Source organism: Trachemys scripta, chromosome 5 (genome assembly GCF_013100865.1).
Source record: "Trachemys scripta elegans isolate TJP31775 chromosome 5, CAS_Tse_1.0, whole genome shotgun sequence".
NCBI lineage: Eukaryota > Metazoa > Chordata > Testudines > Emydidae > Trachemys > Trachemys scripta.
The window spans coordinates 102,358,622-102,430,710 of NC_048302.1; positions in this window are offsets into that span (position 1 = coordinate 102,358,622).

Consider the following 72,089-nt stretch of genomic DNA (forward strand, 5'->3'; position numbering starts at 1 on the left):
TATTAACCTCTTTCCATGCTCAAAGTTGATTGTGTATACCTACTCTTTGTTTTACATCTCATAATGAGTTTCTCATCAATAAGGGAACTACACCTCTTCCCCCCACCCCCAAACATTATCTGGTGAGGTCCACTTTACTAGGTTTTCTCAAATGAATTATAACTACCAATTTTCTTTATTTACTATTTTATTGTCTCTCACAGAATCCCAATAGAATGGAGAAAGCATCAGCTTCCTTGACCCAAGCTGTTTGTGGGTTTCCGCCCCATCATATCATGCTCAACTAGTTGTTTTATAACTCTTATACAATTTAAAAACTCTGTCACAGAGCCATGGGCCATGCACCTGCCATGTTCCCATAACCATCAACACCCCCCCACACACACAGCCTCTGTATATTGACTCCTCCTTCCTTCTGTGGAGGAAGGATTGTCTTGTGGTTAAAACACTAGTTTAGGGCTTGTGAGATTCGTATTCAAGTCCCTGCTCTAATATAGTCTTAGTATGTGAACTTGGCCTGACTCCTGAATGGTATTAAGGTCCTTAATTCCTATTGAAAACAATGGGGTTAGGTGCCTAAATATCTTTGAGGAAAAGATCTGGGCGTTAGCCTTTTGTCCCTCAGTTCCCCATGTGCAAAATGGAGAAAATAGTATTTCTACCTCACAAAGATGTTGTGAGGATAAGTACAATAGTATGTGAGGTACTCAGATACTAGGGTAATGGGGGGCCATGAAGTATGTAAAATAGATAGAAACTGCACTGATCATGGTTATTTGAAACTTCCACATCCCCGGGGATTTGCCATGTATTGAATGTGACTACATTCTCATATTAGTCTTGGGTCCTGGGGCTCAGGAGAATCATTTTAAGGGAAACATAGATTTGCCCATGATGCCTGATCTCTTGGTTGCTAAATTGGGGAAATTAAATCAATATACATTCTGAAGTGTGGTAGGTTTTTATCCCAAGATCAGGCCCAGTATTATCAGAATTACTGTTCAGTTTGGAGCCCCAGTGAGCACGGTTGCAACACTGACACTTAGTCCTGGTCTACACTAGGAGGTTATGTCAAATTTAGGCCTGGTCTACACTACGAGTTTAGGTCGACTTTAGCAGCGTTAAATTGAATTAAGCCTGGACACGTTCACACGACGAAGCCCTTTCTTTTGACTTAAGGGGGCCCTTTAAACCGGTTTCTTTACTCCACCTCCAACGAGGGGATTAGCGATAAAATCGGCCTTAGTGGGTCGGAATTGGGGTAGCGTGGACGGAATTCGACATTATTGGCCTCTGGGAGCTATCCCACAGTGCTTCATTGTGACCGCTCTGGACAGCACTCTCAACTCAGATGCACTGACCAGGTAGACAGGAAAAGCCCCGTGAACATTTGAATTTCATTTCCTGTTTGCCCAGCATGGAGAGCACAGGTGACCACGCAGAGCTCATCAGCACAGGTAACCGTGATGGAGTCCCAGGATCGCAAAAGAGCTCCAGCATGGACCGAACTGGAGATACCGGATCTGCTCGCCATATGGGGAGACGAATCAGTGCTAGCTGAACTCCGTAGTGGTAAATGAAATGGCAAAATATTAGAAAGGTCTCAAAGGCCATGAAGGACAGAGGCCATAACAGGGATGCACAGCAGTGCTGCGTGAAAATTAAGGAGCTAAGGCAAGCCTACCACAAAGCCAGAGAGGCAAACGGAAGGTCTGGGGCAGAGCCGCAAACATGCCGCTTCTATGCGGAGCTGCATGCCATTCTAGGGGGTGCAGCCACCACTACACCAACCGTGTAGTTGTTAATAAAAAATATGTTTCTGTTAATTACTGTTTCCGTCATGTTCTTTTAGAGGACAGTGTGTTGGAAGAGGGGGAAAGGGGTTGGTAATTGGAGAGAACAGTCACCTTTACCAGGGTACAGACACGGGGGCAGGTTCAGCAGAAGGTCACACACACATTGCAGTCACTAGGCACACTGGTCAGTCTGGGAGGTGGTTTTCATGTTCTGTGTGTGGGGGGCTATGTGAGTTTGTGGCGGGGGAGGGCAGTTACAGATCTTATGCAGCAGTCCTTAGCCTGGATGACAGAGCCATGCAGCAGGGGATCTGTAACCGCCCTTCTCCGCCACAAACTCACATAGCCCCCACACACAGAGTCCCGAAAAGGAGGGGTGGCAGGCTCCGTTGAAACAACCAGTCCACCACTGCGGGCCACTCTAGGAGCAGGAGCCTGTCATTCCTCGAGTTTAGAAGTGTCCTTTCCATCACTACACCCGCTCCCCACCACAGTCTGCGTCCCCGTTTCAACCCTTTACCATGAAATCCTTAATAAAGAAAACGGTGTTAATGAACAAAGTTTCATTTATTTTATTTTTAAAGGTGTGTTGGAAGGGGGGAAAGGGGGTTGGTAACTGGAGAGGATAGTCAACATTAACTGGATAAAGAAACGGGGGTAGGTTCAGCTTCTGTTTAAACAAACTTAATAGTCACAGGTTACCCTGCTCACTCTGGAACCTAGCTTTCAAAGCTTCCCAGATGCACAGCGCGTCCCGCTGGGCTCTTCTAATTGCCCGGCTGTCTGGCTGGGCGTAATCAGCAGCCAGGTGATTTGCCTCAACCTCCCACCCCGCCATAAACGTCTCCCCCTTGCTCTCACAGAGATTGTGGAGCACACAGCAAGCTGCAATAACAATAGGGATATTGGTTTTGCTGAGATCAGAGCGAGTCAGTAAGCTTCTCCATCTCCCCTTGAGACGTCCAAAAGCACACTCCACCACCATTCTGCACTTGCTCAGCCAGTAGTTGAAGAGTTCTTTTTCACTGTCCAGAGCGCCTGTATAGGGCTTCATGAGCCAGGGCATTAGTGGGTAGGCTGGGTCCCCGAGGATCCCTATAGGCATCTCCACATCCCCAACAGTTATTTTGTGGTCCGGGAAGGAAATACCTTCCTGCAGCTGTCTAAACAGACCAGAGTTCCTGAAAACGCGGGCATCATGAATCTTGCCTGGCCATCCGACGTTGATGTTGGTAAAACGTCCCCTATGGTCCACCAGTGCTTGCAGGCACCATTGAAAAGTAGCCCTTTCGGTTAATGTATTGGCTGGCCTGGTGCTCCGGTCCCAGGATAAGGATGTGAATTCCATCTATAGCCCCACTGCAGTTTGGGAATCCCATCTCAGCGAAGCCATCTATGATCACCTGCACGTTTCCCAGGGTCACTACCTTTGAGAGCAGTAACTCAACAATTGCGTTGGCTACTTGCATCACAGCAACCCCCACGGTAGATTTGCCCACTCCAAATTGGTTCGCGACTGACCGGTAGCTGTCTAGCGTTGCAAGCTTCCAGAGGGCTATGGCCACTCGCTTCTGGACAGTCAGGGCTGATCGCATCTGGGTGTCCTTGCGCTTCAGGGAAGAGGACAGCAACGCACAAAGTTCCAGAAAAGTTCCCTTACGCATCCGAAAGTTTCGCAGCCACTGTGATTCATCCCAGACCTGCAGCACTATGCGGTCCCACCAGTCTGTGCTTGTTTCCCGGGCCCAGAATCGCCATTCCACAGCATCAACATGACACATTGCCACCATGATGTCCACGGCGCGGGGTCCCGTGCTTTGTGAGAGGTCTGTGCCCCTCTCAGACTTAATGTCCTCACTACGCTGCTGTAGCTTCCTCGCCTGATTTCTCAGCATCTCCCTCTGAAAAAGATGGATGATAAGGTGCAAGGTGGTGACAATGGCCATAACTACAGCGATGATCACAGCGTCCGCGCTGTCAATCACCAGAAAAGTGCGTGAACTAATTTCCCGCCGGCGTTTTCACGGAGGGAGGGCAGGAGTGAGGGTTGAATGATGACAGTTACCCAAAACCACCCTCAACACATTTTTTGCCCCAGCAGGCATTGGGGGCTTGACCCAGAACTCCAGTGGGCAGCGGGGACTGCGGGAACTGTGGGATAGCTGTCCACAGTGCACCGCTTCCAGTGTCGACGCTTGCCCTGTTAGTGTGGACTCATAAAGTCCAATTACTGTCCTTAGTGTGGATACACACGTTCGACTTTGTAATATCGGTTCCACAAATTCGCTTTAAGTAAAATTGAACTACTCTCGTAGTGTAGACATACCCTTAGGAAATCTATTTATAATTATTTCATTAATACAGTTAGCAAATTCTTAAACACTCCAACTCAGCAAGACAGGCAAGGATAATACAGAATGAGCAGAACATCCATATACTTACCCCATCCCTTGCAAAACAACCTGAAGTTTTAGTTATCTTACTCATCATTCCCATCACCACTGGTCATCATCCTGGCCTTTCCCAAGAGTTATATCTCTCCCTCTCAAAACACACAGGCAGGGTACAACTTTTATAATGTGTTATGCTGATGTCACTATGCTAATGCATATTCAGTAGAGGTTTCAGCCCCTCTTCCTTATTTTTAGTTCCTCGCCCCTGGGGTGCCTCTCTCCCATAGGTAGTTAATTGTTTTACCTCAAGTTTATTAGCATATACATCAATTAGTTACTATGGCATCCTTGTGGTCAGACATCTGCTGATGTCTCTAACTATACCAAGCTTCTATAAACTAGCATCTTATGGTTACTTGTTCACAGTTGCTTTATTACAGCTTTATTGTGATAGCTTATGACTTAGGGTTACACTAGGTTAGCTACTTATGCTTAAGGCTTTTTCGGCCTTATGCCTTAATTAGTTTGGCTAAGCTATTCTCTTTCAGGCCTTGAGGTTTGTAGAATCATTGCATTATTGACTTATACCTATATTTCACCTAGCCAAATATAGGCTATACCCACCTCCTGCCTGATCCCACCCTGTCCAAATTTCAGTGAGTGGCATGGTCAACGCAAACCTGAATTGTGATGCACCCCATGCATTTGGTTGCAATGTCACCCTCGTAGCCACCTCTCCATCATGGCTGCAGGGCATCCGGGTCAAACATGGTGTGCAGGGTCACAGCACCACTCAGGTTTGGCCTGGCCAAAACGTGGTTGGGCCATGGCTCAGGTGATCCCATCCCTCATTGGCTATGCTTGGGTCTTTCCGATACCCAGGGCACCTTTCCAGTTTTCAATGTGATATGGTAGCAAAAAAAGCTATGCAAAGAGCATCGCAGGACAAGGAGGTTAGAGGTTATAGTCCAATATATAGAGATCTGCTGCAACTGCACTTGGGAATATTGTTTCATTCTGGGCCCCTCTTTTCTATAAAGAGAGCAACAATTTGAAAGAAATTCAGAGAAGAGCAGCAGAAATGGTTAGGTAGCTGGAGGGGTTGACTTGTATGTAAAGATTAAATGAGTTACATATGTATAGCTTAGCTAAACAACAGCGAAGGGGCTATATATGATAACAGTCTACAGATATTTTAAGACAAACACCAAGGAGGGAGAGAATTATTTAGCATAATAAAATGAGTTATAATTAGAATTAAGGATATTAAAAAGGGGAAACTGGCTGAATGGTAAGTCAAATATCCTGGGAATATTCCCAATTCAATATATTCCCCAACTGGATTAGATAAAATGCTATCAATTGTACAAATGGGGACAATTCTGCTTTGTAGAAAATGTGCAGCTATTCTGCCTGAGACTATTTTCTGTGAATGCTGCAAGACTTTTGCAAAAGACATTGGAATAGCTGATGAGAGGGAATTACAATAGCAACATAGACACAGGTTTCAATTTTGCAACCATTATTCACACTGTGGGACTACTTACATAATTGGGTACTGCTCCTTGTGCCCAGGGGTTGGGTGGCAGAATTAGGCCCACAGTAAGCAAAAACTGATTAACGTTGGTGTCATGAAATCCACCACAGAGTCCATTACAGGCACTATGTAAATCTTAATTACTACACATACCACTCCCATGCAATGGGAAGGGGTGTCCTAGAAATATCTAGAATAGATGTAAAAAACCCAAACACATGTGGGTCAGATCCTCAGCAAATCAGCATAGCTCCAGTGTAAGAGTGGGATTTATGCCAGTTTACACCAGCTGAGGATTTGCCCGTGAAGCCTATGATTCCATGAGTTGTTGACTCACCTATTTCAGAATACAAGACTTACTCAAGGTCTACTCAATATTCTTTCAGCCATATTTCCATACAAGTTTTCTTTAATGTGCAGGGTAAATAGTAGATCATGACGACTTGTCTTTTTAGAGTTTCATTACAATTTTTGCCAGCAACTGCAGTCTTTCTGTCTTCAGCCACATAGTGCATGGCCCCACCATAGTGTAAGGCCAACAGTGATAAGATGCCCACAGCCAGTACATAATCGGACAGTGATAAGTCATTCATTAATCACCAGCCAACTATGCAATGCCTGTTGGGCACTAGGTGAAAGTACAATGGCCACTTCTTGCTGGAGCAACCCTCTGGGGTGGCCTGAGAATAAAAATATATGATCCCCAACTATTTCACCATTTCTTGGCTAGCACACTTCAAATAAAGCACAGAAATCAATGTTCAGTCTTTTCAACTGCCTAATGAAGAGGATGGCTTTAGCTTTTGCGGACACTATTTAAATGTTCCAGAATATTACATTTGCCACCAGGATAGTGGAATGACCCTGTTATAAGGTTTTATCAGTTGGTTTCACCTTAGTGGCTGCAAAACTCATGGCTGTTTCAGCTACAAGGACAATTGTAGTGGTCAGCTTCAGTAAAATCACCATCATGATGCAAACATACCGAACCTGGAGGTGAGTTTAATGTCCACTTAGAAAAGGATAATGACAACTGGGCACAAATGCTTAACATTTAGTATTGGGCAGAAGAACAGGAACAGGCTGGAATTTGCAGCTGTCAATGACATCATGATAGCTGACTTGTTCTAAGGTAGCTAATGGTGCATTCCCAGAATACAGGACATGTCTGCCCTGCTCCACTCCACACATAAGCATCATCCAAACTTCCACCTCCACTGGCTTCTACTACATCCACAGTCTCCTCCTCTTATTTTCACCAGACAAACCCATGTCCAGCCTTAAGTCCCTACTGGACAGGGACAGTGCTCCACAAAACTAGGACTGTCTGGCTTTCAGCTGGACAAATGTCCTCCCTATGCTCTTCTGTCACATAAACATTCACCAACAGATCTGGTACAGCCCAAATGGCTTCACTAGAACAGTTATTAATTATGTCCTCATTAACAATCATTTGTAGCCAACAGTCATAGAAGTTCAAGTTCATAGAGGTGCTGAACTTGACACTGATCATCAGCTTTTGCTGATTCAATCACATCTCTAGCTTCAACCATAGAGCCAAATGAGTCAAAATTAGACCAATGCAACCAAAAGCTCTAAAAATTTTATTAAGATGATGAAAAAAAAAGTGAACAGAGTTTGAGCATAGAAGTTTCTGGTTATCAGGGAATAACAAACAGATTATCAAGGGTGCAAAGTTTGGTTTAGGATCAAGTGGCATAAAGAATACATAATCTGCAATATCCCCGATTGGGGGTGAAAGGTTGATGGGTCAAAGTACAGGCATTGAGATATGAGGGTATGAAGTTCATAGAGTGGCTATGTTCGGGTGTGGGGTATAATGAGTGGATATGATGATGAGGATGGATTGACCCTCAAGGAAGCTATGGGGCAGCTTTCTCTTCTGAACTGCTTAAGCCCATTGATGCATTATAAACTGATGTTTCATTTCCCCCCTCATCTGATGAGGAATTGAATTGTTTCAAGTCATCAGTGTCGACTACTGCAAGTTTAGTGCTAGGGCACCAAACTCTCAAATGTCATCTGTGGATCAGTGAGAAGATGGTCACTGCAGTTGGAGCTAAAAGGAAAAAAAAAAACAGATGATGATCTGAGTCTTCAAGGGCACCTTTGTCAAGAGCAAAAGCAAAGACTGAAGGGGGTTGACTTTAGACCATCATCCAGTCATTATGTAAGAAAGATAACGAATCCTGGAGGTAGACTCAAGCGGCCAGTTTAGAATAGGCTACCACCTGGCACAAGCACCTTATCCTCTTTTTAGGTTTTGCAGTGTTTGTGGTGGAAGGAGGCACCAGCTTATCCAGTAAAGAGTAGGGATGACAGCATCAGCCACAATCTTCAAGATCAGTTGCATCAATAGGAAAACTATTTCAAGACACTTCTCAATTGTCCTCCATCTGCATTCCCTCTACAAATGGAGGAGGGGAAGGAAATTCCAATAGAGTCACCTTCCTTCAACCAGAGAGAGATATGGCCCACAGTCCATATCCTGGGAAGCCTGGGAAGGCACTAGAGGTTTGTAACATCATCCCTGAGCTGCTGAAGACAGGTGAGATTATTGTTGTACTCTCTGCACTGCAGTGATTCAGCCAAACACCTGAACTCTGCCTGTAAATTATTGGGTACCTTCATAGGCTTTTCCAGACCATCTGGCACACTAATATCGTGTGTGATGACTGAAGGAAGGACCTCTGCCCAAAAAGGGTGATAAGGCTGAATGTCACAACTATAGAGATTATGCTGTTGTCTTTGCCTCCATGTTAATATCTCAATTCAACAATACACTTCATGGGAAAGGCCAGAATACTCAGTGCAGCTTTAGACTTGGACATCCCACTGTTGGCCAGATCTTTATCTTGAGACGTCTTTTTGTGTGCAGCCTTCTTATAAACTTCCATCATGATTTGATTCAGTCCATCACACATTTTTAGGATCTGATGAGATGATTCATTGATAGAAGAGCTCTATACTGCAATAGAAAACCAAGTTGAAGTCAATGGCAGATGCAGAGCCTGGTTTCCTATCTCCATGGGAGTTTGGCACAGCTCTGTTCTGTCACTATCATTGTTCAATATCAGCACTGATAGAAAAGTTTGAGGAGACAGTTGGTTGTGGTGTTGAATTGAATACCATTCTGCTTTGAGATCTCTAATGTGTCGATGACATTGTCTTGTTGGCTCAGTTGGTGAATTTCTGCAGCCGGTCGGGAAAGAAACTAGGGGTTATAGTGGATCACAAGCTAAATATGAGTCAACAGTGTGATGCTGTTGCAAAAAAAGCAAACATGATTCTGGGATGTATTAGCAGGTGTGTTGTGAGCAAGACACGAGAAGTCATTCTTCCGCTCTACTCTGCTCTGGTTAGGCCTCAGCTGGAGTATTGTGTCCAGTTCTGGGCACCGCATTTCAAGAAAGATGTGGCGAAATTGGAAAGGGTCCAGAGAAGAGCAACAAGAATGATTAAAGGTCTTCAGAACATGACCTATGAAGGTAGGCTGAAAGAATTGGGTTTCTTTAGTTTGGAAAAGAGAAACTGAGAGGGGACATGATAGCAGTTTTCAGGTATCTAAAAGGGTGTCATAGGGAGGAGGGAGAAAACTTGTTCACCTTAGCCTCTAAGGATAGAACAAGAAGCAATGCGCTTAAACTGCAACAAGGGAGGTCTAGGTTGGACATTAGGAAAAAGTTCCTAACTGTCAGGGTGGTTAAACACTGGAATAAATTGCCTAGGGAGGTTGTGGAATCTCCATCTCTGGAGATATTTAAGAGTAGTTTAGATAAATGTCTATCAGGGATGGTCTAGACAGTATTTGGTCCTGCCATGCGAGCAGGGGACTGGACTCGATGACCTCTCGAGGTCCCTTCCAGTCCTAGAATCTATGAATCTATGAATCAGCATGCATTGGTCAGGTTATTAGGCCAGTGCAAACTAAATCCATCAAGCAGCCACCAGCTCCAGATTAGAAACCGTTTAGTGCTAATCTGTCCAGATGGGGGCACTGAGCTTATGATAACTCTCAAATACTTGGGCAGCATCATAGTCAGTGCTGAACGATGCCTAAAAGATGTGGACACTCATATAGCAGAAGTTGCTGCCATGCTTCAGGCCTTTCAGAGGCTCTGCAGAGACATTGTGACATCTAGCTTGCTCCAAGGCTGTGGATGTATAAAATCTCTGTGATACAGAAGTGAAATGTGGGTGCCGAGGAAGGCTGAAGAACACCGGATTGTAACTTTCAGTTCTAATTTTTTGGGGCATTTTTGTGTTCCATATTCAGTGGCAGGACACAATCAGAAAAAAAGGATATTCAAAGGTGAACCAAGCAACCAGCTCAATCAGAACTATTTCAGTTTTGTTAGCTTTCTTGGTAGAGAGGTATTAGTAAGATGGAAAAACCAACAAATTACAAAGTGTGGTTACCAAGGAATGTCACTACATGGCCAGCGATCACATGGACACCTAAAGCTTCAGTGGTGCAGTAAGATTGCTAGTGATGACTTTCCAGGCAAACAACCTTGAGGTTGTTTGCCTGGAATTGATCAGAGATCAATTTTGGTGGTGGTCGTTCTGAAAGGAGACCACATCCCTTTTGGATTTGCCTGGATGATGATTTTGATGACACTTTTCCCTGATTGGGCCTATTTCATGGAGGTAATTGGTTCTGGAGATGATAAAAAAAATGTTTCTTTCAAAGATGAAGGGAGCAGAATGAAGTAATGGGGTTGTAGGATGGTTACATATTGTTAGGGAAAAGGCACTAATGCATTATTGCTATAAATACATGATATTAAACATTCCATAGAAAGGGTTAAGCATGGAAGGACAACAATCAGAACAATCCCATCCAAATAGTTACAACAACCACATCTGCAAACAGAGTTAAGTCCAAACCAGTAATAAATATACTTGGTGCTTTAGAAGGGCCAGTTTAACAAAGCTGAAAACACTTGAGCCAAATCAGCTGCAAAGAAGAATTTAATCAGAAAAATGTGAAATTGTTTAAAAACACTTTGCAAGATGCCACAATCCCACAACCGAGTAAGAAATCTGTACTGACCAAAAAAAAAAAAAAAAAAAAAAATCCAAACCCTGGGATAGAGGGCCAATGAAAGCAGTTATAAAAACAGTATATAACGAATGAAAGAAAGGAAAAGTTGATAGTTATGAAGATAGGTTGTAAAACAGAAATTGATAAGGGAAGCAAAGGAACACAGAAGGAAAAATCTATGGCCAGCAGAATTAATGAAAATAAGAAGGCATTTAAGTATATTATGAACAAAAGGAATCCTAACAATGGTATTGGTCCATTACTAGATAGAAATGTTAGCATTATCAATTATAAGCATTATCGCTGTTAAGCCAAGCAGGTGACCAGTGACAGTGAAATCCTTGCTTACAAAAAAGAAGCTTACAAGAAGTGGAAGATTGGACAAATGACCAGGGAGGAGTATAAAAATATAGCGCAGGCATACAGGAGAGAAATCAGGAAGGCCAAATCACACTTGGAGTTGCAGGTAGCAAGAGTTGTTAAGAGTAAGAGCATTTCTTCAGGTATGTCATCAACAAGAAGAAAGTCAAGGAAAGTGTGGGCCCCTTACTGAATCAGGGAGTAAACCTAGTGTCAGAGGTTGTGGAAAAAGCGAATGTACTCAATGCTTTTTTTGCCTCTGTCTTCACGAACAAGGTCAGCTCCCAGACTGCTGCACTGGGCAGCACATCATGAGGAGGAGGTCACCAGCCCTCTGTGGAGAAAGAAATGGTTCAGAACTATTTAGAAAAGCTGGATGAGCACAAGTCCATGGGGATGGATAAGCTGCATCCGAGGGTGCTAAAGGAATTGGTTTTCAAAGATAACGGCCAATGCCTCTGCAATCACAATGTGATTGCAGAGGCATTGGCCATTATCTTTGAAAACTCATGGAGATCGAGAGAGGTCCTGGATGACTGGAAAAAGGCTAATGTAGTGCCCATCTTTTAAAAAAGGGAAGAAGGAGGATCCAGGGAACTACAGGCCAGTCAGTCTCCCCTCAGTCACTAGAAAAATCATGGAGCAGGTCCTCAAGGAATCAATTTTGGAGCACTTAGAGGAGAGGAAAGTGATCAGGAACAGTCAGCATGGATTCAACAAGGGCAAGTCATGCCTGACTAACCTAATTGCCTTCTATGATGATATAACTTGCTCTGTGGATGAGGGGAAAGCAGTGGAGGTGTTATTCCTTGACTTTAGCAAAGCTTTTGATACAGTCTCCAACAGTATTCTTGCTGGCAAGTTAAAGAAATATGGGCTGGATGAATGGACTATAAGGTGGACAGAAAGCTGGCTAGATCATTGGGCTCAACGGGTAGTGATCAATGGCTCCATGTCTAGTTGGCAGCCGGTATCAAGCAGAGTGCCCCAAGGGTCGGTCCTGGGGACGGTTTTATTTAATATCTTCATTAATGATCTGGAGGATGGTGTGGACTACACCCTCAGCAAGTTTGCAGATGACACCAAACTGGGAGGAGTGGTAGGGATAGGATACAGAGGGACCTAGACAAGTTAGAGGATTGAGCCAAAAAAATCTGATGAGGTTCAACAAGGACAAGTGCAGAGTCCTGCATTTAGGATGGAAGAATCCCATGCACTGCTACAGACTAAGGACCGAATGGCTAGGAAGCAGTTCTGCAGAAAAGGACCTAGGGGTTACAGTGGACGAGAAGCTGAATATGAGTCAATAGTGTGCCCTTTTTGACAAGAAGGTTAATGGCATTTTGGGCTGTATAAGTAGGGGAATTGCCAGCAGATCGAGGGACGTGATCATTCCCCTCTATTCGACATTGGAGTACTGTGTCCAGTTTTGGGCCCCACACTACAAGACGGATGTGGAAAAATTGGAAAGAGTCCAGCGGAGGGCAACAAAAATTATTATGGGGCTCGAGCACATGACTTATGAGGAGAGGCTGAGGGAACTGGGATTGTTTAGTCTGCAGAAGAGAAGAATGAGAGGGGATTTGATAGCTGCTTTCAACTACCTGAAAGCGGGTTCCAAAGAGGATGGATCTAGACTGTTCTCAGTGGTAGCAGATGACAGAACAAGGAGTAATGGTGTCAAGTTGCAGTGGGGGAGGTTTAGATTGGATATTAAGAAAAACTTTTTCACTAGGAGGGTGGTGAAGCACTGGAATGGGTGGCCTAGGGAGGTGGTGGAATCTCTTTCCTAAGAGGTTTTTAAGGTCAGGCTTGACAAAGCCCTGGCTGGGATGATTTAGTGGGGGATTGGTCCTGCTTTGAGCAGGGGGTTGGACTAGATGACCTCCTGAGGTCGCTTCCAACCCTGATATTCTATGATTCTATGCTTCTATGAAAAGGCAAAAGTGTTCAATAAATATTTCAGTTCTGTATTTTTTTTGGGGGGGGGGAATCACATGACTACAACATACTTTCCATTCCACTAGTATTTTGGGAGGATGTTTTATAGTAGCTACAAACGTTAGACATTTTAAATTGTCAGGTCTTCATAACTCTCATCCAAAAGTTTTAAAAGAGCTGGTTGACGAGCTTGCTGGACCATTAAGGTTGATTTTTCAATAAATACCCAAACACTGGGGAAGTTCCAGAAGACTGGAAGACTGCTAACATTGTGCCAATATTTAAAAAGGGAAAATGGGATGACACAAGTAATTATAGGTCTGTCAGTGTGACTTTGACCTGGGCAAGGTAATGGAGTGGTTGATTAATAAAGAATTTAAAGGAAAGTATTATAATTAGAGCCAATCAACATGTTTTGTTTTGTTTTTTTTAATGAGATAAGTGTAATGGAAGCAGCACTTCCTCATGTTTCATCTGGGGAATTAGCTTGGAGAATTAGTCCACAGCCTTGCCACAGTCACTCGTTCTGCGGCTCCCCTCTTGCTGGTCACAAACTGCAGCACCTCTCCTTCACGGTTCAGCCCTCTAGTCAATTGCTAATCATCCTTCCCTTCCCGGGTCTTACATGAGTCTCTCCACACACAGTTTCAGGCAGTCTCCATATTCACTGCACTGACCATGCCATTCCCACAGTGACTTGTAGGGGAACCCAGGCCTGTCCTCCCCACTGGGTTCCAATTCAAGGGCCATCGAACCAGCTGTTCATATGTGTTCTCTCAGCCCTTTCTGCTCCTTCCCTGGACTGCTTTCTACTCTTCTGTTACAGGCTCCTACTCCCCACACACCCAGCTTGTATCAGGGAGCGAGACTACAGCTTCCTCACTGCAGCTGTCTCTCCATTGCCAACTCCCTGGCTTTATAGAAGCTCTGGTTGTTTCTGCCCAGGTGAGCTTGATGTTCAGTTAAAGCTCATTCTATACTAGCTCCCCTCCAGGTGCAGCTTATGGCTAACTGGCCTCCCTTGCTTCTATTCACCCTTCCATGGTTAGCATGAGGTGAGTGCCTGTCACAGGGTAGATGCATCTCAGTTGGGGTGTTGTGTTACATGTGACAAATAAGGGGGTACAGTTTAAGTAGCTAGAGTAGATGTGGCTTTCCTAGCTTATAAAGCAAGGCAGCCTGGCCTAGCAGCCAGAGTTCTTGGAACTGTCCTTCTTCTCAAGACAGTTTGGCTTAGCTGCCAGAGTCCCTGGGGTTGCCCTGGCTCTCAGGGCAGCATGGCTTAATGGCCAGAGTCCTTGAGCAGTGTCCACACCCTGCAGTGGGTGTGGAGCAGGGTAGGGGGACCCAGACCCACACCCTTTTCTGCCGGGTCCCGATCCAGGGCCTATGAAACTGATAGTCTGTGGTTTGGCTTGGTTTCCTATTTTAACAGTCATGTTCCCTGGGTCGCTTTGTACCCTTGGTTCCTGTTCTGTCAGTTCTCCTGGTGTTTCAGCCTTCCGGCTCACTCTCATCCTCCAGGGTCAGTGGGGGTTCCATTGTTGATCCCACTGGCTTGTCCTCTATGGTCTGTGACACCAGCAACTCCCTGACTGGAGCCTGTAAGTTGCGTCTGCTCTCCTCCACCAGCCCAATATGAGTTGGGCCACTCCCTTTTATATCCTGTCTCGAGGTTGAGCATGCCCAACAGGGCTGAGAGGGCGTGGCCTCTTGCACAATGTACAGTTAACCCCCGCTGGGTCAGTGTGGGGTAGATACACCCAGTCACAGTGCTCCATTACAAGAAGTTTCATAAAGGTAATAATATTGATATAAAATACTTAGACATCTGTAATGTATTTGACTTGGTATTGCCTGACATTTTGATTAAAAAAGAAAACTAGAACAGTACAAAGTGAATATAGCACATTATTAAATGGATTAAAAACTATCTAACTGACACATCTCAAAATATAACTGTAAATGGGGAATCATCGAGCACGTGTATTTGGTCCTGCAGGGATTGGCACTATGCTATATAACTTTTTTTTAATCAGTGACTTGGAAGAAAACATAAAATCGTCACTGACAAAGTTTGCAGATTACAGAAAAATTGGGGGGAGTAAATAATGAAAAGGACAGGTAATTGATTCAGAGCAATCTGGATCATTTGGTAAATTGGGCACAAGCAAACAATATGCATTTTAATACAGCTAAATGTAAATGTTCGCATTTAGGAACAAAGAATGTAGGCATGATACGATGGGGACCTCTATCTGGGAAACAGTGATGCTGAAAAATGTTTGGTGGAGATGGTGGATAATAAGCTGAACATGAGCACCCAATGTAATGCTGTAGCCAAAAGGGCTAATGAGATCCTTGGATGCATAAATAGGGGATTCTTGAGTAGCAGTAGAAAGATTATTTTACCTCTATGGCACTGGCATAACAGGTGCTGGTGTCCACAATTCAAGAAGAATGTTATTAAATTAGAGAGGATTTTGAGAAGAGCCACAAGAATGATCAAATGATTAGTAAACCTGCCTTATAATGTTTGAGATCCTTTAAGTTTATCTATTTAGTTTAACAAAGAGCAGGTTAAGGGGTACATGGGCAACAAATATTTAAGAATGGGTTTTCAATCTAGAAGAGAAAGGTATAACATAATCTAGTGGCAGGAAGCTGAAACTACATAAATTCCGACTGCAAATAAATTGTAAATATATGACAGTGAGGGTAATTAACCACTTGGACATTTTACCAGCAGTCACGGTGTATTCTCCATCACTGACAAGTTTTTTAAATCAAGATTGGATGTTTTTTTCTAAAAATATGCTCTAGCAATTATTTTTGGGAAATTCTATAGCCTGTGTTTATCCAAGACATCAGACTAGATTATCGAAATGGTCCCTTCTGGTCTTGGATTCTATTAATCCAGATAGTTATTAAGGAAATTCTGGGGAGGTGGGGTGTGTGTCTCATTTGTCTGGATGGGGATTTAAAGAAGAATTAACTGTAGTAGACGCTGAGTGCAGTCTAACCTGTCTGAGAATCTTTTGCATTGCACAGCACTTGCAGAAAAGGAGACTTAATGCTCAGGCCTGCCTGAATTAGTTCATGCTTAATTTATGGAACACATGCTCTATGTGGTCAAAGTGAGAAGCACCAGGCAAAAATAGGAAAAAGAAATAGGCAGTGTGCTAAAAGTAAAGAGATTAAAAGCAAGGGAAATGGAAAAAGACATTTTTTCTATATAATAGGACTTGACCCCAAGTGGTATTTTAGATGGTGTTTCTAGAAGTGGAATTGTCTGTATGCACTTTTGAACACTTACTGAAGATAAACAGTACTTCTGTACAATTTGTAAGTGAATAAATTACACTAGGAATAACCTTGAGCTTTGTCACAATTCACCATTTGTCTTCCACCCAAAAATCAACCCACTTGCAAAGCCCACAAATCTGCTCCCACTTGGCATAGGGGCTATCATTTCATGAGATCTCAGTGATTTCATTCATTCTTTATATATCTGTGAGACAGCATTTGATTGCCAAACACATATTCAATCTAATTCTCCTTTGCTTTGCTTGCAATTTAATTGACAGAAGGCTGTGAGGAAGAAAAGTTTTTTATGAAGGTTGTTATATCCTAATGAAGCTTGTGAGTTTGGCGCAGTGAAGCTGAAAAAGGGTGCATTCAGATATGAAGAGATGAAAATAAAGTATTAGGATTTGAAGTTTTCAAGCTGCCTCAGAAAAAGATAATGTTCTGTCATCAAACACCATACTGCAAATGGCCATGGTTATTTCCAAGTCTCAGTGGAGAAATGATTGACCACAGGAACTCTGCAGTCTTTTCACTATGTGGACTAGTTCATAAGAGAAAGGTCTTCTTGTGATCCCCCTTCCCTTCTCAATACCCAGCCTTCACCATTGCATGGGTATAAAAATATTTCATACTATGGACCACAAAGAGGGGTCCAGACCCAGGCTTGAGAATCTCAGATCTAGTGAAATATAATGAAGTTGGCCTGTTCAATATCTGGTAGTTTTCTCTTTGGAAAGTATAATGTATGTACACATCAAAGCATGTATTGGCCTACAATCACAAGGGTTGTATATCCCACTACTTATACCTGATGGTACATGTGCCAGAGAGGAGATTCACCTCAGAGAAGGAAGATAGGGGAACCATAGCCTCCTTCCTTCCTTCCAACTTCTGTCAGGGGGAGCAGCTTTAAACTTCTACTAGGTCTATATAGTTGTAATGCCAGAAAAGGCTGTCCAGGAGATCAGTGATGGATTAAGATTAATCCAGGCTCCTAGGCCCAAACCTTGGTCATCCCTGTACAAGATTCCTGTGCACCTGTCTCTCATTGGCTCTTGCGACATCTAATTTTTGGACAGGAGCCCTAGTTTAGTCAGTTGGGTGTGGAATGGCAGTCAAACAGTCTTCTCTTCAACTCTCCTACTCCTATTCAAATTCCATGCTTAAATAATAAGAGTATAGCAGTAGGAATATACTATTGACCACCTGACCAGGATGGTGACGGTGACTGTGAAATGTTCAGGGAGATTAGAGAGACTACAAAAACAGAAAACCCAATAATAATGGGGAATTTCAACTCTTCCCATATTTACTGGGTACATGTCACCTGAGAATGGTATGAAGAGAGAAAATTTCTAGGCACTATTAATGATTGCTTCTTGGAGCAGCTATTCCTGGAATCCAAATGGGAGGAGGCAATTCTTGATTAAGTCCTAAATGAAGCACTGGATGTGGTCTACGAGGTGAATGTAGTTGAACCACTCAGTAACAGTGACCATAATGTAATAAAATTTATGCCACAATAGCTAACCAAAAGAATAAAAGAGATACTTAGGGGCAAAAGGATGTCCTTTAAAATTGGAAGTCAAATCCTAGTGAGGAAAATAGGAGCATAATCTCTGGAAAGTTGAGTGTAAAATTATAATTAGGCAAGCCAAAAAAGAATTAAAAGAGCAACTAGCAAAAGACACAAAAACTAAGAGCATTTTTAAAAGTACATCAGAAACAGGAAGTCTTCCAAACAATCAGTGGGGGTACGGGATGATTGAGACACTCAAGGAGCACTCAAAGAAGACAAGGTTATTGCGGAGAAACTAAATTACTTAGTTGCATTGGTCTTCATCGCAGAGGATGTGAGGAAGATCCCCACATCTGAGCCTATCTTTTTAGGTGACAAATCTGAAGAACTGTCCCATATTGAGGTGTCAATAGAAGAGGTTTTGGAACAAACTGATAAATTAAAGACTAGTAGGTCACCAGGACTAGATGGTATTCACCCAAGAGTTCTGACAGAAATAAAATATGAAATTGCAGAACTACTAACTGTGGTATGTAACCTATTGCTTAAATCAGCTTCCATACCAGATGGCTGGAGGGTAGCTAAAGTAATGCCAATTTAAAAAAAAAAAAAAAAACTCCAGAAGCAATTCTGGCAGTTACGGGTCAGTAAGCTTAACTTCAGTACGAGGCCCATTGGTTGAAACTATAGTAAAGAACAGAACTATCAGATACAGAGATGAATACTATATTTTGGGAAAGAGTCAACACAAAATTTGTAAAAGGAAATCATGTCTCAGCAACCTATTTGAATTCTCTGAGGGAATCAACTAGCATGTGGACAAGATGATCCAGTCAATATAGTGTACCTGGATTTTCAGAGAGCCCTTGACAAGATCCCACCAAAGGCTCTTCAGCAAACTAAGCAAACATGGGATAAGAGGGAAGGTCCTCTCACGGATCAGTAACTGGTTAACAGGTAGGAAACAAAGATTAGGAATAAACAGTCAGTTTTCACAGTGCAAATAGGTGAGTAACTAGGTCCCTCAAGGATCAATACTGGGACCAGTGTTATTCAACATATTCATAAATGACCTGGATAATGGCAAAACTGTAAGGTGGCAACATTTTCAGATGATACAAAATTACACAAAATAGTTAGTCCAAAGCTGACTGTGAAGAGTTCCCAAAGGTATTTCACAAAACTGGGTGACTGGCAACATAATAGCAGATGGAATTCAGTGTTGATAAAAGCGAAGTAATGCACATTGGAAAACTTAATCCCAACCATACATATGAAATGATGAATCTAAAATGGTGGTTGCCACTGAAGATAGAGATCTTGGAATCATCGTGGAGAAGTTCTCTGAAAACATCCACTCAATGTGCAGAAGCAGTGAAAAAAGCTAACAGAATGCTAGGGATCGTTAAGAAAGGGATAGATAATAAGACAGAAAATATCATAATGCCACTATATAAATCCACAGTATGCCCACACCTTGAATACTGCATGCAGTTCCGGTCACTTCATCTCAAAAGAGATATACTAGAATTGGGAAAAGTACAGGGAAGGGCACCAAAGTGATTAGGGCTATAGTACAAAATTCATAGGAGGCGATATTAAAAACACTGTTCACCTTAGAAAAGAGACAAATAAGGGAGGGATGCATCTGAAGAAGTGGGTTTTTTAACCCACGAAAGCTTATACCCAAATAAACCTCGTTGTTTTTTGAAGGGTATAATAGACATCTATAAAATCATGCACTGTGTTGAGAAAGTGAATAAGGAAGTGTTATTTACCCCTCACATAACACGAGAACCAGGGGTCACCTGATGCTATTAATGGACAGCAAATTTAAAACAAACATAAGGAACTACTTCTTCACACTGTACACAATCAGCCTGTGGTAGTCATTGGTGGGAGTTGTTGTAAAGGCCAAAAACATAACTGGTTTCAAAAAAGAATTAGATAAGTTCATAGAGGATAGGTCCATCAATGGCTATTAGCTTAGATGGTCAGACATGCAACCCTATGCTCTGGGTGTCCCTAAACCTCTAACTGGCCAAAGCTGGGACTGGACAACAGAGGATGAATCACTCCATAATTGCCCTGTTTTGTTTATTCCCTATGAAGCATCTGACACCTGTCACTGCTGGAAGACAGGATATTGGGCAAGATGGACCATTGATCTGACAAAGTATGCCATTCTTATATCCCTCCTAAGCTTTTGTGTCTGGGAAGAGTAGCAGCCTTGTAACTCGTGCTTCTTCTAAAGATCATTCTAATTAATGGGAGTTGAGAGCACTCAGCAGTTTGCAGGATCAGGCTAGTTGAACTTTTCATTCCAGTTGATTGCAGGAAGGCCTGCCTGGGAAGAATGAGAAACTGAAAATAGAGACACTGGGGATAGCTAAATTATAGGATAGCTCAGCTATAGAGATTAAGAACCAACCTCAACTCTGAAATAAACATAGTTATGGTTCTTAAGCAGCAGGAACGAAATGAGTAATAACTCTTTATCAACAACTTGTATGTTCAAAGTACAGAGCAAACATTAATTTTCACAACACTACTACATGCTACGTAACTTATCAGCCCCATTTTATAGATGGAAATGATGAGGAAGAGTAGCTTTCTGACCTTTGCACACTCGATCAGTGATAGGCTGAAACTAATGATACAAAGGTTTGCATTTATTATCATTATGAGTGTCAATAGTTAAGGTTGCAGTTAAAGCATATTTGAATTTAGTCTCCAAATTATGCAAAACTCTTCAGAGGACAAATGAACTTTTATGGAAAAATTACTTACTAACATCTGCAGGGAAAATATGTAATGAATATCTTATTTAAATAAGGCTTATATAGTTGAAGTGAGATCCTGGTTTCGCTGAAATCAGACCTTTGCCATTAACTTCAGTGGGGCCAGATTTCATCTTTACAGTTTGGGATATACAGTCTAGCAACCTTAACAAAGTCATTTTGTGGGAGATTTGCATAGGATTCCTGAAAATGTGATTGCTGCTTTACAGACATAGGTCCTTGACTGAAAACCTTACAAAACAATTAGACAATTTACATCAGGAAAGAGAGGGAAGGAGAAAAAGATGCCACACCATTTTCTTTTCCCGTTTTCCAATTTTTGTAGCACTTTAACCTTTACCTGTTTGCTTCCATTTAAGTATCTTAAAGTGAAACTGTAGAACCAGCTTTCTCTCCAAATGACTTTTTAAAAAGGCAATATATTCTGACTGCATCCCCTTGCTTCATAGTTGCAGGAGTCTTAATGCAGTGCTTTCCATTTAAGCTACTTTATCTTCAGCTGATTATCATGCTCCCTGCACTATTATTTCAACAGCCTATGCTCCATACCCTTGCCTGCTTCAATGTAATGTTGCTTTCATTATACCTATCAGTATGTATGCCTTGGCAGGAGTTGTTCTTTTAGACCACCTGAGTAGGATTACTTCTAGATTAGGACAAAAAGAAGCTCAATTTTTAACCCCTTTGATACCAGTATTGAGATTTTTCTCATATGTACACATTGAGAGAATGCAAGTGGAATTATTAAGCAAAAAAAGAGTGGGGGAACAGTGTGGAAAATTAGCATGTACTCTTCAGGTGCTCACAACACACACATTATCAGGGCATCTGAGTGCCACCCTTGTGCCATCTCAAGAGTCTGGAACACTCAAGAAACTGCTTGTAGCACGTCCAAGTCCTTTTAGCATCAGCTGCATATGGTATATTTCCGGAAGAGAAAATGCAAAGCCCATGGTTAATTTGTAGAGCTTTTTGCTGGTGTAGGCAAACCACCTTTGCTGAGGTTATCAATTTTATTTCCACACAATTAAAAGGGTGAAGAGGAGAAAGGTACTTGTAATGCCTCAGAAGTCTGGGGTTTGGCAGAAAAGAAAAATCAGCATGAGAACATCGCTCAGTCTATGTCTGGTCAGTGTCTGAAAATATCTAGTTCACAATGAGTATGCTCAGAGACTTAACACAAGCAGTCATACTAATATGCTAGTTACACCCCGTAATAACATTATATAATCAAATTTGCATAGTCTCTCCTATTCAAGTAACCTTATTCAGACAAGTTAGCAAGGCCCTTCTCTATTACCACCTTCTCTATTATTACTGGAAATCATCTCCTATCTCTAGAGTCTCTTCTCTCCTCCTCCCTGTTAAACCTGTACACTTGTGCTACTGTGTTCTGTGAATCAAATTAAGTTATTTGTGGTCAGTGATTCCAAGATTCATGAATATTGTCAAAGAGTTCTTCCTTAGATCAAGGATGGCTTCTATTCTGGCTTAAGAATCTTTTGTCTAAATCATAAAGCAAAAGCAAAATGTTGACTTTCATGTAGCATGCAAAAATCCTATTTTATCAGATTTGTCTGTAGATGTTAACCAGTAATTATCTTCCTAATTAAAATCCCACATAGGTATATGGTTTGTAAAGCTGATCCAGGTATGTTTTCATTCTTGCTGTCCTGCAGCCCTATTGGTCTGTAGCTAATGTTCTCTGCTATTTCTCTTTGTTACATATTCCTTGCAATGGCAAACAGGTTTTTTTAGTACATTGGTGCTTCTGTTTTAGTACAAAAGGATACTGTGACAGTTTCCTGCTATCCTATTATTGCAGTAGAACCTCAGACTTATGAATACCAGAGTTACGAACAGACTGGTTAATTACACACCTCATTTGGAACAGGAAATATGTAATCAGGCAGCAGGAGAGACAAAAACAAACAAACAAACAGTATACAACTGTGTTAAGTGTAAACTACTTAAACATAAAGGGAAAGTTTAAAAAAAAAGATTTGACCAGGTAAGGAAATTGTTTCTGTACTTGTTTCATTTAAATTAAGATGGTTAAAAGCAGCATTTTTCTTCTGAATAGTAAAGTGTGAAAGCTGTACTAAGTCAATATTAAGTTGTAAACTTTTGAAAGAACAACCATAACATTTTTTTCAGAGTTATGAACATTTCAGAATTACGAACAACCTCCATTCCCAAGACGTTCATAACTCTGGGTTTCTACTGTACTTAAGTTTTGTTGGAAACAAATGTATCTGAGAGCAAGGACAAATTTAAATTCGTAGTGTTTGTTTAGCCCAAGAGGAATACCTCTTTGTCGTTGTATTTGATGTATATGCACATACTGCAGCTGATTCCAGGTGGGAAATAAAGAAAAACGGGGCTTTAGTAAAGTAGTAGCAAAGAAGTAATACAAGCTAAGGGTATGGCATTTCCGCTGAGTCCACAGCAAATTATTTTCTGTCATACTATCATTAAACACACACAAATCCAAATTGGAAGCAGACTAAGTACAGAGAGAGAAGGAAGTGGCTCTATTTTTAATGTGTTTATTTTCCTCAACAGAATGTAATGTGAAATAACGTAGTAGTGATGTATATTTAAAGCATATATCCCATTGTTCCAAAGCTTATCTATTTTTGTAACCTATTTCTAGTTGCAGGAGATACATTACAGCAAAGTCAGCAACTATTAAAAAGCAACAACAATAAATGCAACAGTCATCTCTCTGAAATAGACACAAATGTAGTTCATCTCCAAACGTCCATCTATGTTTACTGTAAATTCATAATTGAGATTAAACTCCACAGATCCCCATATCCAGACTAGGAATGGCATATACATCCAACAAATAATTCAGAATATGGGGTTGCTGTTTATCTTGACACACTGACACAGAAATTTCAACCTCCTACCTCATGGGGTGGATCCAGACTGCACGGACATAGAAATGTCTAGGAAGCAGCAAGTTTTGAACACAGTCTAGATATGTAGGACAAAGGAAAGAAAGCAGTGAAAGATAGTCACCAGGTAACAAAGAATATGGGGATGGTTCAAAGGTGGCAGCATGAGAAATGTGGAGAAGGGATAGGAGGAAAAACTATGATTTTGATTTTTGGTCATTTCAAGTTTAAGTGGGAAACAAGGCATCCAGGAGAGGACATTAGAGAGACAGGCTGAGATGTGCTAGAGCTAGTCAAAAAATGTTCATGGAACATTTTCAAACTTTTTCATGAAAAATTTTTGGGCATATTTTTAAATTTCAAAGTATCTTAACCACTTTATCAGCTAGTAAAAAAACAGCATTTTAATTAAGCATTTTTCAAAAGAAAAAATTAAATAGTTCTGACCAGCTGTATGTGGGTGCTCCTCTATTGGGGCGCCAACTGAGTTCCACAAACCCCTAGTGGCCCTGGGCTGTCCAGGTGTATCTGGCATCTCCACGCACATGGATGTTTGATAGACAATTCAGAGAGAGAGATTTTCTCTTTACATCAGTCTCAGAGATGTAGAAATACAGGCAGGGGAATTGCTACCTCCATCACACTCCCTATCCTGATTGGGGGCTGAGGCAGAGTGCCTACCCCACCTAGGCAGAAAGCATGAGTCTGCAGAATATTCTAAGTCTACTTAGCAGACAAATAAGAGTTAATTTCCTAGTGTCCTTGGGCAGCTCACGCAACAGGAGGAGCCTTTACCATGATTAATACTTTGTATTACTGCTAAAAGTGATAACATAGGTTAACTTTTGAATTACCTTGTTAATATCACTGAATAAATCAGTGCTTCCCAGCACTTACTCAATTGCATCAAGGTTTTCTTTCTGTTTTACAACAGGTGGTGAATTAGTGTCAGAAAATAAAAGCACGTTATTTATGTATTTATCGTAATTCAATTTTTATTGAATTTTTTTACATAATAAATCAGAGAGAGATGTGCTTCGGAAGTCTACATGCAGAACATGGAGCCAGGAACTCTGGAGTGTCAATCCAGACTCTTCTACTGACTTCCTTTGTGGCATTTGTCCTCTCTGCCTCAGTTTGTCTGTTACATGGAGATAATTTGCTTATCACACAGGAATGTCGTTAAGACGAATTAGTGTTTATAAAGTGCTTTGAGGAGAAAGTATTTGCAGTGTGAAAGAGCTGCAAAAAGCCAATGGAATATTGGGCTGTATGTGCAAAGGCATCATGGTCCTGATTCATCCTTGCTCTGGAGCTGAGATTGACAAAGGGTCTGAGAGGGCAGACAATGAGCTGTGGTGGTGTTGCTATCTGTTTCATTCTCTGGTGCAGATGAAAATAGTTCTGAGGTCTCCCCTAACGTGTACTCCTGTCAAGGCTGGATCCCCACTTTGAACTTTAGAGTACAAATGTAGGGGCCTGCATGAAAACTTCTAAGCTTAACTACCAGTTTAGCTCTGGTTCTGCTGCCACCATTTCAATGGATTCCATTCCTGGGAAACCTTGAAAAACCTTCACCAATTCCCTGGTGAATACAGATCCAAACCCCTTGGATTTTAAAACAAGGAGAAATTAACCATTCCCCCTCCTTCCTCCCACCAACTCCTGGTGAATACAGTTCCAACCCCCCTGGGATCTACAACAGGGAGAAATTAACCATCCCCCCTCCTTCCTCCCACCAACTCCTGGTGAATCAAGATCCAAACCCCTTGGATCTTAAAACAAGGAAAAATCAATCAGGTTCTAAAAAGAAAGCTTTTAATTAAAGAAAAAAAGGTAAAAATCATCTCTGTAAAGTCAGTATGGAAATTAACCTTACAGGGTAATCAAACTTAAAGAGCTCAGAGGACTCCCCTCTAGTCTCAGGTTCAAAGTACAGCAAACAAAGATAAACACTCAAGTAAAAGGTACATTTACAAGTTGAGAAAAACAAAGGAAAACTAACACGCCTTGCCTGGCTATTTACTTATAAGTTTGAAATAGGAGAGACTTGTTTAGAAAAATGTGGAGAACCTGGATTGATGTCTGGTCCCTCTCAGTCCCGAGAACGAACACACTCCCAAACAAAGAACACAAACAAAAGCCTTCCCCCCCCCCCAAGATTTGAAAGTATCTTGTCCCCTTATTGGTCCTTTAGGTCAGATGCCAGCCAGGTTACCTGAGCTTCTTAACTCTTTACAGGGAAAAGGATTTTGGAGTCTCTGGCCAGGAGAGATTTTATAGTACTGTACACAGGACACCTGTTACCCTTCCCTTTATAGTTATGACAACTCCATGTACGGGGACCTGTATAGACTCCTACTAGGGTGGGGTGGCCTGTAGCCAACTATACACTTGTCTGGAGAGCGCCCTACAATGAGAGGAATTCCCCTGGAGGGTCCTTATAGCCTGTGCAAAGGGGCAGGAAGACACCAAAGAATTTGTTCTCATGTTAATAATCAGGGAGGTAAGTGTCCTTTTTTGTTATGCCCTGGTATGACTGTACCTGATATATTGCATTCAGTGTTGGACACCACACAACAAGAAATATATTAACAAACTGGAAAGAGTTCAAATGATCAAGGAGTTGAACGGATTGATTTACAAAGAAAGATTAAAAGAACTAAATATATATAGCTTGGCTCAGATCGATTCAGGGCAGGATAAGGTAACACGCTACAAATATTTGAAAGATGTAAATATCAAGGAAAGGAATAATTTACTGTAGTACACTGAGGTAGAAGAAAGAGTAATGGAATGGAATAAAGAAAAAGAAAATATAAGCTGAATATCAGTAAATCCTTCTTGGCAGTGAAATATCTTGTGTTTAAGGCACTGGAGTAAGACTTAGGGTATGTCTACACAGGAGCTGGACATTGTAATTACCTGTTTGAGGAAACATACCTGTGCTAGCGCTGATCAAGCTAATGTTCTAAACATTGACGTGTAGCTGTGGGAGCACAAGTGGCAGGTGGGCTGGCTGACCCTGAGTATGATAATAGCAGCTCTCTAACACAGAGAGGTGTTTTGAGGATACGTTCATTAATAAATGGTGAAGCTATCAGATGCAGTGGTGATGAGAATGGTGTAAGTACCTTGATAGAGAATAGAATAGATAGGTCAGTCTAATTTGTCTATCTTTTTAGGGATTCCGCACCCTTTAAATACAGTTTAAGAATACAAGGAACAATTCTTCATGGGCAGAGGATGGGTTTGATGATCTAACTGATCCTTTCCACCACTGACTTCAAAGATTGTATGAAAGGTTCTATATATGAAACTTCTTAGTATTATAATAGCCTCATGACGGGGGGGAGGGGAGGGGTTGTTTGTGAATTATTTTATCATTATAGGAATGTCTAGTTCTCTGCAGTTGCAAAGACCCCAAATTTTCCAGCATTTTTAATTTAATGCCCACCCCATCCTAGACTCAGAGTAGAGAGGCTTTTTCTGGGCCAGCAGGAGAAAGAAAATCCTCAGGTCCCTGTAATGATTGCCTCTCCATTTCCCCTCCTCTTCCTATAGGCATGTGGAGGGGAGAAGGTGGGACTCCTTGGATCAGTGGTTTAATCTAAAAGACGTGCATTATATTCGAATACACTCTGCTGTTTTGTTACACTTTCTCAATGTGCATTTTCCATACCATGAAGTTCTGAGTGGTAACACTATTTCCATCTAAATCCTTATGTCTGAGATTAGAATATACATGTATCCCCAAATACTGAATAACTCTTCCCCAGTTCTTTTCATCAGATGTTAATCTTTCATGCATTTTCATTTGAAAATACAGAAAAAGGAAAGATTAGAAAGTGTCTGCATATCTTTTCAATATTGACTACAGAAGGCTAAAATGCAAGAGCAAATAGTCATGGATGATGGTGAACATCAGATCTATCCCTAAAGAAATCCTAATACATCAGTAAAAATAAACCAATATTAAGTGAAAACACTTTGGAATAGCCACGAGGTTAGAAACAATATAAATATTAGATATTGAATGGGCCAGGTCCCCAGCTAGCATAAATTAGTATAACTGCAATGAAATCTATTGTACTACAAATATTTAGACCAGCTAAGGATCTTGCCATCTGTATCTATGACAAACTGAGTGTTATTTATAACTCAGTTATATAGGTTTATATATTCACTATACACTCGATAAAGTTAAAATCACTACAGGGTTTTGTGGATTCAAACATTTGTACATTTTAGTAAATGTAGAAAAGAAAACAATCATTGTTTTATGTTTGTTCCCACAAACATTGGCGTGTTCTCTTCCAGATATCTGCAATCAATAACTGTTCTGGGATTTTGCCAGGGGTTCTCAATATCAATTGTTGCTTTAATCTGGCTCAAGATATGAATTATTTCCTAGGTTTGAGCAGCCTCTAAATTATTGTTCCATTAAGGTCGTAAAGTTAATCCCTTGAACATACTTTTACAACCAATAAATATGCTATACTGTGAATCATTTAGAGTATTACCAGAAGCGCTTTCTATTGATACAGCACTAAAAGAGATATTCCATCAAATATATATAAATATAAAGAAATATTCCTCTAACATATTCTGAAACTGTTTAAAACAAACTCACTGTATATTACTGAAATGCATTGTATGTGATAGTTTTGATACAGCTGTTTATGAGTTACATTCCTTGCAAACAAGCCCTATGTTACCACAGGTTAGGAATGTATCTTAACTAAATTTGAATGAATATGGTGCCCCGAGACACACTTTACTCCAATTTTATTTTTTATATTGTGCTATTCTGCCACATTAGAACTGATTTTATTTCTGGAAAGACACACTTTTTCTAGCAACTAAATCAAACTCTAGATAAAGCAAGAATTGTTTGTGTGACTATCTATAAAGTTATATCTCACAGGTACTGTGTCTGAAACATATGTTATATATATATATATTTATATTCACATTACTAAAACCAATCCCTTTGCCAGCCAGTGAAATACTATAGTCACATTTTTCACACTTATGATGTCATTGAGGGACTTTAAAAGAATGTCAATATTAGAGCAGTTATCCAATACAACAGTGGTATAACACTAATTTAAAGTAAATAGAATGCTGTGATGGAGTTTAAATACCTCACACTGACACTGATAGGGCTAAAGGGAGCTGGAGAGCTCAATTAGGACACGTGGTGGCAACTGTAGTGTGTGTGTGTATAAGGCTAATGAATGAGACCCAGCCCAGGAGGATCTGGGCTTCAGGACAGAAGGAGGGTTGAAAGCCTTGAGAGTGGGGAGAGGAAGAGAAGGTCTTGGGATCATCTCCCAGAGGCACACTGGCAAAAGGCCAGGCAAGACCTTGAGAAGGCACTCAGGGGGAAAGATATCCTATGATGAGTCTTGATTAAAGGGCAGGGACTGGACCTCCTTGGCAGGGCTGGATTAATGCAGGGGCTTTAGGGGCTGCAGTCCAGGGTCTCGGGCTAAGGGGGCCCCCACAAAAATAAATCCATAATTATATACAATCAGTGGTCACCAACCTGTTGATCGCGATTGACTGGTCAATCCTGGAGCCTCTGCCAGTTGATCGCGATCTCTGGGCCTCTAATAGTCCAGCGGCACAGCAGGACTCAGGCAAGCTGCCTGCATGCCATGTCCCCATGCTGATCCCGGAAGCGGCCGGCTGCTGGCATGTCTCTTCAGTCCCTGTCAGGGGGCTGGAGAGGAGGCTCCGCACACTGCCCCCAACCCCAGCATCATCCCCACTGCTCCCATTGGCCAGTTTCTGGCCAATGGGAGCTGAAGGGGGCAGAGCTTGTGGGCACGGGCACACTGTCCCCCTCCCTGCAGGGCACACAGAGACATGCCAGCAGCCGGCCACTTCCGGGCGTGGCGTGTGGCTATGGTGGCATGCAGGCAGTCTGCCTGAGCCCTGTTGTGCCGCCGGCCAGGAGCCATCTGTGGTAAGTTCCTCCTTGCCAGAGCCTGCACCTAGTACCCCCTCCTGCACCCCAACCCCCTGCCCCAGGTCAGAATCCCCTCCTGCACCAAAATCCCTCCCAGAGCCTGCACCCCTCACCCTCTCCTGCACCCCAACACTCTGCCCCAGTTTGGAGCCCCCTCCTGCACCCAAACTCCCTCACTGAAACTAATATAACAGCTGTTCTAAGGTAAGAAGTAGGCTATTTTGAATTAACTTAACTATATTATACATGTTTTAAGACTCAAATGTAATCACAGAATGGATTTATGTTAATTAAAAAGCAAGTTTAGTATAGCATCAATAGCCTTGATGCTATAATTGTGATCATTTTGTTTAAATTAGGAAAAAGACTTGTATACAGGGTCCCCACAAAATCTAATAGCCCCAGGCCCACAGGATAGTTAATACAGCCCTGCTCCTTGGAGACATTGCTTTCTGCCAGGGTTGGAAAGGCTTCAAAAGAAAGCCTAGAAACAGGCTAAGGTATGAAATGTTATGAGGAGAAATAACCAACAAGACGCTGAGGAAGCAGACTGTAGTTGTTCTCTACAGAGTCTCTGGATTGGAACCCTGAGTAGAGGGAGGGCCTGGGTTCTCCTACTGACCACCATGGAAGGTGGCATGAAACCATCTGATTTAAGGAGTAAGGACTATTGAAAGCTCAGAGACAAGGGATGTAAGGACAGAGCAGGATGTGTGTGTGTAATGGTACAGCATTTTCCCTGCTGGCATAATAGATGGTTGGATAGGCCAAATTTGTGTGAGTTGCATTGTGAGCTGATGCATGGGGTCACAACGCCACTCAGATTTGATTGTTTAGCACTCCCCCCACATACATACACTTTTTTGTTCCTTCCAATGCCGATGGTTTGTACTGTAAAATGGCTGCCATTAAAAATGTGAAGACTCAACCAACAGTTAATACAGTTTTCCCTTTCCTTGGAAGGGGAGATATCCATGGTGATAAGGTGTTAATGGTTAGCAAATGTCAACTTTTTATTGGCTTGTGTTTTCCTTGTGCATGTTTAGACTATAAGCTTATTGGGGTAGTGACCTGGTATTTGTTTGGCACATTCCTCCTGTTACACAACACTGTGTACACCAAAAGTACCATATCAATAAATCACATAAATACATTATATACTATAATAAAAAAAAATAAATGGAAAACATCTGCGACTGTAGAATAGGGAAATATGTTTTTTTTTTAATTTAGATATAGTTTGATCATCTGATGCGTGCTCCAAAGCCCACTGAAATCAATTAAATCTTCCTGTAGACTTCAGTAGGCTTTGGATTAGGTCCACATTGCAACAGATTTCCCAACATCCTCCAGATTTGTGCACATTAATTAACAGGTTCATCCATTTTATCTCACAAGATATCCATTTTATGGTTTTCCCGCTTCTTATTTTATTTGTTTGAACTAGTTATAGAAGTACTGAAAGTGCCTGAGGCGAAAAAGGATTCATGATTTTTATGTAAGCAACAATGTTTCATTTGACACAAAATTACTTTATGAATGCACTTTGAACTATTTATGTGATGGCTATGCTGCCCAAAGAGTCTTGAACTGCTGGCCCTAAAGAGTGAGGACTTTTGTTTTCCCAACAAAACAGGTACAATATGCATTGAGGCAGTGCAAGATTCCTTAGTCTTCCTCCCAATGTGACATCACTTCTGTTTCCGTGGTTGAATGAGTTTAGTGTCAGTGCCCTAAAGTTCTTAGGCCTTGGCTACACTTGCGAGTTACAGTGCTATAAAGCCGCCCCCAGCGCTGTAACTCACTCCCCGTCCACACTGGCAAGGCATTTGCAGCGCTGTATCTCCGTGGCTGCAGCGCTGCATGTACTCCACCTCCCCGAGAGGAATAGCGTGTATTGCAGCGCAGCGCTGCAGCGGCACCAGTGTGGCCGCCCAATGCGCTGTGACTGGCCTCCAGAATTATTCGGCAGTATCCCACAATGCCTGTTCTAGCCACTCTGGTCATCAGTTCAAACTCTACTGCCTTGGCCTCAGGTAACCAACCATGTGACCCTCCCTTAAAATTTCCCGGGAATTTTAAAAAACCCCTTTCTGTTTGCTCAGCCAGGCGTGGCATGGAATGCTATCAGCGAATCTTTCCAGGTGACCATGCATCCACGCGCCAAGCGAGCCCCAGCATGTAGCAATGGCGAGTTGCTGGACCTCATTAGTGTTTGGGGGGAGGAAGCTGTCCAGTCCCAGCAGCGCTCCAGCCGTAGGAATTACGATACCTTTGGGAAGGTATCAAAGGACATGATGGAAAGGGGCCATGACCGGGACGCCCTGCAGTGCAGGATTAAAGTGAAGGAGCTGTGGAGTGCCTACCGCAAAGCCTGCGATGCAAATGGCCGCTCGGGTGCTCCCCCCGCGACTTACCGATTCTACAAAGAGCTGGATGCGATACTTGGGGTTAACCCCACCTCCACTCCGAGCACCACCATGGACACTTCAGAGCCGGGCTGGGAGGAGGAGGAGGAAAATGGGAGTGAGGGTGGTGGGGCGGATGGAGACACCCCAGAATCCCTGGAGGCATGCAGCCAGGAGCTCTTCTCGAGCCAGGAGGAAGGTAGCCAGTCGCAGCAGTGGAGGACAAACAGAAGAGCAGGTTCCCGGTAAGCGGGTTTTTTTTCGGGAAGGAATTTTTTCGGTGTGGGCTCTTTGGGAGAGGAGGGTTAGGCATACGTGCCTAGATGCGGAATAGTGCATTGATGTGGTTTATCACATCGCAGTAATCGGCCTCAGTCATCTCTTTGAATGTCTCATCCACAACGTGTGCAATGTGCTTGCACAGGTTTATCGGTAGAGCCACTGTGGTCCTTGTCCAAGCCAGGCTAACGTGTCAATGCCATTGTGCCACGAGGGGCGGGGGGACCATTGCTGCACACAGGCAAGCTGCATATGGGCCAGGGCGGAAGCCGCATTGCAGTAGAAGACCCTCCCTTGCTTCCCAGGTCACCCTCAGCCGCGAGATATCGTCCAGGACGAACTCCTGTGGAAAATGTTGGGACAGTGTTCAGTGTAGGTGCCCCGTGCAGCCGTTGGCTCTCCCCGAGGCACAGAAACTCAGAGGACAGTACAGCCCTGAAACAATCAGTCCCCCTTACTCACCATTTTGAGGCTCCCGTGGGTTATGTGTGCACTGTTTGGGACGGGAAAATTATGCTATTGTGTAGACCCTATGTGTGCCCTCCTTAAGTGTGGGGGAAACCATTACTCTGTCTGCTATAAACAATGCGGCCTCTGTTAAATGTTGCATTTTGCCTATACAGCTGCAACAACCTGGAGACCTCAGCCATCCCTCTTATCGCCTGCTCAGAGACTGCAAAGACTCAGGAAGAGACCGCGAAAAACCAAAGAAGACATGCTGCAAGAAGTGATGCGGCAATCTATTAAAGAGAGAGAAAGCAGGATCCATCAGGAAAATGCAGTGCACCAGTGGCAAAGCATGGAGCACTGGCAGCAAAGCACGGATTGGCTCATAAGCATCCTGGAGCGCCAAGCATATGCTATCCAGGAGCTCGTAGCCATGCAGAAGGAGCAGTACTGCAAACACCTCTCCCCCCACAGCCCTTGTTCCAAAACTCTTTCCCTCGTGCCCCACTGTTACCTCCAACCCACTTTCCCCAACTTCCGGGTTCTTCATGCCACCAGCTGCCTCCAACACCAGTATCTTCACCACCCAGCCCTGAAAACCACGACCCTTACCCTCTGCACTCAACCCCCATCACTATGCAGTATAACTATCCTGAAGTGCAGCACTCACTGCACAGCACAGCAGTCAGGACATATCCGAATCTGTGATTGTACCATTCCCCATTCCACCCCCTTGCCCGTTCTGATTCCCAAGCAGTTGTGTTTCTTTTCAATAAATAAATTTTCTTTTCAATAAATAGATTTTTTGGCTTTGAAAACATTCTTTATTAATGTATAAAGTAAAAGATTCCTTAGCCCAGGAAATAAACAGGCACTGCAAGTCTGCTTAGCAAACACTGATTCCTAAAGATTGGAACTACTGCACTTCACTCCCGTGCAGGGCACCAGATATCACTGCTGGTTTTCAGCCTCAAAGTGCTCCCTCAAGGCATCCCTAATCCTTGCAGCCCCACGCTGGGCCTCTGTAATAGCCCTGCTCTCTGGCTGTGCAAATTCAGCCTCCAGGTGTTCAACCTCGGAGGTCCATGCCTGAGTGAAGCTTTCACCCTTCCCTTCACAAGTATTATGGAGGGTACAGCACGCGGATATAACCGCAAGGATGCTGTGTTCAGCCAAGTCCAGCTTCACATACAGAGATCGCCAGCCAATGGCCAAAGGCACACTCCACAGTCATTCAGCACTGGCTCAGCCTATAGTTGAACCCGTTCCTTGCTGCTGTCAAGGCTCCCTATGTCGGGTTTCATGAGCCACGGCATTAACGGGTAAGCGGGGTCTCCAAGGATCAAATTGGGCATTTCAACTTCCCCAACTATGATCTTCCGCTGTGGGAAAAAAGTCCCGGCCTGCAGCTTCCTGAACAGCCAAGTGTTCCGAAAGATGCGTGCGTCATGCACCTTTCTTGGCCAGCCTGTGTTAATGTCAATGAAATGCCCACGGTGATCTACAAGTGCTTAGAGAACCATAGAGAAATACCCCTTCCAATTAACGTATTCGGATGCTAGGTGGGGTGGTGCCAGAATAGGAATGTGCGTCCCATCTCTCACCCCTCCACAGTTAGGGAAACCCATTTGTGCAAAGCCATCCACTATGTCCTGCATGTTACCCAGAGTTACGGTTCTTCTGAGTAGGATGCAATTAATGGCCCTGAAAACTTGCTCAACACGATTCCAACAGTCAACTTTCCCACTCCAAACTGGTTTGTGACCGACCGGTAGCTGTCTGGAGTTGCCAGCTTCCAGATTGCAATAGCCACCCACTTCTCCACTGGCAGGGCAGCTCTCAATCTCATGTGCTTGCGCCGCAGGGTGGGGGCGAGCTCCTCACACAGTCCCATGAAAGTGGCTTTTCTCATCTAAAAGTTCTGCAGCCACTGCTCATCATCCCAGACTTCCATGACGATGTGATCCCACCACTCAGTGCTTGTTTCCCAAGCCCAAAAGCGGCGTTCCATGGTGCTGAGCATATCCATGAATGCCACAAGCAATTTTGTGTCGTACGCGTTACGCGGCTCGATAGCATCGTCGGACTCCTCACTCTCATTGTCACTTTGGATCTTAAGGAATTGTTTGACAGCCAAATGTGACGTGTGGCGAGACTCATAAGCATACGCCTCAGCAGTTCGGACTCCATTTCCCACAGACAGATCGCGCTTCACAGAAACCGTTGAAAGACAGCGCCAAGGGTGGATGGAAACAAAGGGATTTCTGGGATGCGAAGCGATGCATGGCATTGGGACAGGACCCAACATCCCCTGCACCCATGCCCCCTTCCCACAACCCACGGCGCCAGAATGGGAAGAGGTGCTCTGTGGGATAGCTGCCCATAATGCACCGCTCCCCATGGCACTGCAATTGCCTTAAATGTGGCCACGACAGTGCGCTGGCAGCTGTCAATGTGGACAGACTGCAACACTTTCCCTCCTTAGCTGTACGAAGACAGGTTTAACTCACAGCACTGTACAGCTGCAAGTGTAGCCAAGGCCTTAGTCTCTCTGCTGAGACTGCTAGTAAATGCAGAATGTGGATTTATAGAGTATTAAATGCAAAAACCTCATGTTAGTTTAGCATTTCTTTTTTATTTTTGTGAAAAATCACCACCTCTTGACATAAGTGCACAATTTCTTTGACGAATATACAAAAATAGTTTGCAAATGTCAAATATTAATGAACTCAGATCCAAATCTCCAGCTGTAGACATAAATATAACACACCATCAACAGTTTATACCGTGCAGCCTCATGTCAACAGAGAAAGTGCACATCATGACCCAGTGATCAGTAAATTCAGGTACTGTTGGACCAAAAGGGGAAGTAAATTCCAGAGTTTCAGTCCCTCCAATGAAACAGCCCTGTCCCTGGACATTCAAATCTAGCAACTAAAAGTGAAAGTTCACTGATAATTCCAATTCACCACAGATAACCATTATGTTGATCAGTTCCACAGGGAAAGACTAAACAGTGGAGACAAAGAAGTCCCCTTTTCTCCTGCATGAAAACTGTACTACCTGACTTCAAAATTTCTCTGTGCTGCAATCTATTGGTCTTGGAATAGGATAACAGCAACTGACACTTTAACCGCTGTCCCATATAAGAACATAGAAAATGTTGTATTGTATCAGCGCAGTTGTTCATTTAGTGCAATGTTCAGCCTCCATCAGTACCAGTACAGGAAAATGCAAGACACACTTCAACTCTATGACTCAGTTGCACATACACCACACAAAGGGGATTGCTCAACTCTATGACTCAGCAAGGCCCATCAGGACATATCTGGGCCAACATCTTTCCTGGCACATGAATTGAGAGTATAAAATAAGGGACAGTGGCATGATGAGGCCACCTATTTCCTCTCCCACCTACTACAAAGGCAACAAGAACACTGGGAAGACAAAGACTTTGAACTGAGCAGATTGGTTCCAGGCTGAGAAGGGAATTCAGCCTGTGTATTAAGAACTGTAATCTACCTACATCATCCAGTGGAGTGAGAAAAGCTGTTTGATTCAAATCTTACTGTGTCTGATAAAATTTAGGATTTAGAATGTGTGTTTATTTTTTATTTCTTAGGTAACTATCTCTGACCTTTATGCCCACCACTTATAATCACTTAAATCTATCTTTCTGTAGTTAATACACTTATTTTAATGGTTTATCCTTACCAGCAAGTATCAGAGGGGTAGCCGTGTTAGTCTGAATCTGTAAAAAGCAACAGAGGGTCCTGTGGCACCTTTGAGACTCACTTGCATCTGAAGAAGTGAGGTTCTTACCCACAAAAGCTTATAGTTTCCAGCAAGTTTGTCTATAAAGTGCTTGGGGCACCTGCTCAGATTACAAAGGCTGGTACATATCCACTATCCTTTGGTGTAGTGGTGAACTAATTAATGAGCTTGCAATGTTCAAAAGAAGATCTTGATCAGTGTAAGATGGTACATTTCTGGGGCGCAAAGGTAGGGGTTGGGGGAATTATCTGGTGTCTTCCTCTGTGTAGTTCATGAGTGGCTTAGAGAGCATTCAAGCAATTTAACTGGGTATGTCTCTGTATGCTGGTGGCTGAGTGATAGCATCTGGAGTGCTGCTTGACACTAGCAAAGCATCATGAGAGACAGTCTCGGTTGGAGAGTTAAGGGGGCACAGTGGTATCCCAGTTCCAGTTGTACCCAGGGGTCCTGTAACAGTGTGATACTGCATGGGATTAAAGAGGCAGTAGATGCAAAGCTTAGGCAAGAACAGGCTGAATTCAAGGCCAAGAGATCCTATGTAGATAAAACATTCATACTAAGGACCATCATAGAAGAATGTATAGAAAGGCAGCCTCCCTTTATCAATTTTGTTGATTTTCAAAAATGCATTTGATAGACTGCATAGGCATATATTGTTAAAAAGTTTTCAGCATTATGGAAATACAGCTGAAGTTATGAACATCATCAAGGTTGTGTACAGTGATGCAAAGTGCACTGTAAGAGTGAACAACCAGGTAACAGAGTGATTCAGTGTGGACACTAGTGTGAAATAGGGCTGAAATCTCTCTCTGCTGTTGTCTGGCATTGCAATAGACTAGATAATGAAGAGGCAAATTAGCAATACAAACACCGGGATAGCATGGCTGGATGGCAAATGCGTAGAAGACCTACACTTTGCTGATAATATTGCACAATTGTGTGATTTGCAAAAACTGCAGGCCAAACAGGGCTCAAAATCAATTACACCTAAATAAATAAATAAACAAAAAGTGAGGAGGAGTGACATTATCTTAGAAGGAAAAAAACATCAATAAATTAGATCTGGGCATAAGATCTGGGCATAAGAATGGCCATACTGGCTCAGACCAATGGTACATTTGGCCCAGTATACTGTCTTTCCAATAGTGGCCAGTGCCAGATGCTTCAGAGGAAATGAACAGCACAGGACAATTTTCTGTGATCCATCTCCTGTTCTCCAGAACCAGCTTGGATGTTTAGGGATACGTAGAATATGGGGTTGCATCCCTGACCATCTTGGCTTATAGACATTGATGGATCTATCCTCCATAAACTTAGCTAATTCTTTTTTGAACCCAGTTCTACTTTTGGTCTTTGCAACATCCCTTGGTGCTCCTTTAGCACATCAGTTGTCCAGTGGCCCCACTGACTGGCAGTTTTCCCGCTTCTGATGGATTTAATTTTTTTGCTGTTAGTTTTTGTGTCTTTATTTAGTTGCTCTTCAATTATTTCTTAGTCTTCCTTATTATACTTTTACATTAGACTTGCCAGCATTTATGCTCCTTCTATTTTCCTCATTAAGATTTGACTTTCAGATTTAAAGAATGCCTTTTTGCCTCTAACTGCCTCTTTTACTCTTTTATTGTTCAGCTATGCTGGTATTTTTATGGTTACTATTATTGTTATTCTTTCTGTTTTTTTTTTTTTTAATTTGGGGTAAATAGGGCTTGAGTTTCTAGTATGTTTTTTTTTAAATACTTCCATGCAGCTTGCAGGCAATTCACCCCTGTGACTGTTCCTTTTAATTTCCATTTTATTAGCTTCCTCATTTTTGTGCAGTTCCCATTTTTGAAGTGAAATGCTATGGTGGTGAGTTTTGTTGGCATTTCTTCAGCTACAAGGATGTCAAATTTCATTATGTTATGATCAGTATTATTGAATTTGGACTACTCATCAGTTTAAAGAAGGTAATGATTATAAAACATGGTGTGTACATTGCACCAGAAGTTTTAATAGCTAGCACCACACTAGAAGTTTTGTGCAAGTTGTGCTATCTAGGACCAACTGCATTGGATAACATATCTCTGGATGATAATTCTTGCATTGGAAAGGCAGCCACCGCATTTGGCTAACTAACCAAGTGTGTGGGGATAACAGGAAACTGACACTGAACACCAGTATACAGGTTTATCAGACGTGTGTTTTGAGAACACTGGTGTATCATGGCAAGACCGAGACTGCCTATGGCAGTCATGAGATAAAGCTAAACACCTTCCACATCTACTATCTTCACTGTAATCTAAAACCCAAGTGAGAAACCAAAGTCCTTGACATGAAAGTACTTGAAAAAATGAAATTACCAAATCTAATCACTATTTCTCAAACACAGATGTCTTTGTTGGCTTGGTCACCTGCACTGGATGGACTATGGACACGTTCCAAAAGATCTCCTGTATGGAGAACTTGTGGATGCTCTGAGGCTACTGGACCAACCTTCAAGGATGTTTGGAAGAGGGACTTGAAAACTTGCAACATCAAAACCACAAACTGGGATGATGGAGCTAGCAACAGACAAACTGGACCAGGGATTCAAAGAGGCTGAAGAGATATGGGTGAGAGACAGGAAAGTGAAGAGAGCAAAGAGGAAAGAGGAGCAGCAGGTCTCAAGTGCTAGTAGTGTGCAGCTTCATCTTCTGTCCCTGTGCTTTTCACCTGCGTTAACCATGGCAAGGACTGTTGCTTGAGAATTGGACTTTTAGCCACTTGTGATGCTGCAGCAGGACATGCGGTAACTGAACTATTTTGGCACTTACACAATCATCTTTTGAGACAGACAGGTGCCATACTATAATGTATGCATACAACAGTGCAGAATTTAGGTTGAACTATTTCTTAACTATTGAGTGCTTGACTTTGCAACCTTAACATTCTTTTAGCATACAGGTTGAAAAATCAAAAGTTAGAAAATGCCAGCCTTAATGCCTGTGCATATGCACTTATCATAGTCTTTAATTATATGATCATATGGCTTGTAGTGTTTTTTCCACACAGGACCCATATCTCATTCAGTGCACAGCAAACATTTTTAAAATCATCATTACTTTAAAAATACTAAATCCATCTTTCCTTCCTATAGCTATGCCTAGCTTGATGTTGATAACTGGCATCTGCCATTTTTCAGTTATAAGAAGTTAAAACAAAAAGTGAGACTTTTTTTTAGATCACCATCCCATAACTCCAAAATAGCTACACAGATTTAGCTCACCCTTTTCCCTCCTTTCCCATTAACTCCCTCCCCAACCTTAAGGTTAAAAACAAGCATGGAAATATTTAAACAAAAAAAATGTTTTGAGTAAGTTATAAACAACTGAAAAAGGGGAATTAGTATGAAACCCCCTTCTCAACTTTACAGTATTTGCTATGTGAGAAAAATATAATTATATAGATTTATATCTATAATAGATGTACTGTAGCAATATTATCAACTCTCTGAAAATATCTACTCAAAAATTCTTCTGAAATGAATAAAATAGAGTCAACATTAAATGAATGTTTAGGTGTGAGGACATGCCGATTAATAAGCAAAGAGATTAAAGTAAATTAAATATATCATTTTAATGGTTGAATAAATAGAAATGTGGATATAAGATGATAATCAAAAAAGACTGCCTGAAAGAACCATCATTAATAATTTATTAAACCTTAACTGACTTGTTTTAAGTTAATCTGCCTATAATTAGTGTAAAACTATGCAACATAGTGAAGATGAAAAGTACCCATACATATCGCCTCAATAAGCTCTATTGATACAGAATCTATATTCTGACACTGACAGACATTTTCTCCCTTCTGCCAAATGATATGAGTGGGAGAATTGTTTTTGTATTGGTTATTAGACATAATTTGTTGCTTAGTCTGCATGATTTATAACATTATTCTTTGATTTGTTCATCATTTTAGACTCTAACAGCTTCAGATGTGTTTTTAAAGGAAGTTGATATATACAATCATTATTTTTGTAGCACATTCTGCCAGTAAAGCATTTCTGGCTCTGTTGGTTTTAGGAAAGAGTCTTTTCTTCTTTTATTTTATATTTAAGAATTATAAACACAGAGCCCATCAGAGAATTAACTCAGGAGTTTGATACATATTAAAGATTGCTTTTTTCTGATTCTGCACACTGGTGCAATGCCTGTCCCCATGTTTGGCAAGCCCCAGGGTAATGCTGTGACACAAAACAGTCAGGTAAGGAGGAGGACTCTTATTGTTGGCCTATGATCTTTCTACCTCACCCTGCAGTACTCAGGACTAGGAGAAGGCTTGCACCAGTGGTGTCCTTTCTCACAGTTTGGTTCAAAATAAGTTCTTAGAGAGGCTGACTAATTGGATCACTCCTTGGAAATGTGACAGTCTGTTAACATCCTATTCACATGCATTTTCCCTTCTCCTCTCTTCTCTATACACAATCTACTCAATGGATCCATACAATATCCATACAGCAGGGAGAGAGAGAGAGAGAGAAATCCCATAATGTGAGAGGCATCTACCTGCACCTTGAAAGAGAATCACCAGGTATCTGAAACCTCCCCATAGCACTTATTACTATTTGTACTGTAGTAGTGTGATGACCATCATTTTGATTAATATGCCAAGGACTGAACCGGGGAACCTCCTGAGTTAAAAGCCTTCTGAATCCTGAGCTGAAGAGCCAGACTTTCAAGCCCAGGTCTTTAGCTGAAGCTCAGAGCTATAATGTATATCCTCTGTGGACTGGGCACAGAGGGGCATGAGTAACATGCACTGACTAGTTGCTTCAGTGGTGCCCAGAAGTTCCAGTCAGGATCCGGGAACAGTCCCTGCTCCACAAAGTTTAAAATCTAATATAAAACAAGATGAGTGCAACAAACAGGAGGGAGAATGCGGGAGGGAGGCCAAGGGTAACAGTGGTAAAGATAGGTGGTCACATAGACTAATAGTGTTTATGTCCTGATGTTTCTAAGACATTGTTTCATATTTATAAATAACTAAGTATGGGTATGTCTTTGCTGCAGGGTTAACATAGGTGACTGACAGCCAGGTTAGCTTAGCCCAGGTTTGTGAGCAGCCACACTGCATAGTTATACCCTGGGTACTGTGTGCTTACTGGTGCTGCACTCACATGTGTGCGTCATTAGGACTTCTGTGGGCAGATCTCTTGGTTCTTTGTGCTGCAGCAAGCTGAGCTGCTCAGTGATTCTTTCACAGTGAATTGTGGGAGAATCTGTCTGCTTTCTGGGCACAAAGAGGGAAATTGTGGGAAGGCACTGGAGGACTACCAGTACTTGGATGGTTTAGCCTGCATTCTCACTGAAAAGTGGGCAGGTTACCAGCCAGAATGAAAGTAACACCCAATCTTCATTCAACAGACACTGAAGAGAGAGCTATCCGGGTCAGGATTGCCAGGCATCTGGTTTTCAACCAGACCGTCCGGTTGAAAAGGGACTCTGGTAGCTCTGGTCAGCACTGCTGACCAGCCCGTTAAAAGTCTGATCTGTGGTGCAGTGGGGCTAAGGCAAGCTCCCTGCTTGCCCTGGCTCTACAGAAGCTACAAAGTACGTGACTGTCCAATAGCAACAAGCAGGAAAAAAGCTTCTTTGAAATAAAATTAAGATGTCATAATACATCACACAGAGGCAGGCTTTGGGCACCTTTGGGCTGGCAGCCACAGGCATCCTGATTTGGGGACCCTGATCCTGCAACTAGATCTAATCAGGTGGCCCTGCTATACCTGCACTAGTCCAGTTGCAGGATCTGGCCCTGAATGTATATAAATTCTCAGCTTTTGATTCCCCCACCCCTTTCTGATGTAAGTTTCTGGTTCGCTTTCCCTTGAGAACATACCCTTGAAGATGTTAAGGTAGAAAAGAGCAAATAGATGTACTCCACTTTCTGCAGTCAGTGGCTTGGGAACACTTAGGCACCAAGTTTGCAAGGTGTTTTGCACAGATGAACTCCCCCAGTCACATGAACCCCACATGATTTTTTCTGGATTCTGGCAGGTGCAAGGTTTTGCCTATGTGCAATTCATTGCATGATCAAGGCCACAGAGAACCTACATGTACATATAAATAACGGTGTTAAATTCAGAGTATATCCTCCTCACAAATAATCTCTCTTTACCTCTCCTTAGAAACCTTAGACCAATTCATGGTGGACAGAAATTGTTTATACTTGGGGGAGGGGGAGCTAAAACTGGCTCTGACATAAAGAATCAGTGATGGAAATAAGCATTAAAAAAGGCAAAAAAGTTTTCTGGCTGTACATCTGATTCAGAATGGAATCATTATGAGGAGCAAATGTAAAGGGGGAGGATATTAATTTATTGAACATTTTGAGTCCTAAATCTAGTTGAATTGGTAACTTTCTTGAGTTTATTAGCTATTCAGAACTAGTCAGTGAATTGTTTTACACTATAAATACCATATACAAACATTTTGTTGTAAGCATTCAATAATTTACACTTCTGGTTTTGGTGGGTTGGCCCATCCATGAGCTCCTTACTCCTAGAGCAGCCAGCTTCGCAACCAGTCAGGACCAAGACTTCTGCCTCCACCAGCCTCTAGGAGGGAGGCACTCAGTAGGAGGCCGATTGCCTTCTACTGCTCCAGCCAGTCATATGTTCTGCTTATAGAGTAGGACCAGTCATGAATTGGAACCTATGAAAAGTCTTACCCTAAGAAGCTATCTCTTGTGTCATGAATTCTACTCTGAAGGTAATCAAGAGCTGTGAGACTGCACAGAGAAGCCAGCCAATGTCAATCCTCCTTTTAGTTTTGGAGTGAGATTTTGAAAAGTTGCTAAGTGACTTACAAGCGTAAGTCTCACTTATTTTCAACAGGACTTCTGCTCCTATGTAACTTGGACAATTTTGAAAATCTCTTCCTTTTGTGTTTAAACACAGAACACTTTAAGCCAAATATTTGCCTTACTCCATAGACATGCATCCCAATTAGAACTTTGTAGGCTGGCTGGGGTCTGTTAAGGATCATAGTTGAGGTCCAATGTTCCTAACTCAGGCAAGCAACATCAGGTTTATATTTAAGTGTCTGGTGTGCTCCACCTGCAGATGGGATAATGTTCTGCTGTGGTACTAGGGATGTGAGAAAATTGTGACTCACTTTGCAAGATTTTTGTAGAAAAATGGCAAGATTCTGCACTCACAACATCCTTGTGTTTGGCTTTTGTGTTGTTTTTCTGCCAAACTTTGGAGTTCCAGGCTTGAAAAAATTGTGAAAAATACTTCCCCTGGAGTCCGCATGCCCCGAGGGTGCTGTTAAATTTGTCAGAAACAGGTACTGCTGTGCCCTTCTGGAGGCCCCTGTCTAGCAGGGCAAGCAGCCAGCTGGATAGATATTATGGGAAACAGCTGGTGAGCAAGTGCAGTATCTTACAATATCCTTCCAGCTGGCAACTTGCCTCGGACAGCCTTTTAGTGCACTTTTCAAAACACTTTAAAAAGTTTATTAAGGCTGCAGGCAGCAACCATGGCAACTGGTGGGAGTTGTGATGCTGAAGTGCATTTTTTTAAAAAAAGGTGTCTTGTGAAAGGTGCTGGTCAGACTGACAAAGAGAGGTGGAAGAGCAGAGAGAGAATCACATGAATGGTGAGTGACAAGAAAGAAAAAGCACATATACACAGGGGCTGGGGAAAAGAAAAGAGGAATGTACGCAACCTGCAAAAGGTGTGGGAAAAGGCAGAAAAGGAGGGGAAAACATACGCACACATGGCTGAAAAAAGAGAGATGATTGGGGAAATAAAGCTACTGAAGGGGAGAGAGGAGGAGAAAGATTGAGATTTTTGTAACTTAGAAACCATGTTAATAGACATGTTTGAAATAACTAGACAGAAGAGGGGCAGAGGAAGAATAACATGGGGATGCAGAACAATGAGAGAGAGAGAGAGAGAGAGAGAGAGAGAGAGAGAGAACGTGATAGGAAAATAAAAGTAAGAGATGGAAGGAGTGAAATAAAGGGAAAATACTACCTTAGCAGAGAATAAAATATATGAATAGAGAACTGGAAGGAGAAAAAGAATGAGAACGTGCACCTTTAAAGTATTTTTTTAATTTTCATATATTTTACTACAATCCTCTGAGGAGGAGAGGGGAACGGAGAATCTGGAAGACAGGATAGTCCAAATTAAGCTTGCAGAAGCGGATGGGGGGGGCGGTAGAAGGATGTTCTGGGTTTGCAGGGTGGCTTCAGGAGCATTCTTCTCCACCTCTGTTTAAAAACTGGTCTTCTGCAGGTCTTATAGTGTAAGTGGTCAGTGATACCAACTTTTCTTCAAACAGAGCAGACAGAAAGAGAATAGGAGGATGAATGAGTTAGTTAGGGCTGGATCTTTGAATTCTGGGTTTTGTTCTTGAAGAAAATAATCATTTAAAAAACTTCTGCAACCATTTGGGGTATCCTCTTTGCTATCTACTTTTTAAAATGAATCTAGAATTCAGCTTCCTCTTCATCCTACATGGCAAAGCTACGGCATTTGAGACTCTTGGCCTGAGTCACCACTGCCTTGCACCTGATTTCGGCATTTACACCTGTGCCAAGTGGGCATCAAAAAATACCAAATCAGAATGGTAGCATTTTAATTCCCCTTTGCACAGTGGTAAATGACTAAGCCAGATGCAAGACAATGGAGAATTAAATTATTAATCATGTTGATTAATGGTGGTGCTTAAGGGCCAAGAATGGATCCCCATTGTGCTAGGTACTGTGCAAACACAAAGTAGTAGAAGGTCCCTTCCCCAAAGAGCTATCTAAACAGACAAAACACTCACAGTGGGGGAGAAGAGGGAGAACATACAAGCAGAGTGATCAATGTGATGACTGCGAACAGGGCCAGCCCCAGGAACCAGGGGCGGCACCTGCAGGGGGGCGGCGCAGTGCGGTGCTCTGGCTCCGGCCGCCGGGGAGAGCGGGGCCACGGCCAGGGCTCACCGCCCTCCCCCCCGGCGCCCTCCCGTGCCGCACAGGGGGGCGGGGGGAGCGGCGGCCAGAGGCTTTTTTGCCTGGGGCGGCAAAAAAGCCAGAGCCGGCCCTGACTGCGAATAGCATGATAGTTCCATGGTTTGTTTTGGGTTTTATTTGTGTGTGGGTGTGGTCTTTTCCCTTATCGCCTCCAAAGTAAGGGGGGGTGAGAAAGTCAGGGCAGGGGAGAACAGAAGCTAAGGTGAAGTAATTGACTGCTCCAGCCTCTCCCTCACAATCAGTAAAGGGCAGAGAAGGTCAGAGAACTTTTTGCAGTTTTGACTGGAAAATCCAAAGATGAAAAAATCCCTGATTTGGCTGCTCCTTTTCCTACTAGCTGGAGTTTCTAGATGGCTTCTCTCTGCATTCATCCCCCTCCCCCTCCACCCCCCCCATCCCAGGCACAGGAAAGAGTGAAGAAGAGGTCCTAATACTGCCCCCCACAAATGAGATATCAAAGATCTGATTCTCAATTACTCCATTCCTGTGTGTGGGGCATGGGTGTGGAGAAAGCAGATGTGGCTTTAAATCACTTGTTCACTCTCTATCTTCTAGGACTGTGGAACTTTGGGACTACCCAGCACCTCATGTAAGTAAGAGCAGACTCAGGGTATGTCTACACTACGGGATTAATCCGAATTTATATAATTCAAATTTGGAAAACAGATTGTATAAAGTCGAATGTATGCGGCCACACTAAGCACATTAATTCGGCAGTGTGCGTCCAAGTACCGGGGCTAGCGTCGATTTCTGGAGCGTTGCACTGTGGGTAGCTATCCCATAGCTATCCCATAGTTCCCGCAGTCTCCCGCGCCCATTGGAATTCTGGGTTGAGATCCCAGTGCCTGGTGGGACAAAAAACATTGTCGCAGGTGGTTCTGGGTACAGCCTCACCCCTCCCTCTCTCCCTGCATGAAAGCAACGGACGGCAGACAACCATTTCGCGCCTTTTTTCCTGGGTGAACACTGCAGACTCCATACCATGGCAAGCATGGAGCCCGCTCAGCTCAAGACAGCAGTCATGAACATTGTAAACACCTCGTGCGTTCTCGTGGAGTTTATGCTGAGCCAGGACCAGAAAAACGAGGCGAGGAGGCAGCGGCGACGGCAGCTCAGCAACAAGCGTGATGAGGACATGGACATGGACACGGACACGGACACAGAATTCTGTCAAACCGCGGGCCCCGGTGCTTTGGAGATCATGTTGTTAATGGGACAGGTTCTATCCATGGAACGCCGATTCTGGGCAAGGGAAACAAGCACAGACTGGTGGGATCGCATAGTGTTGCAGGTGTGGGATGATTTCCAGTGGCTGCGGAACTTTCGCATGCGTAAGGGCACTTTTATGGAACTTTGTGACTTGCTGTCCCCTGCCCTGAAACGCCAGAATACCAAGATGAGAGCAGCCCTCATAGTTGAGAAGCGCGTGGCGATAGCCCTGTGGAAGCTTGCAACGCCAGACAGCTACCGGTCAGTCGGGAATCAATTTGGAGTGGGCAAATCTACTGTGGGGGCTGCTGTGATGCAAGTAGCCAAAGCAATCACTCAGGTGCTGCTACGAAAGGTAGTGACTCTGGGAAATGTGCAGGCCATAGTGGATGGCTTTGCTGCAATGGGATTCCCTAACTGTGGTGGGGCGATAGATGGAACCCATATCCCTATCTTGGCACCGGAGCACCAGGGTACCCAGTACATAAACCGCAAGGGGTACTTTTCAATGGTGCTGCAAGCACTTGTGGATCACAAGGGATGTTTCACCAACATCAACGTGGGCTGGCCGGGAAGGGTTCATGACGCTCGCGTCTTCAGGAACACTACTCTGTTTAAAGGGCTGCAGCAAGGGACTTACTTTCCGGACCAGAAAATAACCGTTGGGGATGTTGAAATGCCAATAATTATTCTTGGGGACCCAGCCTACCCCTTAATGCCATGGCTCATGAAGCCATACACAGGCAGCCTGGACAGGAGTCAGGAGCTGTTCAATTACAGGCTGAACAAGTGCAGAATGGTGGTAGAATGTGCATTTGGCTGTTTAAAAGGTCGCTGGCGATCATTATTGACTCGCTCAGACCTCAGCCAAACCAATCTCCCCATTGTTATTTCTGCTTGCTGCGTGCTACACAATCTCTGTGAAAGTAAGGGGGAGACCTTTATGGCGGGGTGGGAGGCTGAGGCAAATTGCCTGGCTGCTGATTACGCGCAGCCAGACACCAGGGCGATTAGAAGAGCACACCAGGAAGCGCTGTGCATCAGAGAAGCTTTGAAAACCAGTTTCATGACTGGCCAGGCTACGGTGTGAAATATCTGTTTGTTTCTCCTTCATGAAAACCCGCCCCCTTTATTGACTCATTCTCTGTAAGGAACCCACCCTCCCCCTTCCCCCAGCTTGCTTTCAAACCAAATAAAGTCACTATCATTTAAAAATCATTTATTCTTTATTAATAGATTATAAAAAGAGGGAAGGAACCCGGGTGGGGTTTGGGAGGAGGATCAGTGGGAAGGAAAAGGCCACTAAAAAAAGGTTAAAAAAATGACAGCCTTTTGCTTGGGCTGTCCACTGGGGTGGAATGGGAAGGTGTACGGAGCCTACCCCCCCCCCCCACCGCGTTCTTACACGTCTGGGTGAGGAGGATATGGAACATGGGGAGGGGGAGGGGGGTAATACAGGGGCTGTAGTGGCACTCTGTTTTCCTGCAGCCGTTCCTGAAGCTCCACCAGACGCCGGAGCATGTCTGTTTGCTCACACAGCAGCCCCAGCGTTGCATCCTGCCTCCTCTGATCTTCCTGCCGCCACCTCTCATCTCGAGCGTCTCTCCTCTCCTCACGTTGGTCCCTCCTGTCCTCACGTTGGTCCCTCCTGTCCTCACATACACTGGCTTCTTTCCTATACTTTGAAACTGTGTCCTTCCACTCATTCAGATGAGCTCTGTCACTGCGGGTGGATTCCATGATTTCTGCAAACATCTCGTCTCGCGTCTTCTTTTTCCGATGCCTTATCTGTGATAGCCTTCGGGACGGAGGAGGGAGGCTTGAAGAATTTGCAGGTGCTGTAGGGGGGGAAAAAGAGAGAATTTTTTAAAAAGATACATTTTGCAGAACAATGCTTATACTCTTTCACGGTGACCAACACTATTCACATTACATAGCACATGTGATTTCTGTGCAAGGTCGCATTTTGCCTCTTAATACTGAGTGCCTGTGGCTTTGCTGCTAGAGATCACAGGTCTGGGCAACAGAATTCGGCTTGCATGCGGCCATGGTAAGCCATTGCCTTTCGGCTTCTGCGCCCTCCTTTCCCACATACCAAGCAAAGCCCGTTGAGTGCTGCGGTTTTCCTGTTAACATTCAGCAGCAGCAGAAAACAAACTAACCACCCCCCATCCAATTCTCTGGATGATCGCTTTATCCCTCCCCCCCACCGCGTGGCTGGTATCAGGGAAGATCCCTGCAGGAACCAAACTAACCCTCCCACCCCCGCCTCCCGCCATGAATTCTCTGGGATGATCGCTGTACCCCTCCCCCCACCGCGTGGCTGGTAACAGGGAAGATCCCTGCTAGCCAAATGCGAAAAGCTCAGGGCCAATTTCCCCCACTGCACTTGGCTAACTGCAGGGAAGGATTTCTTTTCAGCCACAGGCAAACAGCCCAGTAGGAACGGCCACCTCTGTCCCCTTAATTAAGTTCCTGTATTTCAACCAGGTTACCATGAGCGATATCACTCTCCTGAGGATTACACAGCAAGATAAAGAACGGATGTTGCTTGAATGCCAGCAAACACCGGGACCATACACTGCCAGGCTTTGTCAGGCAATGATACCAGATTACTTGCTGCAAGCATGGCATGGTCAAGTGTCCTACCATGGAGGACGGAATAAGGCTGCACTGCCCAGAAACCTTGTGGCAAGGCTTTTGGGGTGCCTCCAGGAGAGCTTCATGGAGATGTCCCTGGAGGATTTCCGCTCCATCCCCAGACACGTTAACAGACTTTTCCAGTAGCTGAACTGGCCGTGAATGCATCCCAAGTCCTCAGGTCAAAGTAATCATTAAAAAACACTTGCTTTTAAAATGAGTTTTATATTTTAAAAGGTAAACTCACCTGAGGTCCCTTCCATGGGGTCATGGTCTTGGATACTGACTTGGGAGGGTTGGGAGGGTACTTCAGTCAGGCTGAGAAAAAGATCCTGGCTGTTGGGGAGAACGGAGTGCTGGGTGCTCTCTGCAAGCTCGTCCTCCTCCTCTTCCTCCTCCTCTTCCCCATCTGCAGAATCCTCAGGTGTAGCTGATGAGACTATCCCCGACCCGGAATCCACGGTCACAGGTGGGGTAGTGGTGGCGGCCCCCCCTAGAATTGCATGCAGCTCGGCGTAGAAGCGGCATGTCCGCGGCTCTGACCCGGAGCGACCGTTTGCCTCCTTTGTTTTTTGATAGGCTTGTCTGAGCTCCTTGACTTTCACGCGGCACTGATCTGAGTCCCTATTGTGACCTCTCTCCATCATGCCCTTGGAGATTTTTTCAAAAGTTTTGGCATTTCGTCTTTTAGAACAAAGTTCTGCTAGCACTGAATCCTCTCCCTATATAGTGATCAGATCCAGTACCTCCCGTACGGTCCATGCTGGTGCTCTTTTTCGATTATCGGACTGCATGGTTACCTGTGCTGATGAGCTATCTGTGGTCACCTGTGCTCTCCACGCTGGGCAAACAGGAAATGAAATTCAAATATTCCCGGGGCTTTTCCTGTCTACCTGGCCAGTGCATCCGAGTTCAGATTGCTGTCCAGAGAGGTCACAATGGTGCACTGTGGGATAGCTCCCGGAGGCCAATACCATCGAATTGCAGCCACACTAACCCTAATTCGAAATGCTAAAATCGATTTTGGCGCTACTCCGCTCGTAGGGGTGGAGTACAGAAATCGATTTAAAGAGCCCTTTATTTCGAATTAAATGGCGTCGTTGTGTGGACGGGTGCAGGGTTAATTCGAATTAAGGCTGCTAAATCCGAATTAAAGTCATAGTGTAGACCAGGCCTCAGTGTTCCCCTAACCTGTGCTCTGTTTCATAGGGACATGGGAAACACAGAATAGCTGTAGTGTAGTGCATTCTGGCTGCATCCTTGAGCCGTCTTTGGGGGATAGGAGTAAGGCTGATGCAGGATATTTCACACCATCTGGCAGGGAGTATTCTAAGGGAGCCATTTCTTCCCATTTTAAAGCTCCCCCGCCTCTTTATAGTGTGTAGGCTTGCCTGCAGAGCATAGGGACCTTAGTGTCATTTAGGGTATGTCTACACTGCCTGCCAGATTAGCGGGCAGCGATCGATCCAGCGGGGATCAATTTATCTAGTCTAGACGAGATAAATTGACCCCCGAGCCCTCTCCCATTGACTCCTGTACTCCAGTGCCGCAAGAGGCGCAGGCAGAGTTGATGGGGGAGTGGCAGCATTTGACTCACCGTGGTGAAGACACCACAGTAAGTCAATCTGAGTCGATCTAAGTACGTCAGTACGTTATTCACGTAGCTGAAGTTGCGTAACTTAGATCGATCCCCCACCCTAGTGTAGACCAGGGCTCAGACTTGATCCACCCTGCACATTTACATCAGAATAGCTGCATCTCTCAGGGTTGTGAAAAATCCACCCATCTGATAGACGTAGTTATACTGACCCACCTCCGGCCTGGACAGCACTAGGTGAATGGAAGACTTCTTATGTTGACCTAGTTACTACCTCTAGGGGAGGTGAATTAACTACAACAATGAGAGAACCCGTCCATTCACTGTAGTGAGTGTATACACTGAAGCACTGTGGCTTTGCAGCTGTGGCATTTTAAATGTAGACATAGCCTGAGAATCAGGTCCAAACAGTTTAATACTGAAACACCAAAAACTTTAGATCCATTTAAAAACCTTGCTGTCAAAAAAGAAAATGTTCACTTTTTGCTGTACAAGAACCAACTGTGCTTTTTATTTTTTCTTTAGTACTCTGGGGGCTTAAGAATTGACCTGTAGCACTCAGAAAATAAATGGCTATCCTGTGATTGCTTGCTAGGAATTGAAAGAGTGATGCTTTCAAGGAGAAGCTACAATTTCTGAGTTACCTCCTTCCTCCAAATAATTAAATAAAAGAAAAAACAAACTATGGTTAGAAGCTGTGACACAAACTGACAAAAGCCTTAAAAGTGAAAATCCATTCTTAACACTCACACTGCTGGAAAGGAAAAAAAGACAAATCTGTGCAGTGATCATCTTGAATTTCTTGTCTTTAGTAAAAGTCACAAGAAACAGACAGAAGCTAGAAAACCATTCTTATACGGAAGGTAATACATGTATTTTTTTTTTAAACCTGAGCCAAAGTTGCAATCTATTGGGTAAAGAAGCATATACACACACACGCACACACACGTCTATATCTTTTTTCTTTAAATATATGTTTCGTACATTTCCCAAAAGAATTCAGTGTTCTTTTCTGATATTCTATTATGAGTTGAGGGTTGTTTCACACCACCAGAGTTGCTTGCAATGGTAAATAAGCTCTGATTTGAAACAGACCTACTAACAACAAGCATAAAATGGCTAAGACTATAGAAGGTTCATGGTAGCATTCTCAGTAATCAAGTCTGCAAAATAGTTTCAATTGGAACTCCAATTTTCATATGCTCATAATGTTCTCAAACATTGATTTGGGAGTCTGAATTTTGTCCATACTTGTTATTTTTTTTAGATTTTTTTTAAAGAATGTTTTGGCAAAGTTCCTTAAACTGTTTTTGAGTTGGAGTTGGTGGGGAGGAAAATACTTATTTTAATTTTTTAAAAATCCAACCAAACAAATCACTGGTAAAAGCTTGGTCCCTTTAAAGCCAAGGAGAACTTTGTTATTGGCATCCCTGATTTTTAGACAGAGATACTGCAAAAATGGCTGGAGTGGCATACATATCAGTATTGCTGTAATCTGGCCCTTCATTATTTTAAACACCAATGAGGATGGTCCACTTTAGTTAACAATCAATAACAAGCAAATAATATAGGAGTGCCAGCTTCTAACACTTTCCTTAGGCTACGTCTACATTAGCAACTAAACATGTGTCTGTGCACATTCTTGTGCCATAAGGCTTCTATTTTTCACACCTAAACCCCAGAAGTATGTGTCTGAAGACGAGTAGAGCTGAGCAAGCTAACACACTGGAGGGATCTGGATAAATACGTCTTAGGTTATGGCATGGCCCCATGCCTGTGCCAATTTGAAGTGTGGACATACCTGATCTATAAATGTTCCTTTCCCCTCATTTACATTGGTAATAGCTGTGCTGACCACATCAGAACAACTTTCTACTGCACTCTTTATGCATCAATACAGGTGAACCTGAATCCTGTTCCAAAGCAGCTACCTGGCCCAATTGATCACACCACGGTGCTATACACACCACGGTATACAGTATACGGAGGTATACTGTCCTCCAGAACTTTGCCTGCATCAGAAAATTTCCTGGATGCTGGAGCAGGCTAGGATTGAGTGGACATCAGCACAGTGCCAGGAACACACAATACAGGAGGACAAAATGCTCCAAGAGTTACTCTGAGAGAGCTTTTTGTAACTGTCCTTTCTACAAGGAGCTTGACCAGTTGCTGTCAAGGACTCCCAGCACAGAGCCTTGAACTGGCTCAGAAGCCCCTCCTTAACCCTACCAGCTTTGTTTTCCAATGGGATGCTGATGAGATCCAGGGCAAGGAGGCAAAAGTGATGGTAGGAGATTCCCAGAGGACAAAGACAGGACCAGCTCTAGGCACCAGCAAAGCAAGCACGTTCTTGGGGTGGCATGTTTCCAGGGGCGGCATTCCAGCCATCCTCTTCCCAGGAGTTGAGGCTTTCAGGTAGTGAAAGGAAGCCCGTGTGCTTACTCGAGATTCATGGGGTTTACTGTACAATTGCCCGCTAGAAAAGAGAAGCTGGGCACATGGAAAGCTAGAAGGAGCTCAGGTGCTGGGAATGGAGCCTGGGGCTGGACCAGACAAATGTCTGCAGGATCTAGTTCTCTTTAAGATCTTGCCATCATTACTAATGGGACTGACCCCACTGGCTCCAGTGGAACAATTTGTGGGATAAGGATTATTCAGGCTAGGAAGGGTTTGCAGGGCCACTCTCAAAATCCCAATAGAGCTGAAATCAAGAACCTTTCCGAGCTCAGACCTCACTGTTTCCAATCAGGTTTGCCTCTCTGGGCTCGAATCCATGTAGGGTTTAAACAGAAATTGGTACCGTTTCCAAGCTAACTAGTTTGCATCAAACTCAGAAGCCCTCAGTCCTGAATTTTGGAGGTGTGCAAGGGGCCAGCACATCTGGAAAGAGGAGAGCACATAGGGGCTAGCACAGACATGTCAGCCAATGCAGGGTCCCTTCACTGGGATACCTTGTAACCGCAATGGTTTATAATGTAAGAATGCAGTAAGGCACTTGATGGGAAAGATCAAATAGCTTGTTTATGGATCTCCAGAGTGAAGTTCAGCGTGACAGCTAGATCCCACGTGCATCGACCCTATCCTCTAAGCAAACATGGCCTGGAACTTGTCAAGGCTAACACAGAGTTCAGGATATTTCACACTCTTGTGTCTGGTTGGAGAGAAAGATTCCAGACCGGGCACTCCTAGGGAAACCTAGGGGGACCTGTCCGTACAAATAGGCAGAGTACACAGAGGGTCAGGCTGATGCAGCCAGCCCCATTTCTGCCCCACCATCACCGCTGGATCCCAATTCCCCCAATCGTTCTGTATGGCTGCAGCAGGCTGCCCTAGCCAAAGGCACCTGATCTGACAGAGCAGTGTCAAAAGAAGACATGACTCTAAAGAAACAATGACTGGTCAGAGGGACAGGGCATAAGGACACTTTTCCAAGAAAAGCAATTTCCTCTCTCCCTGTGTCTCTGTATTTCTTCAGCACCCCGATGTTTCCACCCGGGTGGCTTTGGGGGGAAGCAAAGACTCACATGAACGTAACTGTCAGACTCAAACACACTCCTAAACAAGGCGACACCAGGCCACCATCCTGGGCTAATTCCGCGCTACTCTGGAAACGATGAGGTGAGTCAAGGCCAGGCTAACTCCCCCTGCATGTTCTTTGCTTGTCTGAGAACCAAGTACTTTCCCGATGGCGCTGGCTTGCAATCACGGACCCATGTGTGTTCCCACCTGAACACAGCCACTCAGCCAAGCAGCGGCCTGGAGAGACAGGCAGGTGCTGCCCGTGTCACAGGAAAGACGCGAGGCGTCGGGTTGCCTGACAATTGGCTTTCTCTCCCTCTCCTGTGCAGGCACATCCACACGAATACAAGATCTGCCAGGGGCACTTGCTTTGCAGGGCTGCTTGGAAAGGCACAGGGCTGGAGCCTACACCCCATTCTCCCCCCACCCCCCGCAGTCAATTGGAGTTTTGCCTCAGGAAGGGTTGGAGAGTGAGGACTCCACCATCCTATTTCCAGCCTTGCTCCTTCCCTGAGCTCATGATGGGTGGTGATACCCGCACAACACGAGCCCTGGGAGAGTTCTCCCATGGCAGGGTGTAGCTGACAGTGGGGGGCCACAACAGATGTATAGATCCTGTCCAGACATTCTTATAAACTCCTGGGGAAGGAATCTACGGTGGATTGGTGGGGATCTGGATCCGGATCAGTTCAATACCAGGACAGGGTCCTTGCTGACAATGTTCCTCTAGAGCTGGCACCTTTCTGCTCATGGAGGGGAACCAAGCTCAGGAATGAGCCTGTGGTTCCGCTCAGCGCATCAGCATCCACTGGGCTGTTGCACTTCGCAGCCACATCTTCATTGCGGGTGCTAGATCAGGAGAGAGAGGAAAAGGACCCCACTAATGCAGGGTTTTGTACTCCCCTGTCCATCCAGCAGGGCAGAGTCTAGGGAAGGCAGGTTGTGTAGTTGGATGTGGTCTACGGGAGTTTTAAGAGCAGGTCACTTGGTCCTGCAAACAATCACCCTGTTAACGGCTATGGAAGCGGTGTGCGAAGCAACTGCAGCTCACCCAGTGGGGATGTCACCGTGTGGAAGAGCTGATTGGATGTCAAAGGAGAGAAAACTCAGTCTCAGTATGGGGCAGGCTGCTGTTTATACCTGTTGGGACTCCCCCAGCCAGTGCTCAGGAGCCCAATCTGATAGTGTCATGCAGGGATCGGCGAGGATCTGTGCTGACTTCTCTCTCATGAGAGCAGGATTGGGGCCTCAGGTGGCAGAGAGAGTCCCGGACCTGTGTCACTCTTGCTAGGTGTAACTGAGAAACACCTTTGGGGGCAGCTCCTCAGATGGTGGGAATGGTCAGAGCTGAAGTCAATGTCAATTCACACGAGCTGAGGATCGGCCACTGCTTTCCTTTGGTCTTTTTGCAGAGTGATCAGAGCTGCAAAAGGGGGAGGGGATACCCAAACCCAAGCACCTTAAAGTGCAGCCCTGCTAGCAAAAGAGCTGATTATTGTCTAGCTGCAGTAAAACAATAAACAAACAAACAAAAAAACATCCCCAGCATTAAGTGTAATTCACAGCTGCTTGGATGCAAACCCTGCTAGCGTTGGGGAAGAGAAGAGAGAGATTTAGGAGCTGAACTGTCCAGGTGAGGTTTTTTCATGGCTCTGGGACAGACTGAGTGGCGCCACGGACCCTGTTGTCCTAACCCCCCCACCTTCCCTTTTGATTTGTAGGATATTTTCCAACCCTAGACATGTGAGGCATTCGCTACAGGAGCAGGTCACTGGAAGGATGGTGATGATGGGAAAGCGGGAACTGGGGGGTCGGGGACATTCCTTCCAATTAAGGTGAAAGGGAAAGACACCAGGAGCCTTTTACCGAAAGGAGGGAGAAGCGGGGGAAAGAAACACTCGTGGCTTTTAGACTTTAAGGAGTGAAACTCTCTGATCTCTCTTCAAGTCTGGGTGGGAAGTGAAGTTGGAGAGGCATGCGCTGAAAGAAGAGCAAATGCAAAAGAGATTCTCCTTTAATAAGACAAGTTGCCCCCAATAAACCAAGTAATGAATACAAGCCCTATCTTTCTTTTGAATCTAAGAGATGCCCTTGGGGAGGTTAAAGAACCATCATCAGCCATTGCTGAGCAGAGTGGAAAACAACGCAAATCAGGTGCTGTGCAAACATGTGTTAAAGACAAAAAAAAAATGGGGGGAAGAGGGGAGCACATTTTCTTTTTGCTTGGGGCGGCAAAAAACCTTGAGCCGGCCCTGGACAAAGAGCATGTGATTCTGTACCTCTGTGTGGAGGAACCAGGTGAGGGAGCTCTGCCAACAAACCCAAGGAGGAAGCTACGCTGCAGCGCCAACCAGAACCTGAGGCTAGTAAGTTACAGTGGACTCCCCACCAGTATCCCATCTTGCTCTCATGCTAAATTCCTGATTTTAAGATTGATTGGAGTACTGTGCACTGACTTTTCCTCCCTGGATAACATTCCATGCATTGCTATGTCTCTGGGAGTTTGAACTGCAGTGCTGAAGTCACGGCATTTTCATGTATCATCCCCTTACCAAATCCATTCAAATTTCCTACTTCCATCCAGCTCCAACTCCGATTCACCCTGAAATGGTTCCTAAGCAAGACAAAGTTATAAATCAACTATTTGATTTCTGATAAATCACTGTTGTGCATAAGGCTAAAGCTATGTCTTTGAAACAAATTATTTATGAAAAAACATTATGCCCCAGCGTCTGTGCATTTCTTGGCCAGCAGTCAAGCAGTGATGCTTCCAGCACCACATAGATTTAGGGATGGAGTGGGTTAGAAAGTTTCCTGTTGGGTTGGGATGGTTGTAAAAAACGTGTACAGTTGGTTGTCTAATCTTAGTAAGAGCTGTCTGTTGTCCCATGGAAGATTTCACAGTTTCAGTGCTTCTCACACTCCCTATTCCCAATCTTCCTGTCCTCTTACAAACAAGAGCTGCACAGAATGGGGGTGAATGTTGCAGGTGGAGTGGGGTGAGTAAGTGTGGAATGGGGAAGGGAACACAACAGAGTCGTAGACCATTTTGGTTGTGTGAGAAAAAGTTAATCACAGCAGTCCTTTCTCCCTTGGAAGATTACAAAATTATTTCTGACCCTGGTATCTGGCCGCTCCCTGTACTGAGCCATGTTGCACATTCTGGGGGGAATGGGCATGGGGAAGATCCAGTGTGGTGGTTCAATAAACACAGTGCAGTGTCCCTTTACAATGGACAGATGAGGGCTTGTGGTGCCAATCTGAAACTTCAGGGAACAAAATAAAGCTGCAGCGTCTTTCTTTTTCTGTCCATTTCACTGGTGTTAAGCAGGCACAGGGCAAGATTTTCTGGTAATACCAGGGGTCAGGTTGGGTGGGCGGTGTTCATGATTCACGTATCCCTTTTCACAGAAGCTCTGTATACTAGCTGACAGTGTAGTCAATTTCCAGTCAAATTGCTTCCCAGTCCTGTAAGCATATTTCAGCAAATTTCAGGTGTAATAGAAACTCCCACTGGGACTTGAGGTTGAGTGGCAGTGCAAAGCTGTTTTGTCCACCTTCATAGCTGATCAAACCCCTCTGTTCAGCAGTATGTAGAAGGGTGACCATCAGCAATCTATGCCAGAGAGATGTTTCTGCTAGACCTCCTACACAGGATTGGAAAGCCACTTTTCTTTTCCGTTTTTGTACCTTGAAAATTGCATTTTGAATTTTTAAAAATATCAATTATTGTATCTTACTATTAGTAGCCCCTGCTTCTTCTTCATGGGCTGCAAAAGTTGTCTGAGAACCAAAGATAAACAGTCACATTCCTGGAATGCTGACAAGTGTCAAAATTGTGGCCATCTTCAGCAAAGTTATGTTTCTTCCACAGGAAAAAATATATAATGCTACTCTTCCCTTTGAACTGACAGGACCTTCAGCTCCCAAGAGGGAAACCATTCTGCCAGGAGGGGTGCAGCAACACACCAGAGACATCAGGGGCAGATGGAGAAGGATCCAGGTCTAGCTGCTCACAGGGATGGACAGGAGAAACTCAGAGCAGTTTGAATTTCTCAGGACATGGAAGCAGTGGTCTCTTCATCAGAAAGAGATATCGATCCAGTTCCAGGAGCAGCAGGCACATCATAGTGATCAGTAGCATTCCCCAAAGGAGAGGCTTACTGAACCATAATCATTTTCAACCATAGTAGGGATTAGGGCTGTATAAAGTGTGTGAAGTGGGGTTAGTATGGGTGACAATGAACAGTTTAACAAAACCCTCGCAAAGCTATGTGGCACATACTTGTGGGGCTGATGTATCTTCATGTGCATTTCCAGCAGCTGTACAGGCAGGTGTCATCTGCTGCATCCCTACAGTGCCAGGATGTATGCAGATATGGCTTCCCTTATTTCCCTTGCCCTCTGGGAACCAGGACCAGGTGCACATGGTTGGGATCTGGTTGCCAGTTCAAAGTTTGTAAAACAGAGTTGCCCTGAGCCAATTTGGGACGGAAGCTCTCCCCATTACACACAGAAATGCTATGAAGTGCACAGCAGGTGACAACTGTACAAACAGTGTTTGGCACACTGACATCCAGATGAGTGTGTAGGTAGCAACAGTGAGATTGCCAAATGCCCACTCCATGACCATTCTGCAGTTACAGAGCTTGTAATTTAATTTCCTTTTTTGAGGATCAGTGTTGTCTGGGTAAAGTTTCATGAGCCAAACTGGGAGCAGCTAGGTGAGGTCCCCCAAAATACCAGTTGTTACAGACCACTATATAGGAACAATATCATTTTCTGTTGCCTTCAAGTACAATCTTGATCTCCTCGGCACACTACCATCATGAACCTTTCCAGTGTTTCCCACATTTGTATTCATGAATCTACCTCTGTGGTCCACCAAGCCTTTCAGAACAAAGGATTAGTAACATTTTTGGTTCACATACTCACTTGCCCCTTTTGGTGGGCAAAATATTGGTATGTAGGAACCAGTGATGGCCCACACAGTTTGGCAACTGCATCCTCTCAAATCTAGCTATTATTTCTGGAACTTTTCCTATGGGTAGATCAGTGTTAATTGCCTCACAAACCTGCATGACCATGATGCTGACAGTAGCCTTTCTAACCCCACAGTGGTGTGCAATGCACCGATAGCTGTCTGGTGTACCTAGCTTCCATAGAGCAATAGCCATCCACTTATGAACTGGTCGGGCTTCCCTGAATTGAATGTTCTGGCACTAGAGGTTTGGTATAAACTCCTCATGCAACTCCATGAAGGTTGGTTGCCTCATTTGAAAGTTCTGAAGCCATGGGTGGTCATTCCAGGTTTCCAAAACATTGTGATCCCACCAAACCATGCTGGTTCTCCTGTACCAGAAGCAATAGTCCACCCAGGGACATACCATGTCAATACTGACATTCACCATCTCTGTATCATGTGAGCTGAATGAATTGTTATTGACTCTCTAGGTCAGATATCTTTGATGTGTTAAAGTTCTGCCCAAATTCCATCCAGCATCTCACTGATCACCTACTCAACTGAATAAACATTTGTCCTGCAATAAAGAGCAGGAGCAGAACCAGTTCATCATGCCATCACTCCATGTGTTCCATCCACTTTTGCAGGGAATAACAGTGAGGGTCAACATGAGAAGGAACTGCCATCAGCAAATGTATGGTGGACAGTACCAACAACTTGCAGTGAAGTCGTTCCTAGGCTGTCTCCCTGTCCATAGAAAACCCTGGGATACCACCCTGAAGCACTAACATCTTATAACAACAGAAGCAATGTGGATGTGGGTGCACACCTGTACACAGCATTATACCTGTGTCCAGCACACCATAATGTGGACACTCAGTGCAGGAATGGGAAGCTGTGCATGTTCTAGTACTCAGGTCTGTACACCTGCATAGACATAGCCTTATTTGGATGTTAGCCTAAAACTCGGAGGTACATCTGTGTAATCCCATTGGCTCTCTGTCCTATAACTCCCATAGGAGCATTTGATTCCCTGTGCATTTCTAATAATGTTGTCATGATGACCACAGTCTTGCTGCCATTGGAGTAAATAACTCCTATTCATTCTTTGCCTGATTTATCATTATCCTGCACCTTATACAGACATTTACAACTGTGCAAAGTGGGTTTCAAATACTAACATTCCGCAGAGCAATGATGAATCAGACCGCTTATTGCTAGCAGGATCAGGCCTTGGAGGGGCTGGTGAGAGTAATGTATGAGCCACCGCATGTTTAAGCATTTCATTATATTTTTGCCCTTTGAATTTTTAAAAAAACTCCAAATGTTACCCCATATGAGAAGGATCTCATATCTTTATGTATGTTGATGAACATTACTTAAGATTTGTCAGGAATTTTGTTAGCCTGTACATAATTACCCTGAAGTCTTGCATCTAGGTGACGGTTTCTCCATTACATACAACCTGGCCTTCCAAATTAAGGACAAACTATCCATGTGGATGTGGGTGCACACCTGTACACAGCATTATACCACAGCATAGGAGATGTTCACACATGCAGGGAGAGCAGAATATTGAAACTAGATTGAAAGTCTTACATAAGCATTTTGTCCATTTTCTGCATTTCCTCTGCTATGTGGAAAATGGAGGGGTTACCATTAAATACCTTCTGGTTTTTTTGCTTTTGTTTTTTAATCATAACATAGCATCTGAGATGATAATTTTGAAATAGTAAATTGCACTTCTATAATATTTCCCATCTGGATGTTTCAAAACACTATACAAATAGTAATGAATTTAGCCTTGCAACACTCCTAAGATGTAGGCATCTATTATCACTGCTTTTATAGATGGGGAAATTGAGGCACAGAATCCTTGAGTAACTCTCTCCAGGTCACATAGGGAGTCTATAGATGAGTGAGGAATAGAATTCAGTTTTCTTATGCTTTAGGACAGAAAATGCTTCCTCCCCTGCTGAAAAATAAGAAAGCTTCTTCCAGGAATTAATTGCTTCTTTGGACTTTTTCCCTTTTCACTGGGTTCTCTTCCTTATCTGTTCTGGGCCTCTGTAAGGGCAGTTTCTCTGTGTAAGGAAGAAAATTACAGGAAGAGAATTATAGGGAATATGTTTTTCATATCAGATTCTTACATTCATACCTCAAGGGTTTAAGCAAGCTAGCACCCTGTTCAGTGCTAGCAGGAGTTTGTTCTGCATATGCCAGTGCTGTTGAAGTGACTAAGATTTAATGCATTGGTGCACCTCTTAGAAACTCATGAGACTCAGTGACATCCCTAATCAAATACACAGCCAGCATTTGATGTTAACTTCCAGCCTTCTGAATATGTATTGTGATTATAGCCACGCTGATATTCAATATGAGGGGTTCCCTTGTGCCAGCAGAGCACTGCTAATACTGTAGCTTTGATCAGAAATGTCATCCCGAGTAGGATCTCTTATAACTGATAATAGCTATCTCCTGTGGTATTTATACATGGAGTTCTTATATGAAATACATGATAACAATACAAAATTATCTGCTTAGCAAACAAATTCTCTATGGATCATAAAGGGCATCATATAATTGTAAATGTTTAGAAGAGAAACATTCTTTAAAAAATCAATATAATTAAAGCAGCTTGAAAAGCATCATGTACTGAATATGTTCCTTCAATGAATAACATTACAGGATTATGGGTCAGATCTTGCCAGTGCAGCAGAGATGAGCAAAGCCACTGCCAGGTGTATCCTCTGTCAAAGAAACACTGGTGCCCAGCAGGATTCTGTGCAGCAAGTCACTGCAAGGATGCAGAACAGGCCTCCCTTTGCAGCTCCTCTAATCATACTAGCTTGTTGTCATCAGCACTTGTTGGTGATACTTCTTATGCAGGTTTTGGGGCCGGATTCAACTTTTTTTCACTTTCCCCATGCCCCTGGGTGTGAGCTACACACTCTAGCACATTAGTTTTGCATTCAACTGAGGATATTTTTGTTAACCAGGAAGATATGGTGCCTGGATGCTTACATGACAGGAAGAGGCTTTCTATGTCCTCTGTGTTTCGCCTTCTTTTCTCCCCACCTCCCCAACATTCCACTGACCCATTAACCCAAAACATTCAGAACACAATTTTTATATCAGTAAAGGAGGTAATTAACATGCTTAATTGTAGAGTGTGGGAAAAGATTCAGTTTACCCAGAGGAGGCTGTGTGCACCAAGGATGAAGAGGAATTTCTTATCCTCCCTTCTCCTTACCCCTTGTACAAATTTAAAACTAGGAAAGAAATGACTTGGATTAAGTTTAAAGCTGGAAAATTTAGGTTAATTACAAATAAAAAAATCCCAAATGGTCAGATCTGTAGATTTTTGAATAATATTCCGAGGAAGAGGTGATGAAACATTTAAAACTGGACTGGAAAAGAACAATAGAAAATATAGTGTAAGGAATATTCCCAGATTGTCTGGGGGAACAGACGAGCTGAGGAAGCAGTGCTGGGGGAGCCCTGAAAGTACCAATACCGTGGCACAGTGACATTGACACCCTCTGTGCTGCTGGCTCAGAATTCCTGATCAAATGGCACAGACCATTTTGTTAAATAAGCCGGCAAGAGAAATGTTTCCTCCTCCTTCCCCAAAAATGCATAGGAAGGAGTACTGTGGAAAGGGATCTGGGGGTCATAGTGGATCACAAGCTAAATATGAGTCAACGGTGTAACACTGTTTCAAAAAAGGCACACATCATTCTGGGATATATTAACAGGTGTGTTGTAAGAAAAACATGAGAAGTAATTCTCCTGCTGTACTTAGGGTGACCAGATGTCCCAATTTTATAGGGACAGTTCTGATTTTTGGGTCTTTTTCATATATAGGCTCCTATTACCCTCCACCCCCGATTTTTCACATTTGCTGTCTGGTCACCCTAGCTGTACTCTGCACTGATTATGCTTCAACTGGAGTATTTTGTCTAGTTCTGGATGACACATATTAGGCAAGATGTGGACAAATTTGAGAAAGTCCAGAGAAGAACAACAAAACTGATTAGAGGTCAATAAAACATGACCTATGAGGGAAGATTGAAAAAATTGGGTTGGTTTAGTCTGGAGAAGAGAAGATTGAGAGGGGACATAATAAGTTTTCAGGTACATAAAAGAATGTTACAAGGAGAAGAGAGAAAAATTGTTCTCCTTAACCTCTGAGGACAGGACAAAAAGCAATGGGCTTAAACTGCAGCAAGGGCGGTTTAGACTGGACATTAGGAAAAGCTTCCTGACTGTCAGGGACGTTTAAACTCTGGAATAAATTGCCTAGGAAGGTTGTAAAATCTACATTGTTGGAGATTTTTAAGAGCAGGTTAAACAAACACCTGTCAGAGATGGTCTAGATCAGGGATCAGAAACCTTTGGTACGCAGCCTACCAGGGTAAGCCCCCTGGTGGGCCGGGCCGGTTTGTTTGCCTGCTGCATCTGAAGGTTCGGCCAAATCGCGGCTCACACTGTCCCCGGTTCACCGTCTCAGGCCAATGGGGGCTGCGGAAAGCAGCAGCCAGCACACCCTCGGCCCGCGTCACTTCCCGCAACCCCCATTGGCCTGGAGCGGTGAACTGGGACAAGAGGGAGCTGCAATCGGCCAAACCTGCGGAAGCGACAGGTAAACAAACTGGCCCGGCCTGCCAGGGGGCTTACTCTGGCGGGTCATGTGCCAAAGGTTGCCGATCCCTAGTCTAGATAATACTTAGTCCTGCCATGAGTGCAGGGGACTGGACTAGATGATCTCTTGAGGTCCCTTCCTGTCCTACGATTCTATAATTGTATGAAAATTGCATGTGCCCTAGGCCTAGAATATCCTGTATCAAAGACATATTTTCTATACATAAAATTATCACGATTTTAAAGTCAGTTATCTCGTGTCATCAGAGGACTAGAAATGGAAAATTGCCAGCTTCTCAATGGATTCCAGCACTCACTTCTGACCCAGAAAGGGTGTAAGATTTTGAACTTTAAAATCATGACATTTTTAAGTATAGAAAAGCTACGTAAGTACCTAGTAGACTCATGGTAATCAAGGTGTCTGGGTTTACAGGAGGAGGGATGCAAAACCTTTAAGAATGGTTACAATTCTTTATATTATTCTTAAAATGTGTTTCCTGATATCTATGTGGCATATGAAGAGTATATTATGATGTAGTAGAAGGCTTTTATCAACATGAGCTTGGTACAGCTGCATTACTCAGACATGACAAAGTCATTAATGTATTATGCAGGTTGTTACAAATAAGTGCCAGCATTTTCAGATGGATGCACATATGTGCATCTATATTGTCTATCTAGAACACACACACCAGGATCAAGCCTCATAACAATCAGATCATTTAAGTTCTAAACCTTTGCAATATAGAATCATAGGACTGGAAGGGACCTCGAGAGGTCACCTAGTCCAGTCCCCTGCATTCATGGCAGGACTAAATATTATCTAGACCATCCTTGACAGGTGTTTGTCTAATTTGCTTTTAAAAATCTCCAACGATGGAGTTTCCACAGCTTCCCTAGGCAATTTATTCCAGTGCTTAACCACCCTGACAGTTAGGAAGTTTTCCTAATGTCCAATGTAAAGCAATTTAAGCCCATTGCTTCTTGTCCTAATATTGGTGCAATACAAACAAATTCAAATGATATATTTGTTTTTTCTGATGAGAGCCATTGCATATTTTATTTGCTAGAAAAATATTCTTCATCACCAAGGAGGATGTCTACAGTTTATAAAGAATATGCCTTCTCCCCCAAACAAAATCTTTCCCTACAGTTTAAGTGTTAAATGTTTAAACATTTTCCCCTAATGTTTTACTTACTGTGATCTGAGAATGGAAGTTGGACAAGTACATATAACAGAACTGCTGGAATCCTGCATAATGCACTTTGTCCCAACTAAGTGCAGTCATAATTATGCATTTTATAAAGAAAAATGCCATTGCCAGTTGGTTTTTGTGATGATTATTTCAAATTTTCTTTTCCCAATGATTTATTAAATGTTTATTTTCTTCTTTTAAATATGGAAACAGTGGTCAGTCTATGGAAAGCTGTTGTGTTGACTTTTTAAGGTTATCAAGGTTTTATTGAAATCTAAAACTCACTTTGATAGCTTGTCTACAGCCATCCCCTACAGTGAATTCTTCCTGTCTGAATTTAATGGAAAGGTATTTACATTTGGTGACTAACATTCATATACATGTATTTTAGGGTCTTTTTTATAACCTATTTATGTCTTGAAAAATAAAAAAGATTAAAAGAAAAATATGCTTGGTGAATCCAGTTCCTGGGATTTTTTTAATGTCTACGGGTATCTGAAAGTACAGGTTATTTTGTTAAGCATGTTTTTTTATTATTTTTATTGCTGTACTTGTTTGTTGTGTACTTGAGGCAGAATTTCCCTCTCTAGTCCATATTACTGATCTCTTATCTGCAGTGCAGGGTCTCTTGCATATTGTGTACTGGCTTCATATATGAAATTCTTACAGATAAGAGATAAGTATTGTAGATTGGAAGAGATTTATTTAATTTTAATTAAGAATAAATTCAAAAGATAACTGGAAAGTCCAAGAAAGGAAATTAATAAATGGAATATGTTGTTTTAAGCACTACATCAGATTTGGGGAAATCAAAGTTTTGGGGGGATTTAAGGAAGGACATGCAATTTAGCTGTAGTGAGAGTAAGGCCAGAAGGTACCATTCTGATCCAGGCTGCATAATTCAACCAGAGATGGCATGATATGTGTCTCAGATATGTTCTAGGGGGGATGAAAGACTATCAGGAAGGAAAGTTTAAATTCTCTCCTTTATACATTTACTGTCTGTAACTGTATCTAATCTTGCAAATTAATGAACCTATGGAGATCCTAAGTACAAAGTTACTGAACAAATCTTTTATTTAACTGTTGTAAAGTTTGCTGTGAGCAATATATTTATTGAGTAGAGAAGTGACAAATCTAAGACTGAAATTTACTGTATGTTACAAAAGCCATTTCCAAATTATAGCTGGTCTATTCTCACAGCAGTGGGAATTCAGAACTACCTGTATTAAGCAAACAAGAAACCTTAATCTTATTAAATTACCTGATCCTATGCAAGAGGTCTCTACCATGTGCTCTGCAGAGCCTCTGTGGCCAGTCTCCACAGTTTCCGTGGCAGGGTGCAGTGTGTAGATGTGAAAGGGGCAAGGGAAGTGGGTCTCTATACAGCAGGAATCCACATGGTGACAAACTCATGTGCAAGAGAAACCAAGGAAGCAAAATCAGATGTTGCATAAAGGAAGGAACACAGAATAGTAATGGAAGAGCAAGGAAAGAGAGAGAAAAATGTGGCAACTAGAAACAGTAAAAAGAAAAAACAGTAAATGTCTACGAAGACTTTAAAGCGAGTCTCTGACAATAGATGTATTGCCCTTGAGGAGGAGAGGAGGTGAAGCACACTGAGAACTGGCAACAGAAAGATAGAAACCTGACCTATGGTCAAGAAGAATGGAATGAAAATGAGCCACCTCAAAGAAAGAGGCAAATGATCCTGAGTGGTGATTTCTTAAGGAGGAAGCTACAGCCAAAACAAGTGTGGCCCTGATCATGAATATGGGATGGGATGGTGCTTTCTAGATACTAGAAGAAATAATATAAACTACAAGTGCCAAATGTAATATGGAATGCTAGATCTCACTGATTATATCTTATGTGGGAAAAAATAACACCAAAAAGAAAGATTTTATATGACTTTGAAAGACTTCCAGGAATCGGGAAGATAACTAATAAGGGAAGAGCTGGTGATCTTCTCAAAAGTTCTTATGCTAGCCACAAGTGAAGAAGATTGATACTGAAGACCAAATGATAGAGTGACTGGTGGTGCAGGGAGAAAGACTTTGTATTCAGGGAGCATTGGAATATCTTCTATTATGAGTATGTTTGGCTTAGAAGATCACCATTTAAGGAAAAGATGTATTGACCACCTGGGTTCAAAACTTACTAACTTAGTCAGTTGACCTCTTAAGTAGGTAGGAATGGTGGGAAAAAGGAGCTGTAACTGAATTGAGACGATTTGACATGGACTTCATATAAAAGTCAAGCAGAAGGTAAGTTACAATTATAATTTTAAAAACATTTTTAGTCCTATCCTTGATTTGACTGACTTATTCCATACAGAACATAGGACCTTCACCACTGCATTGAGCTGAACAGTAGCATAGGTTCCTATAAAAGCTTTGTTTCTTTCAGGATGGGTCATTAGCCCACTCCCAACTCCCTATCAGGAGGACTGGTGGACTACCTTTGGCCTGGCTCCTACCCTTTGACTTCTGTGTCATGGCTGGAACTAATAGTTATACTCCTGCCCACATAGCTCTCAGGGATATGCAGGTCCAGTGCAACCACTTAGGCAAACTAGGCGGCAGCCTAGGGCACCTAAAAGCCTGCCCAGGCGAGGAGGTGGAGTGGAGGTGACCTGGGGCAGCTGGGGGGGCGCCTGCAGTAACCGGGGGGGGGGGCACACAGGGGAACCACTCCCCGCCCCAGATCACCTCCACTCTGCCTCCTCTGCTGAGCACACAGCCCCCACTCTAAGTCTCCTCCAATCGGCACTGCAAGCCTAGGAGGGGAGGAGAATTAGAGCAGCGCTGGCGTGCTCAGCAGAGGTGAGCTGGGGCGGGCTCCCCGGGCGAGGTTAGCTACTGTGGGGGGGGGCGGGCTCCCCGGATGGGGTTAGCTGCCATGGGGGAGGGGCTCCCAGGGCGGAGTTAGCTGCCGTGGAGGGGGACGGGGTTAGCTGCCTTGGAGGGGGGCTCCCAGGGTGGTGTTAGCTGCCATGGAGAGGGAGCCTGCAAGGGGGGGTAGCTGCTGCGAGGGGGGGCTCCCTGGGTGGGGGGGGTTAGCTGCTGTGGTGGGGGGGCTCCTCGGGTGGGAGGGGTGGATGGGCGTGGTTAGCTGCTGGGCGACGGTGGTGGCAGCACTGTATTATTGCCTAGGCCTACAAGGCCTAGGCCTAGGGTGGCACATTTGCAGGGGCGGAAGCTCCCCTCCGCTCCCTGCCCCCCTGCTCCAGCTCACCTCCACCTCCTCTGCAAGCGCGCCACTGCATCCTGTTTCTCTCCCCTCCCAGCGCTTGTGCCGCGAAACAGCTATTTCGCGGGGCAGGGAGGGAGGGGGAATGCCGCGCGCTGGGGGAAGAGGCGGGGCCAGGGGTGGGGATTTGGGGAAAGCATCCAATAGGGGAAGGGAGGAGGCTGAGTTGGGGTGGGGACTTTGGGGGGGGGTGGAATGGGGGCGGGAAAAGGGTGGAGTCGGGCGGGGCCAGGGTGGCAATTATTTCCTGGCCTAGGGGCGGCAAAATTATTAATCCGCTGCTTGGTGGTGGGCGGGGTTAGCTGCCACGAGGGGGAGGGGGTGCAAGTTGGAAGTTTCGCCTAGGGCACGAAACTTCCTTGCACCGGCCCTGGGGATTTGACAGCATAGAAGCCTTCCTACCACATCAACGTGCAGTCCATGGGGAAGGATACCTATCTTTACTTCCTCTTAAATCATAATTAAATAATACACAGCATAGATATTATTCAGAAAAATGAAACACATGCACAACTTCTGCAAATGTACAGAAAATTTTAAACAGTTTGTGAAAACTTATGGAAGAATAATTTCAAGAAACAATTATTAGCACTTCAATGAATAAAAGCTCTTTCCTAACATTTTTCTTCATTTTGGTGAGGTAGTTGAGAAATGAATTGTACAGTTGAAATGTATCACTGTAAGCATGGAATACCACAATTCAGTAGCTTCTTTACTGGTACATAAAATGTATTGAGAGCTATTTTCTTTGTCCATTAGACAAATCTTTAAAATCCATATAACTTCCTTTAGCACTCATGCACTTTCATAAATGGGAAAAAAAAAAAAAAAAAAAAAGAAAAAGGAATCTCTATATGTAAATAATTAAAATCAGAGTTTTATAGTAGTGGCAGAATTTAGCAGCTAAAAATGCCACGAGATTAGACCAATAAAAATAAATATATATCACCCGAGATGAAATGCTGAATCTTTGTGGAATATCAGAACTTTGCATATTTATTTATATATGCACAATACTAAAACATCAATCAGGATTGATGCCATTAGGCGAGATGTTATACAAACATATAGAAAAACAGTCCCTGCCCTGAAGAATTTACAAGCTAAGAAGAATTTAAAGTGTCTAATTCAGATTTAGACTGGAAAGTGGAGATTTTCCCTTCAGACTCCAGAGCAGACTCTTTCATTGTAGAGCACTGATCAGAAGACATTTGCTATCTGGATTTGGATTACCTCAGAGACTTCCATTGGCTAAAGAGTTCAAGACAGATTCTGATCTCAGTTCCATAAGTGTAAATTTGACACAATTCCATTTACTTCACTGGAGTTACTTTTGATTTAAGATGGCATAATAGAGATCAGAATTAGGCTCTGGAGGTTTACAGGCTCTTGGTTTAAACTAGCAGGTGCTGATGGCAGGATGTTCCCAATGAGGGCCCCTTGTAATGAAACTTGCTTCCTGTCATTGTCCAGCAGAGTATTGATCGCCTTCAGGAAATGCTGCAAGATTTACTAATTTCCTCAGGCTTTTGAGGGAGCACAGAAGACTTAAATAAGGGTATAATTTGGTTGGTGATGAAGGGAAGGATTATGGAGAGTATCTTATTTTAGTAAGTTTAGAGGACTTTTTGCCCTCATGAGATTTTGTATGTATGTATAATTAATTGTTTTGCATCTAGAGCTCTGGATCAGCACTTACAGGCATGAATATAACATAATATAAATACAGAGCTTTAATTGGCCAGCAGATGGAGACTGAGTAGGCTGGATTGGGCCCTCACATTATGGAAGACTCGGATAAACTATACTCTTCTCAATATCAGGCAGCAGCAACAGCACATATTTTAGACACCATATACAGTATGTCTAAACATAAATTATTTTGAGAACTAACCACTTCGGGGCACTTAATGGTATTAGCGCTTGATCAACTAATCCTTCAAGGACCTTAATCATTCTGGAAAAAATCCCCTTTACTATCTGCAGTGCCATGATGACCTTTATTCTAACTAAAAATTATTTCCATCAGCTTCATTATGTGCAATTATACACTTTATAGTATCAGGTGATCCAAGATATTTGGTGAATTAGAACTTGAGGTCCTTCAGAATTACTTGAGGCTAATTCTTATGTGCCCTTTTTACATGATTTATGATGAGAAAACTGCAGATCGAAAGTTGAAAAGAAAACATGCAGAAAACTTGTAGCATTAGTCTTTATATAGGAAAACAACGCTTCTTTAATGTTTTAAAAGAAACATTTTTCTTAAATTTTAGGGTATAGTTTTAGTCTTATATGCTTTTGGCAAAAAAAAATAATAAAAAGATGTACAGACTGTTTACAAATTTGGCTCGAACAATATAAAATTCAATGTATTCATAGTGCAGTGGTACATGCAAACCTTTCTATTGTTGCTTTGTTCACTGTTGATTGCAATGTTTAGAATAAAAAAAAACATGAAATCATAGAATATCAGGGTTGGAAGGGACCTCAGGAGGTCATCTAGTCCAACCCCCTGCTTAAAGCAGGACCAATCCCCAACTAAATCAAAATGTCACACAGTTAGATTTCTGACACATTTCTTCTCTTGGGGATATTATATAGTGATCATTGATACTTAGTATATCATTTATTGTTACTTCTTGAACCAACTCCTATGTAATATTATGAAGAACTGTGTTAAGAAGGGCTTCTCCTTTTAGGTGCTCCAGAACAAGTTTTTCCAAACTACAGTCATTAAAGGTGTTGACAAATAGCTTCTTTAAACCTTGTCCCAATCTGATATTTGGCCAATTTATATGCAGGTAGTTGAATTCTCTAGTATTACGCTTTTGTTAGACTTATATCCATCAGCAGTGTGCACTCAATATCCTTTTGCTTATCTTGTAGTATAACCCCACAGGTATATTAGTATTCCTATGATTTGGGATTTGTATGTGTGATCCTTTCCACTCAAAATGTTTACCTCATTAGACTCTGTGGTATTTTTCAGGTATAGTGTTAGGGCTTGTCTTCACTACCGGGAGATCGATGCTGCTGCAATTGATGCAGTGGGTGTTCATTTAGCGGGTCTAGTGAAGACCCGCTTAATCGATGGCAGAGCACTCTTTGGTCGACTCTGGTACTCCAGCTCCCCAAGAAGAGTAAGGTAAGTCAACTGGAGAGCATCTCCCGTCTATGCAGAGCAGTGAAGACACTGGGGTAGGTCGACTTAAGCTACGTTGTCTCCAGCTACGTTAGTCATGTAGCTGGAGTAGCGTAATTTAGGTCGATTTACCCCGGTAATGAAGACAAACTCTTAGTCTCTAATGTATCCTTCCTACATATTATACCCAAATAATACAATATCTCATTGGTTTATGTCATTCCACCATGTTTCAAAAATGCCTTTTATGTCAAGGTCCTTTGAAAGACAGGATTTTTAGTTCCCTTACTTTTACTTTCAAGCATCTCATGTTGGGATACAGGCATTTTTAGTTTTATTTTGAATTAATTAAATTATGTTTAGTAGTTCAGTCCTTTTGGGATATCAAGGGCTACACATTCTTATTAGAATATTAACATCA